At 38.4% G+C, this 72089-nt stretch overlaps 1 long non-coding RNA gene across 1 annotated transcript; it reads left to right on the forward strand.

Annotated features, from left to right (window-relative positions):
* Positions 1–6441: 6441 nt before the first annotated feature.
* Positions 6442–49928, forward strand: LOC106149774. Its single transcript, XR_001236144.1, has 3 exons — positions 6442–6555; positions 6713–7157; positions 49854–49928. It is a non-coding gene; the product is annotated as an uncharacterized LOC106149774 (long non-coding RNA).
* The last annotated feature ends 22161 nt before the right edge of the window (positions 49929–72089 follow it).

Here is a 72089-nt window from a genome sequence, read left to right on the forward strand (position 1 = left end):
ATTTTAAGATATGCAAAATTAATTTTACCAAATGGGTTAATATATACAGCCTTTCTATAGCTTCAAGATATTTTAAATGACTACTTTCTGATACTAAGAAGGTATAAGAAAAGTCAGAATGAAATAATGCACAAAGATCACCGCTGAATGATTCTGAATGGCAGAGTTGACTACCTGGCTTTATCATGTCAGAGATTTAAACTCAGAAACTAGGATACTGATCAAATAAATTCCAGAAACAAAGGGAAATTTCGTGACTTCATTATTGTTGAACATGTACTCTTAGCCTGAGTTTCTTTTTTCCATAAGAAAATGAAGAATTTGATTCCAGAAAGCGGTGGGGGTGTTGCACAAAATGTTGAACTACAGTGCTATCGCTTCTATTCTGATCTTGCTCAAGTTCATCAGGGAAAATTAACCTTGGCAGCTTATTCAGTGACTAAATCTTGATATTTTTCTGGCTTAATTCATAACATAACTGTAAGCTATTGCTCTGTGTTTATATTTCCCATCCATTTCTCACATTTCCAAAGCATGCTGATATGTGATCCGGGCAGTTTAGCTACCATAATTGGCATTTTTCTTGGGCCAAAAGGAAACAAATTCCTTATCCACCATACTTTTTTAATTTCTGAAAAACAACAAGTAACATGGTTAATCCCCTTTTTGATCTTTTTTCCTTTTGAATTTTCCTTATATTCTTTCACTCTTTTAATCTTTTACTCTCTTTTTAATCTTCTCATTTTGCCCCACCCCTTTTATTTGACTTCTCATTATGTATTGCTTTAAAAGAACTGGTCCAGTCTATGGAAATGGGTCTTTTGGATCTATTCAAAGACCCATTATCCACATTTAGAGGCCTTCTTATTTCTTTAAAGAATTTCACTGCAGCATTTGCCAAGATGTTCCAACAGACTATCTTTCACAGTATTAATAGAACACAAATTTTGTCCACAAAAATGACAACTAAATTGTTTTTTCCAATGAGAAGTAAACAGACAAGATTTTTCATCTTCTGCATAGATGAGTGAGATACGAGGTTATGGTAACAACTCAGAAAATCTGGCAATGGCTGTAAGAAGTCGCTTAGCTTTTTCAATCAGAAACATCCATACATACATATTTTTAGAAATTTCTATTAGCTTATTTCGGTGATGGCAGTGGCAGTGGTAGGACAGGTTAGTTTCAGAAGCGGGCACTGTTTTGAGAGTTCATCTTTACATTCTTCTTAGATGATTTTGAAACTCACATAGCAGTTATGTTCATGCATAAGGTAGACTTTTAACAGCAGCCAGTAGTTTGGAAAGAAAGAAAAGTTTGGGAAATTCTAAATAAAAAATATATCCACTTCATACATAACTTGAAAAGCTTGAAATGAGTTGTCCATTTCTCTTATAAGTCACATTTTCAAAACACACTCATAGGATGTTTGGCTGCTGGTCTAATATTACACCTTTCTCTTTCATCTTTCTTTTTACTACAAACCCTTAATGACAAATGCAGGCGGGTCAGTGATACTGATATACCTTGCTCTTAGCATGTGAATTAGTCATCAGACAATCAGTTCAGGGGTCAGGCTTAGAGAAATAGTGCAAAGTGAGTGAGATGCAGGTCGGCAGAGGTGCGCGCGCCACTTCAAAGGGGGCATGTATGGCCACGAGGAGCCGGATCACAGGGAAGAACAGCTGGGATTCTCTTCACTTGGGGATGGAGGGTTTGTGTGTGCTCGACAGTGTTTGGAGCTGCGATAGGGTTTCACTACTTTGTAAAACAACAATTTACTTTAGAAGAACTCTGCTGTTAAAACACATAGGAAGTTAGAGTCCACAGGAGACCAGGTGCCTAATATTAAGCAAAGGGACACCATTTAGGACAAACTACTAAAAAACAACAAACAAATACCCTGGGGACTTGTGTGGGGGCCAGTGACAGATTTTACCTTCTGAGGAATTTATGAAAAAGATTTTCTTTTCCTGGGAGTGAAGTTAGAACATAGTCAGGTTTGCTTAGAAATGAAAATGAAAATATTAAATTGTGAGTTGATTCGGAAGATGTCAGAAATATGTTTTTTTTTTTAACTTCCTGTTTTTCCAGGAGCAAATATAGGAAATGAAAGCTATGATGCAGATTTCTGTTTGCAAATAATACATACTAAACGAATCTGTCCTTTTAAACCTCATCTTGTTTTTCTTTGAAAAAACACATGAAGTCAAGCCTGCCTGCTATCCTCATATTAAAACTTGTTTTCATTAAGGTTGTGATGCACATTTAAATTTGTGTTCAGTCTGCAAGGCATTTAGTTTCATTTTTAGCACTGAGTTTTCTTCTTAGGGCACTTATGGCCCATAATCAAGTAGCTGGGATTCAGTGAGTAAGGAGGATACTGTTTTGCAAAAGATGATCTCAAGATGAGGTTATCCTTTTTTATTTTTTGAGAAAAGCTACAGTACAAGTCCAGAAAATGATTCTTACATTTCTTGTTGCTTTTAAACTACTGGAAAGAAAGCTGGGAAGCGAAGTCAAAAGTGCTGCGGAAGAGAAAAAAGTCCAAAATCCAAACCATATGACAATGCCTATTTATTCGTTTTCTTTCTCATGTTGTTTTACTCTTTCCTGGCATGAACTGTCTTTTTGGGTTATAGTTGCTCCAAGAAAGCCATTTCAAAGAAAGATCTTTACCAAGAGTTCAATGGGAGTAAGCACTCAAGCAAGAATGTGACCCGTCCATGGCGGAGAAGTATGACTTTGAAGATGAAAATATTCTTTGAACACTGAAACCAGAATACTGTACTAAATACTTGTAGAAGGCTCCTATCACAGGAGGATGTGGGTACCTTATTCAGCCAAATCCAACTTGATAATGCAAAATTATTGCCTAAATATAGATGATATTGAAGCAAAAGAAAGACCAATTTAAAAAAAGATGATTTATTTGCAAAAAGCTTTTAATGAAACAGCCTGGTTTGTAATGACTTTTTCTCTTTATTCATAAGTCTAAGGAGACTGAATGAGTATTAGCGTACTACTAACTTATCTGGACAGCAATAACATAAATATAAATAATATAAATATATGCATATAAATAAATATGAAGTACTTAAAAATTATCAGCTGAAAAGGAGAGAAAACAGCTTAAATCAAGAGAGTGAAGAGCTAGAAGGAATTTGTCACTTGTGATACAATCTGGCTGCTAAGGTCATGAGTTTTTGCTTTCAGTGGGAATTAATTCAGTGAATATCTGTGTTGCAACAAAACATGTTCTGACTTCCCTTGTGCACTAACATCACTGAAAAATGGAAATGGATCGATTCCCTTCTCCCCCACCTCCCTGCTCCCCCAGTTGAATTCATGTGCACTGAGAAAATTATTAGCACGACATCTGCAGAACATAATAACAGTGCTGCTTTATATCCTTTGACCAGAAAGCTAGGAGTTGAAGACTGACATTTTCCCTCTCTGTGATTTGGAAACATTCATAAATAGTATCGTATAAGAGTTTCTCTAATTTTCATTGGTGGACATTTAGTTAGCTAAGTTATTTCCAGGAATATAAAATATATATATTTCATACAGCTAAAGCTCATGCATGGTATATTTTGTGTGTGTTTATTCAAAATGTATCTGATTATTTACTCTTTTTTTTGGCCAATAATTATAGGGACTAAATATTGGTACCTTCAAAATTTCTGTGTTGAAATCCTAACCACCAAGATGATGGCATCAGAAGATGGGGTTTAGCACACGTGAAATTTCAGAATGGGGAGGCTGAGGCAGGAGGATCACTATGAGTTCAAGGCCAGTCTGATCCACATAGAGAGATCCTATCTCAAAAAAAAAACCAGAAAGAAAAGAAAAGAAAATGGGGGTTGTGGGAGGTGTTTTGACCCAAAAGGCAGAGGCTTCATGAATGGGATTAGTGCCCTTTACAAAGGTGACCCTCGAGAGATGCTTTCTCCTCTCTGCAGTGAGGACATAGCTGTCTATCAATCCAGAAACGCATCCTCACCAGACAAGGAATCTATTTCTGTCTTGGTCTTTGACTTTCCCACCCTCCCCAACTAGAAGAGATAAATGCTTCTTGTTTATGAGCTACCCAGTTTTTGGCATCTTGTTATAGAAACCAGAATGACATCTGCGAGTTCTATGCGTCTGAAAACATGAATAATTAAATTACAACATTCCAGAGATCCAACTCATTATAGTTTGTGGATCTCTATAGTTAGAGATCCTTTGTTGTTTCCAGGATCAGAATTTTCAGTGGTACGCTGGAAGGGGTTATACGAATGGCAACTTTCTTTGTACCAACAGATGTTAGATTGCAAATATTATGAATAATTATGGACCACTGCCTCTGTTTACAGAGACATCCAACTTATGATTTGGGGGGTCCACTTCTAGCACCGTCCTATGTATTCGTTAATTGGGTATTTCCCATGTGACAGACACATTTCTAGGAGCCAGAGATACAGACATGAGCAAAATAACTGCATCCATTCTCTCACCAAGCCTGTGTTCTAGCTGAGGAGACAGACAAGAGACAAACACCAGGTCAGGCTGCAACAGTAAGAAGAGAAGTAAAGCAAAGTAGGATTAGAGGTTGGTGGGCAGTCTTAGTTGAGGGAGTGTTCAGCCCTGGTGTGTGAACAGATTCCACTGCAAAGGAGTTAGCTGTACAATGAGCAGAGGGAAGGAGATCCTAGGCAAAGCAGGGAGAAGGCGTGAAGATAAGGCCAAGAGCAAGAGCGTGGCAGGGTAGCAGCAAATTCACCTTCCTCACTTCAGGAGAGAGGAAGAGGACATTGGTGGGACCTGAACTTGCAGAGCTAGAGAAGTCCAGTTCATTTGTGACTTTGCTGGCCAATCACTGGATCTTATTCTAAGAATGAAAGGAAGCCACTAGAACAGTTTGATCTTTTCATGGAACTGGGGAGTGAACTCAGGCTTCACACATCCTAGGCAAATGCTCATCCACTGAAATACATCCCCAGCCCTTGATTCTTGTATTTAAGAGATTACTCTGGCTATTGTATGAAGAATGGCATCTCAGGCGAGACAATGGTATCTGAGACCCAGGACCTCACGTAGTGCGGGTTGGGCACAAGCTTGGATTTCTCCAACCTGCCTCTGCTCAGACAGCCTCTGTGAGTCTGTTCTGCTCACTGTCCAACATTCAGCATTGTTTAATTGAATGTGGGTCGTCCACACTCATGCTAACTATTACTAGAGGTCCTGAAATTATTACTCGTTCTTTTAGTGCCACAAACTATACTGAGTTGGATCTTTGGAATGCTGTAATTTAATTATTCATGTTTTTAGCCGTATAGAACTCATTTAGAGAACAACGAAACCAGACGCACAGGTCAAGACTAAGGTAAAGAGTGATGAATAAACAACTAAAAAACAGTTAAGGAGAAAATTTCCCAGTAAACGTATTAAATCATTGTTACTGAAGGGGAAAAAAAAAAATCTCCCAAACTTCACTTGGCTGGATGTGGAAAGGTTGGTTGTACCTTAAAATTACAGCATGACGATTTTATCAGCAAAGGTCAAATTCTTGGGAAAAAAATAATAATGAAAGCTAACCAATATCAAATGTTTCTTGTAATCCTTTATTTATCATAAAGATTCTAGGGTGCAAGTATTAACTCCAATTTTACAGAGTCAAGGATAGTATAAAAAATTTGTCCAGTGCTACGCAGGTGCTAAGTAAAGATGAGCTAGGGTTTGGCTCCAGATCTACTTGACTCTGGAGCTGGTATTTCAAATCATCACTTCATGGTCTGCGTGTGGCTTGTTAGGTTTTAGTGGGGATGGGAAGCTTAGTGAGGGCTCAGAGAACTTCTGATGAATGACAAGACTGATTCAAGAGCTTCTTCTGGTCCTTAGATGCTCCCAGACTTCCCAGGACTGATATCTTCCAGGACTGAGGCAGAGATGTGACTGTCGGAGGAAACAGGAATGACAGACACATGGACTCGACTGACTCAGTTATGCCTGAAGAAAAACTGCATGGGCAGTCTTTGCAATTGATTAATAAGCAATTTGATTGTAAACAACGCCTTCTCTGTTTGATATTGCACCCTCTTGTTAGTTTAGTGGGAATAAGCCAACAAGAGAGGATTATGACCATATTTACTGAACTATACTTTCAGATTCTGTTACTTCTTAGACCCTTAATTTTTGTATGTCAGAAAACCACGAGGCTGTGTAGTTGAAACTTCTGGGAAGCAAAGGCCGTCGGGAGGCTGTTTACTTGTGTGCGGGTGATTCAGGTTGCATCACTGGTCGAATCCTGGCTTCCTCATTCTGATGAGAACTTTGATATTATTCAGGCATTCCATCAGCCCTGTGAGGCTCTCTCAGGGGAGGTTGGAGTCCCTCCCCCCCTCTCCAGGGAGGCTGTGATCTGGAAAGAAGCACATTCCCCTACATGGTGATTTGTTTAAAAATGAGCATGTGACTGGTAATGGCTTCAATATGATTTGTCCCCCTGGCACTCCGCTGAAATTTGGTTGTCATTATTAAGGTGGTACTGGGAGGTGTGACCTTTAGCAGGTGAGTAATATCCTTAAGAAGGATTAATATATTTCTCAAGACCTGGGTTGGCTCTCTGGGAGGCAAGTGAGCTCTCACTCACTTGGGATGGGGTTAGCTTCTCTGAGAGTGGCTTCTTACAGAGCAAGTCCACTTCCTGTATTTTGTCTCTTTCCAGCTCCTTTCTGCTTTCTCCCATGAGCTGAAGCAAGACCCTCACCAAAAGCTGAATGGATGCCGGTGTCATGCTTTGAACTTCCCGGGATGCTAGAACCATGAGCCAAAATAAACCTCTTTCCTTTATCAATTATCCAGCCTTGAATGAGTATTCTGTTACAGTTACAGAAAATGGACAAAGATGTGACACAAGGGAAAACTAATTTCTGGGCAAAATTTTTGCTCCCCAAGAAAGAGTCAAAAGAAGAGAGAGTCCTTTATCTTCTTCCTCCTGACATTGCCTCATGATGTGAAGTTTTGTGCTAGCTTGGCCATTTTGACTCAACTTTGTCAGAAATCCAATGTGGATAAAAGAGAGGAGCAGAAAGAATCTGGTTCTTCTTGACATCACTGGTCTGCTGACTTAACCAACGGGAAGCTGTACTCAGCTTTGAACTTTCTGTCATGTGAGTGTTTAAAGTTCCTTTTTGCTAAAGCCAGTTTGAGCTTGGTTCTATTGCTGACAGCCTCAACACATTTTCACTGAAGTAACATGCCATTATGTTCATGCTGTCAAAAAAGTTTTGACACAGCTTTACTCTATAAGGCACACGGCTGTTTGGTGACAGGAAATACCTATGTTTTTTTACTTTGATTACCACAAGTGAGTAGAATTTCTAAGTTGGAAATGCTGCCATTTTTTTCAACTTGCCTCTGTCAGGGATATAATTTTGGGAATTGGAAGAGGGCCTGTTCACTCATCTTTCATTGAAATTTCCCACTGGTGGTAGCCGACTAAAAAGGTCAGTGGGAGGCAAGATTTGGGAGGACATGTTTTCAACAGAAGATGTTACATTCTTGAGCAACCAGTTGATTTAAAAGACTGAATATTGTCTCAGCTTGGTCAGTTGTGTTCCTGTCCTGAGATTTTTTTTTACTTTTTAAAAACTTTAGCCTTAAAATATAGATGCAAAACTTGAATATTGCATTGTTTCTCTTATACAAAAAAAAAAAAAAAAACAAGTTATAAATAAAGAACAAAGTAAAAGGTAATAGGAAGTAGGGAGTCAGATCTTTCTCAAATGGGAAGGAGAGCAAGAGAAGGCTGGAAGGGAAAGGGAAAAGAGGAAGGGGATGAAAAGGAATTAAAATGTGTCATGTACATGGACCAGCTCCACCCAGAGTTTAATCACTGTGTGCTGCAAATGTGTAGTAATAAAAGTACAGACACAATATAGAACATAAGTCCATTCCTTCACAAATTATAAGGCTAACACCTGTAGACCATGTGCCCCTCTCTACCCCAGGTTAAGAAATAGAACTTTGCCCACCAACTCATAAGCCCCACCAGTGCCGCCTCTCAATAACTGTCAGGACTTTTATGCTCGTCCCTTCCTTGAGATTCTTTCCTATTTTGCCAGTGCACTGTATATTTTTAGATGCTATGGATTATCTTGCCTATTAGAGGAACTCTTGGGAGTTTTTCAGAAGTGGAAACCTCTTCTGATGTACAGACTGTTCAATAGGTATGCCCTCCAGTTCCCTGGTACACCACAGAGGGGTACGTGGAAGATGCTGGTGGGAGTCCTTGTTATCCCTATGTCTTGTGTATATGACCTTTTATAGTCTCCTTCCCTTGAGTCGAGGCTCAGGACCTGCCCCTGGCCAAGGAAACATGGCCAAAGTGTTGTCATGCCACCTCCGTGATTATGTCACACTGTAGAAGACCAGCAGACTGTCTTGCATCAGACTTATTCTTGAGATGATTCTCCTTGTTGGTTTAATGAAGTAAGTGGTTATTTTGGGGAAGCCCATGGGACATGGGACCCTGGGACACTACAGGCCATTTATTCTCATTTCTTGGGGACAGCTTGCATCTGCTGCCTTGTCAATGCCAAGCACAACTGGTGTGGCTATCTCATGACAGCGAGAGTAACTGTGCAGGGCTCCCAGCTCCAGGGCTCCCCTGTGGGACTGGTTATTCCTTTGTTATAATTAAATGGTACTGTAGTTTGCTTTCTGTCTAATTCTGCTTCTTCCTTTCTGAGAGATATTGGTCCATAGTTTATCTCTAGTGAACCTTAGGCACACAAATCTGTCTTGAGACTGTTTTGGGGGAGTTGCTCAAATCTTTTCCTTTTTATACAATTCATAATTTGAAGACCTTGGGCTGTGTATCTCTAGCACTTCCCTCACCTCGATTTTCTAATTGCAAACTCCTGGAAACGCAGTTCAGTATCTTCTATCCTCTGTCTTTCCTGCAAATTAGTAGCTGGGTGCAGGAAATGGATCAGACTGGTTGCATCATATTGAAAAGATTGTGTGGGGTGATTCATGTATAAGATGGTGTAGAACACTTACGTTGCATTTTTGACGTTAGGAGCTGTTATTAGTCAATGTCTAGTACATACATTTGTTGGAAGTTGAAAGTTGTGTTATGCTAATTTTATTTTGTTGTCACTTTTTAACTGGAGTCATTTTATAAGGAGATGCTTGTTCTCATCTCTCTAGTGCTTTGACCCAGTGTCTTGGTTACTTTTCTCTCATTGCTGAGACAAAATATCCAACGCCCAAAATGATGGAAGGAAAGGTTTATTTAGCTTACAGTTTGTGGAAGTTTCAGTCCATACTTGGCTGGCTCCGAGGCAGAAGGTAGCAAAGCAACAAGAGCAAAGGGGGGAAACGGCAGCCGAACAGCAATGCAGCCAGAGCAAAAAAGGAGGAATGGCGGCAAGCAGCTTCTTTCCCTGCCTTACTCTGTAAACAGGCTACCCCCACCTAAGGGGCATGTAGCTTTCACATAATCTCCATGCCCTCCTCTTCCACAGGCTCAGGATGTATACAAAGTAAGCACCCTGGCTTCCTGCTGAGTCACTTAGCCAAACCTCTAGACTCCCCAACTTGACACAATGTATCAACCATAACACCCAAGTAGAAAACTTCAGATAAATTTGTGGTTTTTGTCCTTTAATTTACTCAGGTTTTGTGACAATATATTAGATGCCTGTCTCATTCAGATGAATATGATTTTCGAAGTTGTAATTTCATGTATTTGGACATATTTGACAGCTGTGCATTCATGGAGCTTGTTCTCTTTGCGGAGGTTGGAGTATTTTGGTGTTGTTTGTTCTGATTCAATATTTTCATGCTCCTGAGAATTATACAATTTTCCTATTTCAGGAAAGTTTTCTAGAATTGTAATTTAAAAATATTTGTTCCATCTCCTTATTTTAGTTTTCTTCTTCTGGACTTTTCTGTATATGTGAGTGGATTTCCTTTGCTTATTGTTAAACATTTGTCAGGGTCTCTCTAATCTTTGTAATCCCTCACTTCACTTTTTTGACTTTAAAAACTTTCTGCTTTTTAACCTTCTGTTCTCTTATGAATTATTTTCTACATTTGCTGTCTTTTGAATTTATCTAATTTTTTCTTTATTTCTAAAAATAATTTTCCTCTACATATGTTTTTCTTAAATTTTATTATATTTTGTTTGTGATTTTCAAAAGATTGATTTATACTGGACTTTCAAGTCTTGGATTGTTTTGATGTGTATTTCAGTCCTTCTAGATATTATGGGGCTCCTTTTTTCTTGAAGAACTTCTATATGAAATCTGACCACTTGCTTTTTTTGTTACTCATTTAAGTGTGAATAAGGTTTTCTTAAAATCTGAGGAGAAAAATTGTGTTCAGGGAGCCCTTATGACCATAAAACACCCTTCTTTTTAATTTTTTAACATTGAATAAAATGGTAGCTCATTTGTAGATTTCCTGGCTCTTCCTTGCTGATCCATACCTTTATCTAACATTCTCTGCCTTTATCTCTCTTCAGTTTGTGTCCCTTCCCAGAAGCTACTGTCCAATATGGGGCTCTGCCCTTGAAGGCAGCCTGTGGCCCAGTTCTGGAGATGCATAGGGGTCCACAGTCTCAGCTTTTTTAGAATTCCTGGGGAGACCTTTTGCTGGTACTTATTTCTGGAGACTGCAGGTCTGTTGATTTTAAATGGAGTGTTCACAAGTTCCAGGGAGTGTTTTTCTACTATTGAGACTTTCCTCTTCTTGAGTTTGTCAGATGCTTTGCTGTTTCCATTGCTTTCATCCACTTAGAACCTAATAAGGTGTAGGTCTAGGGGCTACTGGTGATTTTTCTCATCTATTTACATTTTGGGGTTTGTAGAATTATCTACAAAACTTAGTTTCTTTTAAAAATTGAGCTGCAATTCATATAACATAGCACTACTCACTTTAAAGTGTACATTTCAGTATGATGACTACCACCTCTATGAAGTTCTAAGATATTTTATCACTCTGAGAGGAAACCTCACAAGCAGTTCTCCTTGTTCCCTTGTCACCCCAGTCTCTGCAATTAGCAGAACTGGCCTTTTGTACCTATGGATTTTTCTATTTTGTATATTTTATATAAATGAAATCATACATGACTTTTTCAGCCTGGTTTATTTCACTTAGCATAATATTTTTGATGTACATCTAATTTGTAGCATATATTTGCACTTCATTCCTTTTTATGGCTTAGAAATATTCTAGTTTATGTATATACTACAGCTAATTTATCCATCCATTCTCATTACTTAGTTTTATTGTAAATGTTGCCCATGAATTTTGAGTTTTGCTCTATAACTGCTCTGTAATTTACTGTGTAGGGATTCAGGAAGCCCCTAAACCTGCTGCCACCAACTCAGTCATCTTCCCAGGGTTCTGAGAACTTTACTTGAGACTTCAAACACTTAACTGACATACTGTTAAAAGGGAAAAGAGTAGCGCCTGGAAGAAAATGTCCACAACTTTCTGCTGAGGTCCTGGTGCTGTTCGATATTTCTGTGGAGGCTGGTTGTTAAGATTTTCCATGGAGTCCATAAAATCTGTGTTTTACTTACCACCCACTCCCTCTGCATTACCTCCAGCCAGTTTGGGTACGATGGTTTGATATTGAGTATGTGGTGATATCACTTCCTCTCATTTGATGCTTGCATTTCCCAACATGTCCACCTTCAGTCCGGTTCTCTCTTGGGGTAACAGCAGCAATCCATTTGGGTGTGTGATTCTCTTCAGTTGAAATGGTCTTTAGAGATCTCTCAATGGGGGTTGTAACTCAGTGGCTCAAGTGCTTGCCTGGCAAACACAAGGTCCTGATATTGATTTCTGGAAAAAAGAAAGAAAGGAAGACACAGTCTGTCAATACAAGAAATGACTTGGCATGTCAGATCTCTGATATCATTTCTCCTGTTTCCACATTTGGTCTTTTCCTTGGTTACTGTCTAGCTTGGATGGCCTCTCTCTACACTGAGCATGAAACAGGAATTCTTGAGTAAGTGCTTTATTGAGATGATGTTTTCAGTGGAAACTCTAAGGATGTAAGTCAGTAGCCAGGCAAATGTGACCTTAGCAGACGTCTAGGCTCTATCACAATCCACCTGGAGGTTTGGAGTATGCATGACACTAATAGTTGTCCTACCTTGAGAAAAGAGGCAGGATTTTAAAAAATATTTATTTTAAAGTGAAGAAAACAATAAAAATAATGATACAGAATTTCAAGACATAATAATAGGATGACAAGTTAATATATTGCATATTGTTATCTTCAATGCAGTTGCTCAGATTACAAGATATAGGCATAAAAAATTAATCAAACAATATAAGTACAAACAATTCTTTCTAATGAACTAATAGAAATTAGTAATACTATTTGCTTAGCTGTCTTGCATATATATATACTTATCTTATTTTCCCCTTCCTTCTTTTCTCTTTTCCCCCATCCCAGTTGTTCTTTCATTTTGAGCAGTTTTTTCCACTTTCACAATATCTGTTGTACTCTTTTGGGTCTTATTTACTCTTTCAGGTTTTTATACAAGGGAGATAATATGATGTTTACACATGCAAGTGTGGTTTATTTCACTTATGAGTATGGTTTTGACTTGCATCCCTTTATCTATAAAAGTCTCCAGTTTATCCTTCTTTATAGCTGAGTATACCTCCATTATATAAAAACACTACATCCTTTTTATCCATTCCTCAGTTGATAGGCATTTGGGTTGTTTCAAACATTTACAATTACAAATTGTGCTGCTCTAATACATGTATTCCTATGGTATGAGGTTTTTAATTCTTCGGGGAAAATATCCAGAAAGGGAATAGCTGGGTCCAATGGGACCTCTAATCCTAGTTTTTGAGGAATCTCCATACTGATTTCCACAGTGGTTGCACCAGTCTACACGCCCACCAACAGTGAAGAAAGGTTCGTTTTTCTGCGCAGTCCCTCCAGCATTTGTTGTTGGTTGATTTCTTGATGATAGCTATTCTTTCTGGAGTGAGACAGAATCTCAGTGTTGTTTTAATTTGCTTCTCTCGAATGACCAATGATGTTGAACATTTTTTTTCATATATTTATTGGAGGCAGAATTTTTTTATGAGATGTGAATGACCAGGAAGCTTTGGGCAGTATATTTCCTTTGGCCAATGATAACTTTCAGGAGAAATGTACAGCTCTGAGCCATTAGTATCCTTGCTGATGTAGGAGTAGGAAGGAACACCACTTCAGTGACAGAGACCTGAACAGGGCACCTACTATACCTCCAGCACCTCCCTTCTAGTTTTGTGTGTCATGTCTTTTCTTGCCTTATGTATACATGTGTCCGCACCTGCAAGTTCTATGTGTATGTCACTTATATATAGTTATGTAGGTATACATACATATATACATACGTATAGATATACCCATAATTGCAATATATATCATGTATTTGTATGTTAATATACTTATAAATAATGTCCTTTAATTGTAGTAATCATCACAATTTTGGTCTATTTACATACATAGGGGTATGGGTGCACAGTGAGGTATATGCCTGTGGAAGGTTTCACCACTGGGAATGAGATCAGTGGAGTCCAGAGATATCTGCTAGGAAGATGTACATTTATGGCTGGGAGTAGAATGTGGGGTGAGGTTTCCTTAAGGAACTGTAGTGAACTAGCCCTGATACGAGTGGGACTGGTATTAAAAGGAGGCGGCCCGTGGCCATTTATACTTGAAGGTTATTTGCAAGTCAAGTTTTCGCTAAGAGACAATTTCTTCTTTCAGGGGTTGTGATGTCTCATATTTTGAGGTTTAAAGTGAAGCAGTTTTTAGGTAGTGGGGTAGGGTCAGTGTGGAGTAGTCAAAGCAGCTGAGCAATGGACTCATGAAAGTCTTAAGGTCAATTTTTACCTTTACAATTTTCAGCTGTTTCTTTAGTAAACCTTATTGTGGAGGCAGGGACGTAGGATGAAGTGTAAGAGATGACATCACAAGAAAAGCATCAGCAAATGTTTTCGGATGGTTTACTCTGTTAGCTCAAATATGCAGTATAGATTTTTATGGTGAGAAATGTTGCAGTTACCTTTTTAAAGGGATACAGGATGGGTGTGTTTGACATCTTCAGCCCCTCAAGCTGTTTTACTACTTCATGGCATTAATAACTTATTTATGAGGTGCTTTGTATGGAGTCTGATGTTCCCCCATCACAAGGATGAAAAGAAAAACCAAAATAGGCAAAGACATTGCTTCTTACTTTTCCTACTTTTAAAGAATTGTCAAAACCTCTTTGTTTCCTTTGGAAACATGGACCCCGCAGGCAGATAGCGAAGGGTAATTTTAGAAGTGGGTCACACAAAAGGAGGCCATAACCCTGGAGGTCACAACCTATGGCTTCTGTAAGTGAAGAGCTTCTGTTTTGGGAAGTAGTGTGGCCATGTTCTCTAATCATCTGTGGCTCTGACAGCATGGGGCGTCGTAATTGGCATCCAGTCCCATTTTTTTACCGGGTTTCTTGAGACAAAACAGAAACAAAGCCTGTAAGGTACTACCTTTTTCCCCCTGAATTTCTGCATTCTTGTCCTCATACGACGTGTTTTAGGATATCTGGTTCATAGACAAACCTTTTCACTGGAAACTGCTGAAAATTTCTAGCTCATTTTAGTGATGATTTTGTCTTCCTCTGTTTCATTTCCAAATGACCCAAACCCTGACTTTTGAGTTTCTAAAGAGAAACTTTTTCGAATCTTAAGGTTCTTGGTAAAAAGTGTTTCTTTTCCTTTCAGGCTTCCTAGATCCAGAATTTTAACTTCCCTATGATTGGGCAAGAACTGTCTTCCTTAAAAGGGAATCAGTTCATGTTTTCCTTAATTGATTTTTAATGTTTGAATCTAGCTGAAATTAAAAGCTGTCATCATTTAAGAGATGTCAAGAGCCAGAAATGTCTTAACTTAAACATGAAACTGAGGCAGAATGTGTACTTTTAAGGGCCTTTGGGAAAAGGGCCGGCCAAACAAGCTAGTGAAATACATTAGGAAATGGTGGTCTCCAAAACCTTCACAGTGGTTCCTACAAGTTAACTTTAGTCATGTGATATGAGATAACTTCTTCCCAAAGAATGGGTCCATTTAAGCAACATGAGGATCGTGTTTCCCACGGCCAGAGAAGACTATGCGATGCTTGTGATCACATGCCTTTATAAATATATTTCACGGCTAAGTGTGTGGGTCTGGATTTGGGTGGATACAGTTTTCTTAGTTTGAAACTGCCAAAGCATAGAACTTGTTTTCTCCTGTGGTTTAAGAAGTGTTCTGAGATACAATATCCTCCCTGTTTGCAAAGCAAATGTGCTCATCAGTGGAGTTTGATAGTTCATAGTAACCAGCTGTTGGGAACGAAAAGTCGCAAGTGAGATACTCTAAGGCAGAGAATTCTTTTCTCGGTAAAGGGTCAGAGTAAATATTTTAGGTCTTTTAGGCCAAGAGGCAAAATTGAAATGATTATGTAGGTACCTACATACATAAGAAGAACAATAATCATTGCACACAGTGTTTGTAATGCAGGCTACTAATGAGAAGAATGGAATGTCTTTGGGGGGTGGATAATGTTTCATTTAATTGGGGTTCAAAGTCAGCATTCCTTCTCATCAAATCAGTTGTAAGTGTTCATCTGTAAAAGCTGCTTTCAGATGAACATAAAAAAATAGGCAGCAGGCTGGATTCGGCCAGTGGGCTGTGTGCTAGGAGAGCTCACCACAAGCACTGTGTGTAAGTTGATTTCAGCAGCCTTAGAGGATGTGATAAAAGTAGGGAAAAGTCTGTGTTCATAAATGTATATATACGAAATGAAAGAGTAGTTTATCTCCATTTTTGAAAGAAGTGCAGGGTCCTCTGCTTTCGCTCACTGCTGTAGAAACCAGCTTCCTTTCTGTTCTGGTCGATCCACCCTTCCCAGCACACCATTTTGGTTATGGCCTTTGGTTAGAGATAATGTTCAGTGCTTTATAAAAGTTCAAATTGCCTGTCACATGCCAAATGATGCGATCCAGTGGTGAGCAAGGTCTCAATTTGATGTGAGCTTGCCTTTGCCCGATGTGTACCTCACTTTTACTGGACATCCCTCTACCAGTGTCAGAACTAGACAAAGCCCTCTGCACTCATCATTCTTAGACTACACCCCCCCCAAAAATACTCCTTGACATTGTATTTCTATCCTTAGTTTACAGATAAAACATAGAGCTGTAGAGTAATAGCTAATGATAATCGGGTATTTATGTGTAAGACTTGGCCCAAGCACTTTACATGAAGTGCCTTATTTAATCCTTATCTGGATATGGTTGGTGCAGTTGCGCTCACTTTATAGATGTAAAAACTGAGGCACAGAGAGATAAAGAGCTGCCAGAGTTGTTTAGCAGCTAAGAGGCAGAGCTGGGGCAAAACACAGGCAGTCTGTGCTCCGCCCAGATGCTGAGCATTGTTCTTTTGTTAATCTTAGACAAGTACTTGCCGAAGGACACACAAGTAATAAGTGTTAAAACCTGGGTTTGTACTTCAGGAGTCTAATTCCACCCCTCTTCTGTTCAGGGCTTGTACAGGCTTCCTCATCTTCCTGCTTGTCTGGGGCTGATCTGTCTCTCATGCAGTCCTGAATGAGCTGACTTCAAGGCAGAAGGAAAGGAAGTGGGCTAGTTTACCAGAAGATAAACACAGGAGGTGGGGATGATGGAGCCCTCTTTCTGCATGGTTTTCCCCAGCGGACAGAAGAGAAGGAGATTCACACAGGGCCTTTGCTTTAGATTTGTAGAGAGCTGGCTGGCCTTATTTCCTGGGTGATCTTGAACAAGCACTTAACTTCTCTAATCCTTAGTCTCCTTTTCTGTAAAGTGGAGCTAGTAAAACTTCGTTGGAGAGGATTTAATGAGAAAATGTTTAAAACTTCTTGTCCTCTCCGATGTTTCTGTGTCATCTTGGCGAACCCATCCTACCAGGCAGCTTAATCATGCACTGATTGAGTCATCGTACTCCGGCCTTCCCTCTTCCCTACAGGGAAGGGTCTGAGAACTCCCATGTCTCCTGTCACAGGCTCTCCGAATGGTCACTTAGTACTTTTTGCCATCGATGTCCTACAGCCAGTAGAAACATCTTGGAATCTTGTTGATACAAATGATCGAAGCATCTACATCTTACTTTCATCTGGTTCACACATTTCAGGCCTGCAAAATAAAATCTCCTACCTTTGAATTTCATTTCCATTGCAAAATGTATTGGCAACATAATTTTCTTTGAGCAGCATTGCTGTGGTAAAACTGCAGATATGGTTCCAACATCATCCTTAAAGCCTGGCTGATGTGCTGATTAAAGGAAAATGGCATGGTGAATTGAAAGATATTTTAACTACTATATCTAATTACAAAGAAGAACATGTTACTTACCAAAATTTGAATGCGTTCTATAATACAAAACAAGGGCAATTAACAATCAAACAAGCAACTGCTTTCTTGACAGGCAGATGACACAACACAGGACTAAGAAAATGCAGAAAGCTTTTGCTTGACGAGGAAAGCTGAGAGGGTCCTTCCAATTGGAAGGTAAGATCCAAAGAGCATATGACTTTGTGGTTATAAGGCCAGGGAGGGACTCCGGAAGCAGCGGGACTGCTATGCTTGGGTTTTGTATTATTGAAGGAAAGTCTGATTTGTCTTTAAAATGGATAAAAACAACATTTAGAAATTCTCAGAAATTTTGATACAAAAGACACTTTTTCCTTCGTACTTTTACTTGGAGACAGAGTAGTACTTGTTTTTAAAGTGCAGTAAATGTGCACATTTCTTTGTTGTATTATTTTTATATTCAGAATTTCATAGTCTTGCCTCCTGAGTATCCCACAGGGATTTGTGTAGGCTAAAGAAGTTAATATCCACACATTACCGTGAGCTCTAGGCATACAAAGTCCTAGAAAATTAAAAAATTTCCTAATAATCCCACTTCCTTCTTGGTGCAGGCAGAGAAGTGTAGTGGGTCCTTCTTTCTTCTTTATCCAGTAAGGATTCTTCTAAGTCTGAGACTGATCCGACAGATTTATCCTTGTCACTCCAGGGAGTGAGTCATTTGCAGTCGGTGGTCTCTGGCCACAGGGATTATGTAGAGCTCAGATTCAGGAGTGATTTTCTTGACTAGAGGCTCTGGTGTGCAAATCACAGGTAGCATGCCTGAGCCACCTAAAGAGTGTGCTAGAAGTGCAAAATCCTGGACCACATCTTAAGGATTCTTAATCAGTAATTCCTGAATTTCATTCAGGGATTTTCATTTTTTTAAGAAGTGCTCTAAGTGGCCCAAAGGCAGGTAGTTCAGGGACCACATTTGAAAAAATACTCATTAGAAGCAGTGTCATCTACCTAGACTCACATGAGTAAGCGTTCATGTACCCACCTTCAACATTTATTTATTTATGAGTTATATACCTGATCCGGCCTTGTACATTGTAAAATATGCATCAAAATAGAAGCTAAACATTTGAGTCTGCTCCTTAGAAGAAACACATAATGCTTCATAAATATCAGAAATTTGGGGCTGGGCATGCAGCTCAGTTGTAGGGTACATACTTAGCAAGCATGAGGCCCCGGTTCAATCTCCAGCACCACAAATAAATTAAAAAACTGACAAAAATATTAAAACTGTGTTTTATTCATTATTGTATATACTTTTTTTGCTCTTATTAAAATAGTAATATAGCTTACTCTGGTTAATTATTACAAGTTATGTTTGCTTAAGAGCAGTATGGTCACACATCGTTATTTTTAAAATAAATATGTCATAAAATAGTTATGTAAAGATTTATCTCAACACTCAGCTAATTTTTGTAGTCATTAGAATGCCCTCCATAGCTAAATATCTTTAAGATAAGTATAAATTCAAATGAAAGACATGTATCCGGGAGTGTAGACTTTTTTCTTTAGTGGGAATCTAAGGTATTTGTACAGAGCTATATGCTTAACATTTTATTTATTTTACTTGAAGACGTGGTCTCACAAAGTTGCCTAAAAAATTTGACTCAGACTTGCAACTGTCCTTCTTTGGCCTCCGTCAGTACTGCGATTTCAGGCAGGCACCACCCTGCCTGGCTTCCATGCCTGTGCGCTCTGGACTACGGCACTCACCCTACAATTCCATCTCAAATGTGCAGCACTTTCCCTGGCATTTGGCTTTGGCTGGTGAGTTTGCATTTTCTCTGAGATCACTTAGTTTTCTTTCAAGTTAACCAGAATGTGTTGCATTTTTGTACTTTTAAGAAGCAGCATAAAAATATTGAAACTCTTTGGAGGATTTCAAAAACAGATTAGAAAATTCTTTTACAGGTTTGAGTGCACAGATCTGAACTTTTTTAGTGACGTAGTTTTTCTTTCAACAAATCATTTGTAATGAACATATTTCCTAACTTGTTTTCAGATACTTCAAATTTATAGTTTGAGTTTAACTCCAAGAGCAATACCATATTGGTAATTATTACTTTTCCTTTGAAGCACTAGAGGGAATTTGAATAAATGGATAGGAGATAGATTGATAGGTGACAGATAGATGGAGATAGATAGGTAGAAATTGACTGCTGGGAGCTATTAGTCATCACAGACAATGTTGGCCAATTTGGAACACTTGTTTTATTATAAAAGTAAAGTATTTCATTTCTCTTTTTAAGTTGAGAAACTTTTAAAATTACTAGGTTAAAAGATGACTAGGGTACCTACGTGGTACCTAAGCTTTTTGCTGTTACTCTTACTTCATGACAAAGCTTGATATAGATTCTTTCACACAAAATATAGATTCTCTATATTTTGGAAAAGTTAGCACTTTGATGACCTCCTGGGAAAATTATGCACTTTGTCTTTCAGGTCCTCCTTGCAATAGCTCTGAGGAGGGCAGCGAATGAGTTTCAAGAGCAATGATATCTTTGCAATCTTAGCTCAGAATTGCTTGTCTGTGCCAGACAAAAATTTTTTGTGTCTCATTGTTATGCAAGAAACCACCAAAGTGACTTCAGAATATTTTCCATTAAGTTTCAGAGAAATTTTGGAAAGCCTTCTTATAATGACCTTAAAGATTGCTGAAAAAAAATCACAATTTGCATTTCATGTTCATAAAGCTTAGGTTTTAAATGTTATGCTCACCACGACCAAAATCTATCATTAGATGATGTCTGAGATATTAAATAGTATCTTAGGATATATCACACACTTTGGGTGAGGTCATTGTTTGGGATAGTGGATAAAAACAAATTCTTTGAAGAGTTTTGAGACTGCCTAATCAGATCTCTTTTCCATCTCTGATTATTTCGCTTTTTTTTTTGCTGCTGTGACTCCAAAGAGTTGCGGGGGTGGGGGGGACGGACAGGAGAGGCATCAGCTCTGCCTTTTGTTCGAGTTCTTTCTTTGCTAGACTGTCCTCCATTCACTCGACTATTCCGTTGTTTGGTTCAGTTAAAACCGTATAATATGATGCCTAAAATGGTTCAGTCGAGTCTATGTGATTGGCTGAGTTTCGCACATGCTGCATGTGAATGGTGAATGCTGACCGTGAAGGAAGGCAGGGGCTGCTCTTAAGCCCGGTGTGCCAGGAGTTCTGCTCTTCTCTCAGGTAATCTTGAGCTCCAAGTCACATTTCATGTGGCACACAGGCCGAGTGAGTGCACTGCCACTAAAGCCACTACTTTGTACATTGAATATTAGTAAAGCATCCCAAATATTAGTAAAGCATCTTTTCTAGTATTGCAAAGTAGAAATAGAAGCTCCCAAATCATTTTCTTCCAATCAGCAACCACTTTCAACATCTGATGGAGAAAATAGCTGGAAAGGATAACTGCGCACTGTACACACAGTAGCAGGACAGATGGGTGCCAGGTGTCCAAAGGTGGCCCTCTGGAGTTCATCCTTGGGGCTGGGAGGCCTTGCTGAGAAACTCATTACGAGACCCTCTAATGTCTATGAGCTGTTGAGAGTGTGCCTGCGTGGTGCTCATTGTGGGAGAGGAAGTACTGCATTCTACACTTCTTTTTTTCTTCTTTCTTTTTTTTTTTTGAGACAGAGTCTCTCTGTGCAGTTTAGACTGGCCTTGAACTCAGAATGTAGCCCAGGCTGACCTTGAACTCACAGGGATCCTTCTGCTTCAGCCTTCCCAGTATTGGGATTACAGGGGATTACATGTGCTTCCATGCCTGGCGTACACTTCTGATAATATGGTAGATTTATCACAAATTACCAAGTAATAAAATGCATCCTAAGAATTTATACTGATATATCTATGATTGAAACAACATATCAAAACGTGAAGAAAGTGCTTTAATACTGATAGATTTTGCGTCCCTCATCTTTACCAAACTTACAGGACTGTATGTTCCACAAGGGTATCTTGTTCATGGATGAGTTCAAGGTTTGAGACAAGCACAGAAGAGGAATTTAGTAAATATCTCTCAGATGAGTGCAAGAAAGGCAAAGCATTACACACTTTGTGTATCTACTTCTTTACGGGCCTCACATTATTTTCCCCACCCTTGTGTTTCCTCTTATGTGTGTATTTATTCAATCATATTGTGTTTCACATATATACATAGGTTATCTGGAATAAAATAGTAATAAGATCATATATGTTATTATAGTTCAAGAAATTCTTTACTGAGCACCAGGAATTCTGCTAAGTACTTCATGGACACTTTTTAAATTCTCACATGACCTCATTTAGTAGATATTACTAGTTCCATTTTACAACAAAAAGGGAAGCTGGGAGAAGTTAAGTAACTTACACAAATTTTAATTCTGATTTATTGCTGATTTACTTCTCTTTTGGAGAATCTACAACTGAATTACAACAAGATTACTTAAAAGTTTGGAAAGGGGAAGGTTAAAATAGTTGTCTTCTTTCTTGTTTTGTAAACCCATGTTTTTCTAACAGCATGAAATAATCCTTTAAAAGTTTCTTTTTCTGAATTTTGGGCATGTTCGATGTCACCTCCTATATTAACTTCTTAGAGTGTATTTGATCTTGTTTTTAAACTTGCATTTTTATGTGTCTGTGAAAACAGATGATTTACTTTCCCTCAGGAGCTATTTCAAAGTTATATTGTTAGTATCTTTATTTGTGTGGGAAAACAAAAACCCATCCTTAATTAAATATGAGAATCAAATGGTGGCTCCATTGATATGAAGGGAAGCGGTCATAAAGCTGGACGAAGGCTGGTAAGTAGCACTTTATGGGGAATTGTGGGATTAGAACACATTTAGTTACCTTATTTAGTTAGTAAAGACTTATTTTGTCTCTTTCTGTGAACTTTTACTAATAGGATCATTTTTCATGGTGTAAGACTCTCTTGACAACATTTACCTTTTTCTCTTTCAAAAGTCTGCCACTAGTCCTGATTTTCCTCAATATCAATAGTTTAGTTCTTATTTTGAAAAAAAATCCTGTTTTTTTCTCTACCCTTCTCCATCTCCTCAAAATGTGAAATCATCTGTAAACTTTGAGAGTGCCGTGGTGGAAATTACTCATCCACAGAGAATTTCATGGTAATAACCACAGCCACATTCCAGATCAATTAAGTGTGCATACATTACTGCAGCTGAAGCTCCACTCCTTCCACACCTTCCATTGTTGCTGTGTGTCATTAGCATCTCAGATGTCACAGTCTTGCTAAATCCAGTGTGGGACACTCCTCCACCAGGCCCAGGAGATTCTGAGGCAAACCCTACCTTTTGTTTTCTGAGGGAACACTAAGCCATTAAAAAAAAAAATCTCAGAATCATAATGTCTCTAGTAGGTTTTGCAGTAGGATTTAAAAATAGCAATGAACTTTTTTGTTTTGTTTTTCATATTTGTGTTAGAAAACATGGAGAAAACACCGGATTGGTATCATTAATATGTCTTGGAAGCTTGAGTTGTGAGACTTAGCCTCTGCTCATACTGGATCTCTGATGATACATGTGATCAAAATACATATAAATCAAGGCAAAGTGCCAGGGTTTAAGTAAATAAATGATGTTATCTAAATATAGTTTGGAAACTCATGTAAGTGAAAAAATGCACCTTATTGGAACAAGTGTTTCAAGAACTTATCTTCTGTGAAATTTGCTTGAGGCCAAAACCACTCCTTTATTTTAAGCATTAAATACTTGAAAGAGCACTGTTTCTCTATGTTAAGATTCATGTGACTTACCACGTGGAGAACAAAAAAGATAGTAAGAGTTTTGATGGGGAACCTAATTAGTCCTTAAAGAACATGTGTTCAAATGACCAGCAGGACCAAATCAACATTCACAGAAGTGGTCAAGCTCTGACCTGGAATTCCAAGGTTCTGGCCGAAAATGACATGATTGGACCATGCTTCCTTTGGGGCTGCTATTCATGGTGAGTTTCTTGGTTTTTCTTTCTTCAATGTGTACATATGCCCAGAGGCTGTTTGTAATGGGAGAATTTTAAGAAAGTCATAAATTTAAAACATCCCACACTAGAAAAATTCTTTCTCAATGTGTCACCTTAAAATTCTGTTCCCCAAATCACATAAAATAAACCAGTGTAATAGCCATCTCTTTTTAATATTCTTTCTTATACTTAATTTTCTCCATCTTTACCTAATACTAGGTAACACCATGAATAGAGCAAACTGAGTTGGCCCTCTGAGTTTAAATGGCCAGCAGTCATCTTTTGATGTAATTTCTTTGAAATGAAATGCACCTTGCGTTTAATTTTGGAGCAAACACACATAATTTAAAGAAGTAATGCAAACGTATATGCCTGGCAAGAAAGTTTTTTATTTATGTTTAAAAAGGTGTTTATATAATATGAATTAACTTGCTGTGTATATAAAAGAACTGTAACTCTTCAAAGAGCAAGCAACTGATCTGTAAGAACTGAGTTCATCGAGGTTAAATTGTGCTTAGGGAGTTTAGGTAAAAAGGAAAGTAAAGGGAGATTATACCTCTTCTTACGGCAGGAAGAAGCTCATTTCCAGGTTAGAGACGCCTGAAACCCATAAAATACATTCCAGATCCAAGGCTTGATGAGTTCATGCATCATATTTGGACATTTGTGCCATAGAAAGAGTTGGGACTAGTTCTCTTTCATACAGGGAATAGGAATAAAAATGTCCAAAGGATATGTGGGAGAAAAATTTTAGGAGTTAAATTAATTAATAATTAATTTAAGAATTAATTCTGTTTTATTTAACACTACTGATCTCCTTTTATGTAGCCAATCTTTTACACCTGGGAAATCCAAACCTCAAATGAGGGACAAACCAAGACACTCAGAGCTCTGGTGGGTATCTGCTAAACCAAAAGCAAAACACCCACTACACTCCAAAAAGACAAAGATATGAGAGGGATTCTGAATCTTGTTTATGCTGTGGGCCCTCTGACAGCCTGGTAAATGGGTCTATTGGCAGTCTTGTCAGTATTGGTAAGGATAGTTAACATGGCTGTTCTACTGTCTTCTATTTCTTTGCTGAAAGAAACTGTCATTGAGCCCTTGGTTGATCAGTATTGCATGTCTATATCTGTTTTCATGAGAAGCCACTTTGAAGATATCAATATGTAATACAACAAGCATTGTTAATTTCCTACCACTTTGTTTGTAACTCCGTATTGTCTGTACTGTTCTTTTGCTATTTTGTAAAATGCTGTCTGTCTGTTAATGTTTTCCTCCTTTTATTTTTAAAATTAAAGAAAAAGATAAAATACGTAGGGTAACAAAAAAAGTTAGCTGTATTGCCATACAGTCTTGATTAACTTATGTAAAAAATACTAAATTTGTTGAATAATAATTGTGCCTTTATTTGTGCACTAAAAAACAGGAACTGTCAGGAGGTTGTCATTTTGAAGTAGAGTGGACAGAGATGACACACTGAAATATCTGCCAAGTTACAGTGTGATGTGAAAGATCTATTGTTTCTGTTGGTGACAATGTCATGGAAACTCCTAATAATTCCATGGTTTGTTGAAGAAAATACCTTATTTTAGATAAGATTAGGGAAACTGGGGACGTGACTTTTTTTTGCACAGCCTCATGCACTTCCTTACCATCTGTTGAAGGCCCTTCTTGGGATTTCTGGACCCCTGGTTAGAGAACCTTGAACTAAATAAAATGTAACATCATTGTCACATGTGTTCTGTTCCACATGTTTTACTTTGGTCAAGATTGTGCTTCATATTTTGGTCATTTTAGCAAGTGGGCAGTATTTACCATGCAGTTTTTATTCCAAAGAGATTTTGACAAACAACAAAAACAAATGTAACAACTCCCACATTGTTTGTTTATCTTGAGGATATTTCTTAAAAAGTGCAAGAGAAAGGACACATTCTTTCCAGAAACACAGCCCTACTGAAGTTTGCTCTGTTTTTTTTCCCCATAATTTTATTCTATTGAATAGCACCACTTGAGTTCTCGTATGTTTTGCTCAACATTGTAGGTGCATCTGACCAAGTAAGTTGTAAAATCTTTGAGAGAATAGTATACTGCTTTTGGCCTGTATTTAGAAAATGCTAGCAAAATCGTATCCACAAAGCAGAAACTTAGTATTTAGAGACTGAAAGAATAAAGAAATTATAAAATACCAGTATTCACATTGCATCATTTGAAAATCTTTCTCTAGAGAAGTGGCAAGTTACTTGGGTTTCTTTATTTATTCTACAGATGATAAACCGAATGGATTAGCCACAGAAAATGTATGAGTTTTATGAAATCATACCATGTTAAGAATGGATTATTTTGCCCAGCTACCCATTAGGTCAATCACCCATCTGCACTGTCTAGCCACCTGGCATCTACTTTAAGGTCCCTATGTCAGAGAACTGGCCAGTCTTAAAACAGTTCATTTATATTTTTCTGCAGTCATCTTATTGTTAGGAAGTGCTTTCTCAGAGTGAGAAGTACTTGTGCTCCCTTAGCTTTTAAGAAATCTTGATGTCAGAATTAGACGCTGAGTATCAGGAGATGTGAATTTTGCCCTGAAGGCCTCTGTCTGAGGCCTGCAGAAAAGAGAAAAAGCCATTGATCTTCATTATAGCCACAGCTAAAATGGTGGCAACAAAGTAGCTTTAATGATCCCATGTGACTGAATCATCATTATCTTTTGAACAAGATTGTGCTGCAGAGGTTAGCATGTGACTTGACTTGACTCCTAGGTTTGAATTTACTCTTAGTACATGTAATTTCATGAACTTATGGAAGTGATGGACTTGTTTTTAAGTCATTTGCTGAAAAATGGAAACAATATCTGTCTCACAGAACTTCTAATCAAAGTTGAACTAGAAAGTACAAGAAATTCACCAGTTTAGCATGTTCTTGGATGCAGATAACAGAAACAACCAAGTCAAAATTACTCAAACAGTAAGAATTTATTATCCCACATAAGAAGAATTGCAGAGACAGAGGCTATTTTAAGGTTTGGCTATAGGGTTTGACAATATCATTCAGAAGTCCAGGATTTTTTCTCTTTCATTCATCTACATTTCCTTCCTCTTCATGTTTCTTTTATCCTCAGGCTTACTGAGCCGTCTGAGCAGCTTCAAACATTATGACTTTACATAATATTCTCTACAAGTTTTCCCTTGCATGTCATTGATCAAGTTGGATCACATACCTATTTCATAACTAGTCATTGGAAAGGGGATGCGTTACTATGATTGGCTTAAGTTAATTAGGTGCTACCCCAGAGAGTTGGGGATGGTCACCTCCAGTTCTTTCTCAGAAGATGACTAATTGATTACTAAAATTTAGGTTCTATTCACAAGGGAAAAGTGGAAGAATGGATGCTTGGAAAAAACCAACAGTATCTGCCATGTTATTTCACATACTACATCAAAGTTGAGAATAGTAGAAGATTGTGGTACAATGGCTATAACATGATTCTATTCCTTATTGTGTATGATCTTGGAGAAATGGTTTATCCTTTCAAGGCTCAGTTTCCCTACTTCCAAAATGAAAGTGAGTGATTATCTTGATTTTTTAGTGATAAGACAAATGTGAAAGTTGCTTATCAATTTTTATTTAAACTCACACATAGTCTTGATATATTACATATTATGGAGTACTTTTCTTTAAAAATGGGGTCTCTATCTTGACCAGGTTGACCTTAAACTATTAATCCTATACCTCATCTTCCTGAGTAATTGGATTACAGGCTTGCACTATCACACACAGCTGTGCTGTATTCTTATGAACAATATAATTATTCAACTTTTGAGTTTCAAAATTTACAATTGAACTCAGCTGTCTAGTGTTTTTTCATGTAATTTTAAAAAAGACATTTATAATTGTGTATTAAAATAAGCATACAGTGGGGCTGGGGATTTAGCTCAGTGGCACAGCGACTGCCTGGCAAGTGTAAGGTCATGACTTCAATTCCCAGTACCGGAGAAATAAACAAAATAAAATAAGCATACAGAAAAGTGCATAAAGCATAAAAGTATGGGTTAACAATTTGATGTACAATGAATATTTGTAGAATCTGCATCAATGTCAAGCAACTACTTTGCAGATGTCCCAGAACCTCCATATGTTCTTATAGTCTTTAAATCAATATAAGCACATGTTTTTTGGATTATGACTTGATATATATTATGCCAGTGGTGATTGAAGAGTACAGTGACTATTCAAATTAAAAAATTTATCACAATAAAAGCCACCTTGTGGGGACTGGGGATTTAGCTCAGCGGCAAAACGACTGCCTGGCAAGTGCAGGGTCGTGAGTTTGATTTCTGGTACAGGAAGAAGAACAAAAACAAAAACAACAACAACAAAAAAAGACACCTTGCCCTTAATTCTCCTGAAAATACTCCCCTTTACTTTGAATACACTTATCCCATCAATCTTATCACTTTCTGAAGCAGTTCTGAAAATGCCTTTTGTGAGTGTCTTTCTGAGGTGTGATAAAAAATAGTGAATGTTGCTGTCAAGTACCATTTAACAGAAAGGCGGGGTTGCAGAACCATTCCAGTGTGCCCTCATCCACCTTATTCGCTGGATCTGGCACTATGGATCTGGCAGCTCTTTCTCACTGTCACAGGGACCATAAAAAGTAAATATTTTGAATTGATGCAGGACATAAAGGCAGCCAGGAGTGTGCAACTGACATGAAAGAGGCTTCCAGAACTTCTTTGGAAAGTGGTAAGAAGGATGGGATAAGTGTGTTTGAAGTAAGGGGGAATATTTTGAGGGGACTTAACAGCAATATGTCTGTAATAAGTTTTTATTTAAACACATACCATATTTTAAAATCACACCTCACATTACAAATATTAAGTAAAGTTCCTAATGATTGGACTTGAAAAATTCTACTTCTGGTCAAGATGACATAATAGGGATTGGATTTTCCTTCCTACTTGAAACAACTAACAAAACTGGACAAAGAAATTGAAAAACTCTAAATACTATTTGGAGCATTATGTCACCAAGACCAGTGATTTCTGACAGGTCCAAAGCAGAGGAGGCAATCCTCAGGGTCACCCTGCCCACTTTACCTCCTTCGGAAACTCTCTAGACTGTACCACAGTGAGGTGAACACAGAAAGCTGTGTCTGCTGTCTGTATTGAGACAGTCTAGGTGAGGCAAGGCAGCTAGAGTTGGCAGGGCAGAATCCAAAAAAGTAGAGCTGTACAGAGATCTGCGAAAGTTTCCCCTCATGTTCAGCTCTAAAGAGAAGAAAGTGCTCTAAGGTGGAGAAGAAACACTTGGGTGGATTAGTTAGAACAGTACTTGAAGGTCACACAGTACAGGGAGTAAGTCCTGTTCCTCAAAGTCAGAGTGGAAAAATTTCATAATATAGGGGGCAACAGTTAGAGTTCTTAAAAGGGTCTTGCCTGAGTACCAGGGAATGTAAAACTTAGACTAAACACTCTTATTCTGCCCAGCTAAGCCAAAAAGCAGTATTTGAAAGACTCAAACCATTTTCACTAATGCAACTGTGCCACAGAATAAAACTCCAGAGCATATATAGGAATACAAAATGTACAGCACTCAGCAAGGTCCAGTTCAAAATAGTTGGCATCCAATAAAAAATTGCGAGGCATGGAAAGAAGCAGTTAAATTCTATTAACAGTGAGGAGAAAAAAAATCAAACATAAAAATGGACTCAAAATGACAAAGATGTGGCATTAATAGACAAAGGCATTTAAAAATTATCATTATACCATATATTCAAGGAACTAGAAGATTGGACATGTTTTATGTTGGAACATGAAAAATGACTGAAATCAAATGTCTAGAGATAAAAAACACAGTATCTGAGATAGAAAATACAGTGGATGAGATTAGCCACAGTGCAGAGTAGGCATTGCAGAGGAGAAGAATAACAACTTTGAAGACATTGTAATAGAAACTATTTAAAATGGCACACAAAGAAAAAGACTGAGAAAAAGAAGGGGAGCCCAGCAGGAGACCATGGAACACGTCTGATGGACAAACATACATGCAATTTTCGTGTCTTTGGGAAAAGATATGGGAGAAGGGAGGCAAGAAAATATATATTTGAAAAAATAACAACTAGAATTTTTCAAATGTGAAAAAACTATACATTCACAGATATAAAAACAGCAACAAATTCCAAGCACAAGAAACATGAAGAAAATTATATCAAAGTACATCACAATCAAATTGCTTAAAACCAGAGACACGTTTTCCGTCCCTCAATGTCTCCTTCTCTCTTCTTTCTTCCCTTTCTTTGTTGTTCATATGCACAAACACACACAAACTTACATGTTTAGAGTGAGGCTCTTTCTGTCCCTAGCAGTTGGTTTGATTAAAACTATGCATTTGCTTTGTGTAACTACAGAGGGTAATTTTTTTTATTTTAAAAATTAATTCATCTGATCTGGTTTGTAATAGCATATTCCCCCAATCATAAGAACTTAAACTCAAAAGAGACAGCGGTTTCACTGTTGTAGCTTGGGAAGCAGGCCCCCTGCAAATGTTATAGTTGTACATACAAGAACGGCAGTAAGCCCTTGATGACTATCTACAGTAACTCAGATACTATAACAGCTGCTACCTCCTTGATTAGACCTCTCATGAAAATTTCAAGTGTTAGGAAGACCTGAAAGAGTGAATAAAAACTAGGAGGTATGATAGACATGGTGAAATGAAAGGAAAATGCTCAAAAGTAAAGGGCAACTTGGGCGTGGGAAAAGAGAAGGGAAAGAAGGGGAAGTTATGTACGTATGTATATACAGGATAGCTAACATGATTGTACTACTGTCATCTATTGCTCTACAGAAAGGAACAGTTAATGATTACTTGTTTGATCAATCTTCTATGTCTCTATGTGTTTTCCTGAGAAAACCACTTTGAAGATATCAATAAGTAATACAACAACCATTGCTAATTTCCTACAACTTTGTCTGTAACTCTGTTTTGTTTGTATTGCTCTCATGCTTTTTTGTAAATGGATGTCTGTTAATATGTTTTCCTTCTTTTATTTTTTAAAATAAAAATAGAAATAAAATGGTAAGAACTGTCAACCTCTTTCGTGAAACAAAGAATTCTTCTTTGGGTCAGGCAACCAGTGAATAGTAGTATGGTAATTTTCCACTGCAGATGATATGGGTCTGCACAGTTGGATTATGCACTGGCTTCTGGAGATCAGCTTGTTTCTTTCTTTATAATATGAAAGAGGAACAGAAGTCCCAGGGGTGTTTGATTAATTTCCTGATTCTTGGTTAGGTTCTATATCCAGGTTAGATTTTAATTTCCAGATTAGAAATCACTGATATCTGGAATTCTGTTTTAATAAAATATTATTTTGACAAAGTATTTTGATCATCTCCTTCACATTGGTTAAAATGCAGCTTGCTGCAAGTCTTCTAGACAGGATCAGTACTTCACCATTATAACTTTACCATCTGAAGTATTTTTTAAAATTCCAAAAGCCAATTTTCTCATAATTCATAATTTGCCTACCTGTTTCCTTTATATCTGTACTTTTACAATATATTTTCATACAATGCACATAACAGAATAGGTTTGTTATAGTGTGAAAATACCATCTTACCATTGAATGACACACATGCCTTCCTTCATTTTGTTGCTTTGTAATTTTCAACAATGCTGAATATCTGCTATGTAGTTGAATTGTAAACTTATTGAAAGTGGTCTGATTACTCACCAGCCAAGAATGCTGCAGAGACCGTGCCCATGTCTAATGGTATAAAAGTACAAAAGGACTGAGTTGAGATACAATTGATATATACAATACATGTAATCACAGCTATATATTCTGTTAGTTGGAATCCTTAACGGCATAAACATCATTTATGAGCATTTCACGCAATGAAATAAAAATTTTCATCATACTAGAATTGTTAATGCTAAATTACCTTCTATACCTTTTGACTCTTACTAGAATTTTTCAAATTAACACATAATCATTGAAGCATGTTTGAATTACTGTTTTCAAAAGTTCAAAAATCTCTCGGTCTATGTTTATATGAAAGGAGACAAATTAAGGAAATAAACATCTATGTAAAGTTGCAGGTGGTATTTTTCAGAGATGGAAATTCTATACATTTGCTTATAAGAAGTTTCCTCTACTAACATTGTACTTTGTACTAGGGTAATTTCATCTGTTCTCTTCTGGTTCATTTGCATGTACCTGGTCAGCCCACCCAAGTGGCTGAGAACCCCAGTAGCAGCTACGATGGGTGTGCCCTACAATGGGTATTCCTCCAACCTCTTCTTCCCTCTGCCTTACTACTTCTCACTAAGGGTGAGAAGAGAATCCATGACGGAGACTATGAGGTTAGTTTGAGACACTATCCTATGGTAGCTTTGGACTTTGGCTCTGGTTTTTGCTTAGCGGACTTGGATTTGAATTCAGCCTCAGTTTACATGTACGTGTATGTGTGTTTATGGGCGCCTATGTGGGATGTTTTTGTAAAAAACATTCACTTCTTTACCCAGTATTCGCCAGACTTCCCCTTTCCTCAATTCTTTGACAGATGAAGTTGGTAGCTCTGGTCTTTTTTTTTTAAATTAGATTTTTTTGGTACGGTTTAGATATACATGACGATCACATTCATCATAGAGAATTTGTATCTGTATATGAAAGTGGGGCAGTTGTTCCAGTCTCAAAGTGAAATACTACAAAACACTTGTAAATAAAAGAGCATTTACTTGTCATATTTCTCAATTATCTAGAAGTATTTAAAAATATGGTTACTATAGAATATATTAAATGCAAATGCCCAAACCAAATAATTTTTCAATTTTTATTTTTTATTAGTACATAATTGCAGTACGTAATGATTACATCCCTCATGAGGATTGATAATTTGTCCTGTAGGCTTTGCTAAATCAACAATTATTAACTCATACCCTAATTCACCTACTCATTCTTTCAAGCACGCAGAAACCCCACTTGAGTGCATTCAAGGTGCTATACTCATTGCCTCTTTTCTAGTATTTTCTCATGGACAAGTGTTCTTCAGGCAGTCATCCCTTGTGCTAATCTCTGCGGTCTTCAACTGGTGGACTTTAACAAAGATGAATTACCGTAATTTCTTGAGTCAGTAGCTTGATTCTTAGTGTTCTTCTCAAGGTCCCACTATTGATACAGGTAACGAATTATCATGATCCTTAAAACTTCAGCTGTATCAAAGAAGAATTTTTATACAAGCACATTTTCTTGAAAGAATATACAACGTACCCTGTAGTGTTTCTGCAAAAGCATTCAATCTGGATTACATTTGCAACATAATATAGTCATACAGCTGGGATTCTTCAGCCAATTCTACCAAAGTCTGTTGATGTTCTCTTCACCCTTATGGAGATAAGAGGTAAGAGATAAGGATGGAGACAGATAAACTCCTACCAAAAATCAGCTCTAGCTCCAACTTCCCTCCTTTTGATACCCATCAGCTTCCTAGTTACTCTGAAGCAAAGCCTCAAAGTCGCATCTCCTTGTTCTTTTCAACTGCTTCTTATCCACCCAGTCTGGACCTGTTTATTTCCTTCCACTTTATTTCTTATATTTATACTCTTCCCTTCCACAGCCAGCTCCTTAGCTCAGTTATTCACTCAATAGTTCACTCATATTTACTTGTTAATCCTGAAAACTTTTATGGAGGGCTTACTGTGTGACTTGCATAATAAACTTTCTGCTGATATTTAATGATGATCAAGATATGTTTTTTATTCTTGAGGAGTTTACAGAAGGAGTTTATATGTTGGCACAAGCCAACATATGAAGAGTTACATGCAGAATTCAGTGTGAGAGATTGGCAGGACTATTCCACTGCTAAGAGTACTGCAGAAATTCAAACTGATTTCATTTTATCAATCTTCTACAACGGTTGCACTATTGAGTTCAAACTCCTCACCCAGGCATTCAAATGCTTCTGTAATATGGAATCACTCTCAGTTTCCACGTTAATCTACTGCTTTTCTTGGAAATATGGAACCCACACTCCAGCCACATTTTTCCTCTGTGATCCCTGAAATTGCCTACAAGTACTCTATACTCTTCACTCTTCGGATCTTTCACTGAGCCTCCTGTTGAAATCCCACTCATACAAATGCCGACTTGGAATGCTACCTCCTTTTTTCCTGCCTACTGATATGATCTCTCCCTCTTTCCAGTTCACAGAGCGTATTTTTGCACTGTTCTAGTGTTCAATGCCACTCCCATGTAATTACATACATATTGGGTTGTATATATTTGAGGCAGACTGAATTCCTTACCTTGGTTGACTAGATGTTCAAAAATACTTGTTAAGAACAATTATGGATAAGACAAGAAAAAGTTATTATATGAAAAAGAAGGCCACTGAAAGAGTCAAGATGTAGAGCCAATTTTGCTACCAATTTGGAATGAAGTTTCTTAAACTAATCTCATAATCTCCAGATGCTTACCAATCAAACGGGAATATTAATACATGCCTACTTATCTTCTAGGATGGAGATAAATAAAGACTTAAAATGTGGATTTGAAACTACTTGAAAAATGTTGAGAACCATAAACTCCTGTTGTTGATGGTAGTGCTAAAGAGATCAATAAGGATTTCTGTGCAATGTTTTAAAATATTTCTAATCAAAAATACATACTTACTAATTTTTAAAATCAAGGTCTATGATGCAAAACCTTTGAATATCTGTGGCTATAAGATAGAATATTTAAAATTTTAACAAATGAATTTTGATCTGAGGACATCAGTAACCAACTTTTGATTTCTGCTTTGAGCAGGTATCAGTTCTTTTTCAAATTCCAGATCATGTCTTATTTTATTAAAATGACATAAATTGATTGTGTTCTTGAGTGACATCTTTTTTCAATTGGGACTATTTCATCAGTCATCAGTATTGTAACCAGGCTTCCAGATTCTTCTAGAATTTCTTTCTTTTACAACAGTCTTTCAGAGTGAAGAGTTTATTTGTCTTGAGTTTGTTCTTTTCTTAAAAATCAACATTTTCATAACACTGCCAGGAAGCCCTTCCTTTCATCTCGCCTAGCCATGATTGCTTAGCTATAGTGAAAAAGGAAACACCACTACTGAAGCAACTGGCATTTAATGAGTAATTGCTGCAGTGTGGCTGTCATGCTAGACAATCTGCCTGGGTGATAACACACAATCTGTGCAATCACCTCACTGAATGTGTGTTACCTTCTCCATTCTATGTTTGAGAAATCTAAGGCTTGGAAGATTATGAGGATCTCCTCAGACAGGTCCTGATTCAAATCTTGATTTGCCCTTTGATAAATCCATAGTTAGTGTAGTGGACTGACAACTGGTGGTCAGTTTATAACCCCCAGCTGAGCTCAGTAAGTATGGTGCTGGTTATGGGAGGCCCACCTGAGGATTGATGCCAGCAACATAATAGGCAAAAATGGAGAAGAAGAAGAAATGCTGTTGGGAGCTGAGAGAGGTTGTGGGGAACTGAGAAAGGCTGTTGGGAGCTGGTAGAAGATATAAGGAGCTGTTGGTTCTTTTGGAGGAGCTTGTCATGCTGGCTTTCCTGATGAACCTGGCTGTTTTCCTTCTGAGAGGAGCTCGGAACCTTGTGGGCACTGAGAATAGCTGTGGTTCACTTTGGGGGAGCTCTTGTCTTCACTTTGAGCATGGCTTCCTGGCTCCGGAGGGAAAGATGATGCACTGCTGGTCTCCTGAAGAAGCTTGTTGCGTTGACTTTCCTGATGGGAACTCAGCTGTTTTCACCAGTAGAGGAGCTCAGGACTTCACTGTTGCTGAGGATGGCTGTGGTACTTTTCAGAGGAGCTCTAGTTCTTCCTTTGAGCATTTCTTCCTGGCTCCAGTGTAGATCCCTCAGCCTGCTAGCACAGATCCTTCATTCCACTGGCACAGACTTTCTAGATTCCACCACTGACCTTTGGGCCTTCCCAGCACAGATCCGTGGAACAGGCCTGCATGAGATACGGTTATAGGCTCTAGGCCTCCAATTAGACTTATGGGAGGCATTGTTATGAACTCTAGGTCGTCAGCTGGACTCAGGCAGGATATTTCCATGGGATTCAGGCCCTCAGCTGGATTCTTTGGTCTCTAGTATGTGGACAGATTTCCTGCACTCTCTTGTATATGATTATTTTGGTGGCTATTATAAATAATCTTATAAAATATGTGTCCTCTATTGTATTGTTTTCCCTTGCAAAATAAGCCCCAAATCATGACAGTAAGTTATTTTCAATGCTGCAATCCCTTCTAGATTTTAATTACAGTTACTTTATCAAAGGTCATCTATAGTAAGTTTGCTGGTAGCAACAAAAGAATTTCCTCCATATATATCCTCTCAAACTCCTAGAACAGCTGTTTCAAGGTTCTCTATAGGAACAGAATCGATAGGAAATAGATGTGTAATTATACAAAGGGATTTATTAGGTTGACTAACAGGATCAGAGGTAAGGGTTTTCACAATGGTCATCTGTGCTAGAGAGCTGAAGGATCCAGTAGCTGCTCAGCCCAAGAAGAGAGAAGCCACAGTACAAGAAGAACCAAGGAGGCAACCCCAGTCCAAGATTGAAGGTCTTGAAGCTCACTGGAGAGTTGCTAATGTGAGTGTGCAATGGAAGGTTGAAAAAACTAGAGACCAATGTCCAAAGGTGAAAGGGAAGACCAGAGTTCTTTGGAAGTGGGAACTTCCTCTTTCCCTTCCATCCAGGTTTCAAGCCTATTGGTTGACACAATCCCTATCCTGAGTGCATCTTCCCTCTTCCATTTGCTGGGCTTCATGTCAATCATCCACAGACATGTGCAGAACAATGCTTTACTAATCTACTAGGTGCTTCTTTGTCCATTCAAACTAGCACATACTAATTACCAGTTACAACAGTCTTTTAGGGTACCGTGGACTCGATGGGTTGATCAACATTGAATAAAGTGCGTTAGAGAAAGTGTTTCATCCTTGTAAGTGTTGTCTCGGTTAAATGGAGCACTCTCCCTGCATTACTTCTTTTCTTCATCAACTGTTACAGATTAATTAATTTTTAAAAAATTTATTTTAAAAATAAAAGAAAGAAAACATATTAACAAACAGACCTCCATTTACAAAATAGCATAAGAACAATACAAGCAAAACAAAGTTACAGGCAAAGTTGTAGGCAATTAACAATGGCTGTTGTATTACCTATTGATATCCTCAAAGTGGTTTCTCAGGAGAAGAAATAGAGACATACAAGATTGATTAAGCAAGTAATCATTAACTGTTCCTTTCTTACAGATTAATTTAAACATTTATTTTTAAGCTTATCTCTAAGGAGTTATCTTATTCATTGCAAAAGAATGTTTATGTTTCCTGAGACTTCTCATCCCGTATTCATAGACGCCATAGGTTGGCAAAGATAAGCCCAACATTTTTCCACTTTCTGTTATGCATAGCACAAAGCACTTAAGCAAAAATTCCAGTAGTATCTTATAGGCACCTATTCTTTTAGTAAAATTTCATCAGCAGTGGCACTAGTGACCTTCAGGGAGAGTTAAATCTTTGTTGTGGTAGCTGTTCTAGGCCCTGTAGGATTTGTTGTTGTTGTTTTTCTTTGTGTAGAAGACTGAACTGGGATCTTTGCACTGAGCTACATTTCCAGTCTTTAAATTTTTTTTTTTCTTATTTTTGAGACAAGGCCTCACTACATTGCCCAGGCTGAGCTCCAACTTGTGATCCCCTACCTCAGCCTTCCAGAGTGCTGGGATTATGGGTGTATCTCTACCACCATGCCTGGCTCCTGTAGAAGTTTTACTTTTCTATGCTCTCTCTGCTAGACACCAGTAACACCTTCCCTTCATGTGACAATCAAAAATGTCTCCACATATTGCCAAAAGTCCCCTAGGGAGCCAAACCAGTGTGCTATAAGCATGTAGTGACAAGAGAGAGAAAAGAACAAAGATTTCTGTCTCCATCAAAAAGCTCAGACTCTTGGGGGAGGGGTACTGTGAATTGAATTCAAAATCCTCATACATGTTAGGCAAGAACTGTGTTACTGAGTTGCACCCCCAATCCTTTTTCAATTTTATTTTGGGACAGGGTTTCACTAAGTTGCCCGGGCTGGCCTTGAATTTGCAGTCCTGTTGCCTGAACATTCTGAGCAGATAGGATTATAACATGAAACCCTGCACCTAGCAGAAGACAAATTTTAAAGAAGTTTGAACTTGTTGGTATTTAAGAACGAGTTTCATTTGATTAAATTTGGAACACGAAATAAGACTGAAAACTGTCTTTCCCTTAGCTCTATATGATATTCACCAGGTTGCAAATTAAGTAAATTATTATTCATTTTAAGCACTTATGTTTGAATAACTTAGTCTGTGGAAAAAGGAGAAAACCCAGGATTTTTTGGTTCTGTTTTCACCCCAAATTGAGCATTTTAACTGTTACCAGTGAGAGTTGAGAATATGGTTACTGTTGGCAGTATTGGTCAAAATGACTCTGATTTTCTTAAATTGATTTGCATTTACCTGAGTTAATTTGACTTTTTTCTTTCATTATCCTACTTTTTCCTATCAGAATGCATTTTAGAGTTGACATGAAAATAGACGTTAGTAAATTGAATGATTACTTACCCAGAGGGGAAACAGTCTAGCAATGTCTAAATCTAGACTACAAAATAATTAGGAATCTCCATTTTCAGCACACTGTCAAAGAAATCTGTTTTCCCATTGCAATTGTGTTTTGCTAAGATTTGCTTTCTGAATATACGATATTTTAATGAATGTGATTTTAGAGTATTCATTCCATCCGTTCTCACAATAGTTGTTCTTGATGTTTACATATTCTGGTAATAGGACTGTCTTAATAATTACAGTACTATCCAATTACTCTGTATTTCTTATTCTTCAATCATTTATAAACTAAGTGCCTTATCTTAGAGTAATAGATAATTTTGCTTTGGGCTGTACTATCTCATTTAGTCTTCACTGTAAGTCCCATGAGTAGATATTTTTATTCTGATGTTAAAGAATATAGAGAGGGGCTGGGGATTTAGCTCAGCGGCAAAAAGCGCCTGCCTGGCAAGCGCAAGGTCGTGAGTTCGGTTCCCGGTACCGGAGGGGGGGGGGAAAAATATATATATATATATATAGAGAGAGAGAGAGAGAAAGAGACTCAACAAATTTAAATGTTGAGGCCAAGGAGCATAGAATTTATGTCTATGTAAGGACACAGTTAGTGTGACAAACAAGTTATTTAATAATTATTGGGCATTAGCAGTATGCTAGGAAAAAATCTTGGTCAACACTGCCCAACAAAAAAAGAGGGCAAGTCACATAGGTAATTTAAAATTTTCTAGTAGCCAGATTAAAACCATAAAGAAAAATTAGTAAAATCAGTCTAAATAATACTTGATTCAACCTGATCTGTTAAAGAGATTGTGATTTCCACAAATAATCAATTAAAGGTTGACTACAAGATATCTTCTTTTTCTTCTTGGAAAAAAAATCTAATTTCAACAATTTTACATCACTAAAGATTACAGCAGACCCCAAGGAAAAGATTCTGCTCCCAGGTACTCAGGACAGCTGTGTGCTGGTTACAGTTGAGGGCAGCCCATCTCTAGGTGTCAAGGATGTGAAAGTGTCCAGATCAAACTCTGCTGAAGCCATATTTACCTTCTGGGGCAAAAGTTAGGTAACAAACAATCTGTAGATGGTAGAACTGAACTCCTGGATTTGACATGAGATCACGTGTATTAACTTTGTTCAGCATGCATGATGTGTGAGTTTTCAGGTTGAACTTTTAGAGTGGTAGGTGTGCATGGGCAGCTTGCTTGGGGGAATTGGTAACACAAAGCCAGAGCAAGCAGGTATGGGCTCCAGGCTTTGTGTAGGAGCAGGCTTTGGGTTCACTGTTATGGTTTGGATCTTAAATGTCACCTCAGAGCTCATCTGTTGAAGACTTGGTCTGCAATATAGCAATATTCAGAAGTGAAACCTGTAAGAGATGGTTGAATGATGAGGACTCTGACCTCCTAAATGGATGAATCCAACCAGCCAGCCAAACATGGCCTAAAACTGTGAGCCTAAATAAATCAGTCCTCTTTTTAAGTTGTTTTTCTCAGGCATTTTGTAACAGTGATGGCAGGCCGATTAACACAGGGATCATGTCTGATTTTCTGGGAGTAAAAAGTAACAGGAAATGCGTGGCTCTCCATGGGGAACAGGTGCTTCTGGCACCACAACGAATGAGCACAACATGATACTGAACCTTGGAGCTCAGGGTGCCAGTGGCAGGGAGGATAGCATCACTGTGGATGGATGCTTCTATGGTGACCCCGCAGTACAAGGTGGGACCTAGCTGCTGAACCACCTCTCTGTGTGGATGGGCAACCTGTTGGTCACGATCTCAACTCTTTGTAAAGAACAAGCAAAGGCTACTAGGAACAGGCATTTCTCCTGTGTTCAAAGCTCCCAAAAGGCCCTTTTACTGTGTCTAGAGTTTAAGATGCCGAAAAGGCACTGCTAGTGGACAACAGGTAAGAAACCATGGGCTTTTAAGATGCATATGCTCCTTTATCACTATTTGTCCTTTCTTCCTTTCACTTGGAAGAACTCCACTGAATGGCTTTTTCTACCTGCCCTTGCCACACAGGCTCATGTGGATGTTGGTGTGTTCAGATACTCTAACTGCCATGCGCTCACCTCTCCAAAAGGCACCTCTTTTGGTTTCATCATTCCCCTGCTGTCAGAGCTCAAAAGCAGAGGCACAAGGCTCCTCACCCTGAGTCAGGAGAGTGGGTCACAGTGGTACTGTCAGGAGGTTTTGCTTCAAATTCTCCTTGTTTATGTCTTTTCCTCCTTTCTCATATTCTTCATATCCCATATTAGACAGAGTCTGCTTCTCCAGTCCAGTACCTTCACACTGGCAGAGACTCACATCTGTCCAATTCCTGGAAGACTTAGGCTGAAAGAGCACAAAATATGTACCTGGTTGTGCCATTCCAAAGAAACAAAAGGTGGTCAAAATACACAGTGAATGTTTATATTAAAATTATGACAGTTAAAGACACATTGCCATTTTTCCCCTCAAAATACTCCCCCTTTTTTTCAAACATGCTCTTCCCATCATTCTTGCCACTTCCTGGAATAGTTCTGGAAATATTCTTTTGTGAATGTCTTTATGAGATGTGACAAAAAAATTCAGTGAATGCTGTTGCTGAGCACCATCTAATGGAAAGACAGGCTCATAAAAATCTTACAATATGTCCTCATCCACCTTATTCACCAGGTCTGGCATTATGAAACTTCTGGCTACTCTCGAAGGTCAAACTGACCATGTGTAATGATTGATACGTAGTGTTAACTTCAGAAATTTAGAAGTTTAACTCAGCAGTGGTCTAGGGTCCTCACTTTGTAAACATCCTGAGCCTGTGCAAGAGGACAGCATGGAGATTGTGTGGGCAGATAACCAGCGTACAATGTAAGGGAGGTAAAGAGGCTTGCTTCCCCCATTTTGCTCTTGTTGCTTCTACTGTCTTCTGGTACCATGAAGTCTTGCCCTTGTGCCATGACATCCTGCCTTTGAGCCAGCTGATTATGGACTGAACCCTTTATATACTGTAAGATAAATAAACCTTTCCTTCCTTAATTTTGGGCATAGGGCATTTTGTCTCAGCAATGAGAGAAAAGTAACCAAGACACTATGAAAGGTAAACATCTTGAATCTAGGAAGGACATTGAGGCAGCCATGGGAGATCAAATAAGACACAAATGAGGAGTTCCAAGAGTGCTTCAGAAAGTGTCAGGAATGATGTGATGAGTGTAATTGAAGTGAAGAGGAGTGTTTTGAGGGAGTGAATGGCAATATGTCTTTGGCTGTAATAAATTTCTGAAACATTCACTGTATGTTTTGATCACATCTTGTACTTGGAATGAAAGACTAACCTGAGTATAAGACGGGAGAGAAGAGGAATCACCCAAGAAATGTTTTTTACAAGGTCAGTGAAGGCCAGGTATCCCCTTTTAGGGGGAGCCTGTCAATATTTAGTAGAACTTTCTGGATACTCCTGGCATGCATCCCACCATAGCTTCTGGGCTTGTTTGTTCACAGTAAGGGCTGGGCTCTTCCACTAGAGAGGAGCTGAGCAGACAGCAAGCTGCTCCCCGCAAGGCTGATGCAGCAGGCCTCGTCCGCATTTCCTGTCAGGGGAATGGTGGCAGTGGTGGGTTCCTTGCAGGCTAGATTTTCACAGCAGCTTCCCTCTGAGGCATGCCTGTTTCCAATTAGGTGTAGGACCATTTCCAAGTCTCAGGAAGGTGCCAGGGTTCTGAAGGGTCTTCATGTTGGTCCTCTGAGCTGTTTACACTGCCTAGCTACCAGCTTGCAGTATTTTCAAGATTGCAGAAAAAAGTCATCACACGGTGCAGATTTCTGGCAATGAGAAACAGAACTCTCTTTATAAATACTTCAGGAACTGATGATCACTGCCAGGTAGAGAGGATGTGTGTGATCTGTGTGCACATTAGACAGGCATGTCCACCCCAAGGTTACCTCTGTGGATCTCTTTTCTTTCTGATTCCAAGTGGAATCCATGTTTGGGAAAGTTTGGCAAACAACTTTGCCAGTAAGACATTGTAAAAATTGTAAAAACAGTGACTAATCATTGCTCAAATTTAAACCACATAAAAGTATAGAGTAAAAAGTAAAAGTACCTCTCTTCTTCCTATTTCTCCTTTTGGCTATTCTCATTTCAGAACATCTCTCTGTGAAATATATATTGTCCCGGGATCTGATCATGTTTTCTATATCTTGAAGTGTGTCTATCCTGTCCTATTATAGCTGTGTAATATTCTTCTGCAGTAATACAGTGCATTGAATTTAGTCATTCCTTTGTCCATAAACTCCTAGTTTCTTTTCTTCCTCTTTTTTGCATCACAATAGCAGTACTGGAATAAGCATAAATACCTTGTTAATATGCCTTTAGGGCATTAAGTAATCGTTATGGCTTTAAAAAACATTTCTACTAAGCAAATACACATGAAACTGCTAGTCTTTTTTTTTTATCAGAATAATCGTTACTATTGCATCAAAGTGAAGTCATTCTGGTCAAAAACGTAGATATGTGATTATTTAGTTAGCCAGGTCTACCTTATCTGGAAGATATATTCGATGTGTTAGAGTCTTTGGAATGCTGAAAACAGTTGTTGGACCTTCTCCCCTCCCCTACCTCCTCCATTACAACACTACCTTGGAGAATATAGAAGATCTGACACGTTGTGAATCCATTCCATACCCGGGTCCAGATGGAGATGAAATGAAAAATTAAATTGTGCTTTTGATTTGCAAAATTTTAAACAAAGACATAGACAATTTGACTGTTTTAATGGAATTGTCTAAGTTGCCTGAAATAATTGACATTTTTGATAAGCTGAGTCAGATTTTTAAAATTTTTTATACCTTATAAATATTGACTATATGGGCTTAGCTAGCTGCACATAGCAAATGCACTACTGACTTTATTAATTTTAATCATTAGGTTTATATAGCTACAACCCAGTAATTTTATCTTTCAAAACTTTTATGAAAGTGATTTATAAATTATAGTTTTCTTGGAAGCATTTAATAACACTTATAAATAACTCTGTAGTTTGAATGCTATAGCTCCAGGCTTGAATTCAGTCTACAAAATGATGAATTGTATGATCTTGGGAAAGTCACCTGATATCTTTGAATCTCAGGTTCCTTAGTAGCTAAAGGGTGTGTAATGTTGCATACTGTCATGATAATTGTATTTTAAAGCAACTAATTTACTGTTTAACATATTTAAACCTTAATATTATTAAGGTGTTTTACAAGCACCTAGTTCACTGTTTAACATTTTAGAAGCTTAATAATATTATTGTTATTATTAGCTAATAAATGGATGATGTATTTACCATTTTAAAAATATGACTGAAATCCAAAGATGCCTCAACTGGTATAAGAAGACACCTTGCTAACAAAGTTTATGATTATGTTTACAATGGTTTTTGTAAGGTTGTTAAGGTTGTTGTTTTGTTAATTTATCCATTGGAAACTGAGACACTGAGAGAACTAACAAAGTCCATGGTGGCACAGAATTTCAGGGTTGGAACTGGAACTGTCCCTCCAGGGTGTTAACCTGAATATTTGGCCATTGGAAACACTGCTTCTAAAAAGGTACTACACCCCCAGGAGCCACTTTTAAAATATTGCAGTTGGGAGACAGAATTGCTGCCCCTGTGTTGTCTGGAGAGAATCAGGGGAAGTGTCCTTACATGGACGTAGCTTAGGTGATTAATAATACACCTGCCTCTTTGGAGTCCCTAGATGTGCTTTAATTAGGGGCGACTGCATTTCAAAATCGTTTAGGAAGCTATCATTTTTATTCTTGAAGTGTGATCTTTTTATTCTACATTTTTGATCTTTTACACTGAATTTACTAACATCCCCCAAATGATTCAAATCAGATAACATATCTTTTACTTCTCAAAACAGGTTGGTGGGGCAGCAGTGTTCAGGAACTATGTACATATATACAGGTGTATACACGGGTACCTGTTCCTTAAGCTTCAGGTCTAGCTCAGTGCTTTGCAAGTAAGTGGTATTAGAGGAATATCTGTTCAAGGACTAGGCTTGTTACACAGACAACATTCGGGCCAAGGCTTTCTAGCTATAGATCTTCTGGTGCTCAGTTCCTTAAAGGTGGTGGTGGGATGTGCCTCCCTGTGTTTTGAGGTTTAGCACAGGAGGGGCAACTATATAGGTGAAAGAAAGGTCCAAAATCCATGGACACAATAGAAGACAATTGTAGATCCATCATATTTTTTTGGGGGGTGAAACCTTTTTGTTTTCATTTTGGATTCAGAATCACATCTCATTAGCTAAACCTCAGTGCTGCACATTGGAAACACAAAAGTATAAGACCAAACATTCAGGGAAGACTTTTGTAAACTGTTTTTCAAGATTTTATTAAGAGGTATCTAAGAGGACCATTCCAGTGGAAAAAGGGTTGGTTTCTAGGAGGACTGATTTGTGGGCTTCAAGGAAACTGAGGACAGTGGTCCAATAAGAATGAGGTGTCACATTAACGGGGCCTCTGCCCTTTGACTTGACTGCATGTAGGGATATTTTTAGGACCAGAACAAATCTGTTGCCTTCCCCCACAAAGGGGAGGGTTGTGTATTAAGAAGTGTCCATGATTACTGTTTTACAGTGAAGGCAGGAAATAATTCCAGGACGAGTCAGTAAGCAGAACACCTGCCATCCAACTGTTCGTTGTGTTTGTATGATTTTAAAGAAATGTTGCCCATATATTGTTTAAAATTTTGGGGATTTGGGTACCACCCAATGCAGAACAGATTAATTTCATGGTTTCTATGTGCATTTGCACAAATTAAAATATAAGTCCTCGCTTGATTTGTTTGAACTGTTTTCGTCAATTAGTTCTGTATGCAGAGCGAGGCAGACAGCAGTCTTCAGAAATAACCCAGTTGCTTCTGTATGTTGTTACCTTCAGTTCTACCCCTTTATTTTACGTGCATCAGTGTAACAGAGCAAATACCTGGCTTTAACTGTCCTTTATCAGTTTTCCCCCAGTGACAAATTCTGTAAATCCTACAGAGTCAAGATAAGTCTTTCTATGGGATTTTTTATTTCTAAATATTGAAGAGCAGTGAGCCCAAACTTTCTGTGGACAAAAATCTACCTTTCATCTAGACATTGAAGAGATAATTTTGATTTTTAATCTTTGTTAAAAAGTAAGACTTGATGAAAATATGCGGATCTCATATTTTAACAACTCTTAAAAGAAGTTATTAATGTCACAATAAAACCTTTCCAACAGCTAAATAATAGACACAAGAGACCAATCAATTGAGGCTTAAAAGGTGGGTGAAAGTTAACTTAGTTATCAGTTAAGAGCTAGGTCTCTTAACTTTAGACCCAATATCTTATATCCTCCCTATTTCCTTTAAATATAGCAATTAAAGCAAAAAATGGTGGTATAGGCCTGTAATCCCAGGACTCTTGAGCAGCTAAGGCAGAAGGATTGTAAATTGGAGCCCAATATGGGCAACTTAACAATTTGGAGACCCTGTCTTGATAAAAACGGCTGGGGATGTGGCTTCGTATGAAGGTCCCAGTACCACCCACCTCCATACCATTTAAGAGCTGAAGATATGAGTTTTGTAGAGCCTTTAAGGGAAAATAATTAAGCAGCTATATATTTAGATATTTTCTTTAATTCATTGCCTTATATAGTTTCCTTTTTTGTTTGTAGATGTATTAAATACTCTTTACAAATGCAGTTACTTCAAAAAATTAATTTTTATTCATTTACTAAAGATTAATTGGGTGCCCAGTAGGTGTTTATGTCCATGATAGGCATTAAGAGAGAAGGAAAATGAATCTGTCACCCATTGGAACTCCAAATAATCAGCTAAAGGTAATTGACATTTTTGTATAAAATACTTTTCCAAACATGATCTCATCTGAATTGGCCAATGCCATTGGAAATCCACTATGATTATTAGAGTTTGTAATGATATCATTTAATGACCTTTTTCATTATTTTGATAGTTGTTGAGAAAGAAGGTAGAAACTGACAGCCAATTCACAAATAGTGTCATCCATTTCTTCATCCAGGAATCAACAAATCCAAGAGTGCTATGTCTCAGACAAGTGCAGGGACATGGGAAAACTACTGTGTCATGTAAGCATTACACTGCACTCAGGAACTGCAGACAGATAGGAAACTAAATGCACAAACTATTACATGCAATGAAGGAATGAGACCAAAGGTATTGAGAGAATATTACAAGGAGTCCTGATTTAGTTTGGGCAGTGGAGGGAGGCTTCTCCAAGAAGTCAACCTTCAACAAAGGCTTCTACTATGTACAGTCATAGGCAGGCAGAGTTGGGGAGACCATGTGTGAAATGGAGGCAGGCAAGAGAATCCTTCACCCAAGGTACCGAGGGGTACCACTTAATCAGAGCCTGCAGATGTGGGAGAGTAAGGCAGAGTTATGCTGGGGAAATGGCACACAGCTTCCTGGATATTTTGACCACATCCTACAGCCACACAACATTCCTCAAGCACATGTCAAACCATAGGCCACAGGCAAAGAGAGGATCTGAAGTGTTAAGGTGTACAAGTGCTGCCTTTGGTTGTTGCTAGTTTCTCATCTTAGCCTTTTGGTATCATTGAGCACATTTTTCTTTGGACTTCCTCAAGGTGTACGGCCGATCTCTAGTCATATCACTCCTATCTGTTCCCTGTTTCTGTAACTAATGGGACCATCTCTAGTAATAACTGTTAGGGAACAGCTTGCATGAGTCAGACAGCTGTGAACAGTAGTGGGCTTCTGGATAAGATAGGATAAGAGAAGATAGGATAAGAGAGTTTTCTTAGTTTTGACAAAGATGCCTAGAGAAGGACAGAACACTCTTCAGTAAGAGCAGTAAGAATACATAGGTAGGTATCAATTGCACCTTGATATCTTTCCTTCTTGCCTTCCTCTTTCTTTTCCTTCTTCCTGTCTTCTTAGCCATTTCTTCCTTTGTTTCCTCCTTTCATCTCCCTTTCTTTTCTATTCTTTTTAAAATTTTTGTATTTAATAATACATGTGTGCAGTGTGCGATGATTATATTCATCATGGACCATTGGTACCTGTACACAACACATCTTAACCCCTTTTGCATTCTCTTATCTCCACTTCCACCCTCTATCTTTTGGTAGCCTTTCCATTTGGGAAAGATCTACGTCATTGTTTCCTATAATCTTTTATTTTTTCTTTGATTTATTTATACTTTGGGTTTTTCATATAAGAGAAATCATGCAAAAGTTCAGATTAATACTTGTAAAACAAATACCCGTGTGATCTTTATCCAGGGTGCAAAATAGAATGCTGCTAGCACTCTCCACACTCCAGCAGCCCTCCCTTGTGTAATCTCCTTCCTCCTACAACAGACAACCACCATCTTACTATAATATCCTATTATGAGATTATGCAGCCCACATACCTATTATGGCATTTCTGTTCCTTGCTTTTCTTTGTAGGTTTACCACCTAGTTATGTGTGCTGTAAGAATAGCTTCACTTGGTTTTGAATTTTATATAAGTGGAATAATAATGTATTGTGTTCAGTGTATTGTTTATTGTGTCTGGTGTATTTTGATTCACCTTATGTCATTAAAATTATGAATTTGAAAATAGCACCCAGATGTACCAATTTTTATTATTTTGTTCCCTCTGTTTTATCATTTGTTTGTTCTCTTTTCCTGTGTATAAATAATTATTTTGAACCATTTTAGAACAAGTTACATACACCATGGCACTTCACTGATAAATATTATAGTGTGTATTTCCTAACAAATAGTGATATTCCTTTATAAAATCATAGTACAGCTATGCATTTCATAAATGTACCTTGATATGATGCAATCTATTATTCATAATCGAATTTTTTACTATGTAACCTAATAACTCTTTATAGTCTATTTTCCATGCCAAGGGAAGGTTTCCCTTTCATGGGAGACCCCGTCTAGGGTGAGTTTGTGAATTTGGTGGTCATGTCTTTTATTTTCCTTTACTCTGGACTATATATTTAAAAATAAGTTATTGACTTTTGTAATGAATACATTTTCTCCTTGTTAAATGGAATATACTTCATTCTGTGTTTGACTGAACATTATTTCATAAGAAATATCCATACTGTATTTTTTTGTTTGTTTGTTTTTATTCCGGTATCAGGAATTGAACTCACAACCTTGTGCTTGCCAGGCGCTGTGCCGCTGAGCTAAATCCCCAGCCCCCATATTGTATCTTTTGTATTTTCTCATTTTTGTTATTAAATAGTGTATGTAATACTTTATGCATAGTGGCGAAAATGCAGCTGTTATTAATTATTTTACACATGGGTTTGTAACTTTCATTAAGGAGGGAGATAAACTGGGCTATTTTGAGAGTGAATTATCAGTGCTGGAGGAAAATCTAGCCAGCGGATGGACAGGGTCATACTCAAATTTACTTGATAGAGAAGTTACCTGAGTTACCTGATGATGAAATTATGAGCTAGGAGAAATAAACGGTCCCTGTAGGACTGCAAACTCAAACCCATGGCATGATAGTAATCACAGTCCTAAAGCTTCAGTGTTAAATAGCTGTTCTGAAAAGAAGCAAAATTATCAGTCACCGAAGCCATTGAATTCAGATAGGGGGTATTAGGATGTACAGTTAATTGGAAAATGACTAGTGATGGATAAACCTCAGAAGGTCTAATATTCAGGGATGCTTATGTGAGTCTTTAAAAAATACTTTTAATCAAATGGACCCAAATCCTTTTGGTTAAACCCTTTTTCTCAATTACTAGTTCTCTTTCTACTTAAACCAACCAGAATTCATGTTATTTGCTCAGCTCCCATCAGGATCTCCTTTCTTGTGTCTGAGAATGGTCTTCTTTGTTGATCCTTCACTTTGATGTCTGTACAGGGTTGCAGCACATGACGACTTTTACGATAATAACCCTACATTTGAGCCAAAAGAATTCCAAAGACTAAGTTTATACCAGGAAGTGGTTTTAACCTTCAATCTTCCATGTTCAGATTCTGTATTTGTAACTTGCTGTTTTGAAAAGGTAGATCCTTGTAAATTTAATATGGATTTATTTCCAATTGTCTGGTGTCCTACTAGCCTTCTTCGTGATGCTTTTCCATTGATTTTGATGGTAGGATCATAGACATATTTGCTATTTTCTAGACTACATGTGTCCTAATAAGAAATAGATTGCTGATTGTTGAAAATAAAGGTTGGCCCTGTGCTAGGTGGTTCTGACCTGATGATTCTCAGAAAGATATTAATTGAGGGATTAACTGGAAGATGAGGATTACCACAGCATTTTGATTATAAATAAAAAATTATGCTTAATGATATGCTAAAGCTTTGATTACCCTTAGAATTTCAATTGGTGGACAGGGATAATTATATGTATATATATATGTATATATATATGTAAAACTTTTTGTGCTGGGGTGAAAGGAAGCTGAAAAAAAATTATTACTTGACGATAGCAGACAGGCAAGCAAAAGGGTTTTCGTGTCCAGATGACTCTCACTGAGAATAATAAAATGTACGTTCAAACAATGCAGCTATACAAAGGTATCAGATTTCAAGAAAGTAAATTTTGGGGAATTAAGGAATTTCTGGTGAATAAGGTACAATAAGAGGAAGTATAAAATTCATGAGCATGAAAGCAACTGAAGAATGTAAGACACCATAATTAAAGCTCAAAGAACCGCAGTCCTTCTGAAAAAGAAGAATGTAGGATTTAACAAGAATAGTATGTCGATAATGCTGGAGAATGTGGGGAAAGCTACTCAAAGATCTGAGGGACAACACAATCATTCTTGAATCATTGTCTTGTTTTCTATTTCAGACTGATAGAGGCACAGGAAAGTGCGGTGCAGAAGAGAAAGAAATAGAACTCCCTGAAACCCTTGTAAAGAAATGGACAGAAATGATCAAAATTGGTAATTGTTAGTCAATGACAGTGGTTGTGGGGAGAGGGGGTAAAACAGTTTCTACCTAGAGCAAAATAAAAATTTACAACAGAAACTAAAAAGACATGCTTAAGAAAAGAAAAGCCTAAAACAGCTGCAATGATTGATTTTAAACCATCAGGTTAGTTTCTTAAAGGAGAAAATCCACTGGGAAGAATGAAATTGTTTTTTAATAATGAACTTTCTAGACTTTGGTTAGACAGATGGTTCAAATGCATAAAGGAGTGACTCACCAAAAGTCAAAAATCGCTAAATGTCCCTCACTTAGCGTCTCCCCTTATGTTAACACTACTCCCCCTCCCTCGTGGGTAACTTTTCTGGGAGGAGTTTGCCTGTATTGCTATGCCACTAATGGGAAAGAGATAACCTAAGCTTGGTCAGTTAGTCCCTTTCTCTGAGGACTTGGTCTCTGAAGAGGTAAAGACGGGCAACTTAGGATTCATTATCACACCAACATGGTAAAGATCAGCCATTTCTTTCTGTAAGACTTTGTGTTGGTTCCAGTTACTGAGTCTTTAGATTTCTGTGGTTTTTGTTCATTTCTATGTTACATCTTCTGGCCTTCTGATGATCTTGTATCCTTAGTGCCCTCTCAATGATATTATTTTTTGCTTAAGATAAACAGGGTCTGTTGCAACCAAGCTCTCTACTTGCTACTTCAAGTCTGAATAAACTGGATAAATAAGTTCGGTCAGAGCAAACTGTCTCTCAGTTCACTGTTCTTTCCATGGCATGGTATTCTTCAGCAAACATCAGCATCTGTCCCTGCATGACTCATCTCCATTAGTGAAAGCAGAGCTGCAATGTTCATGAGCAAGCTATGTGCATAGGAAAGGACCCCCTGATGGTGAAATTAATAACTTATTCTTGGTTGTTGGTTCATCACCAACAAAAGAGGTATTTGCTTTTTTTCTGCATCTAGAAGATAGCCAGGGGTTTGTCAGATGGGAGAGTTTGGAAATTACATTTGGAGTGTTGAAAGGAGGTTGAGATCTGAAAGGCTACAGAGAGAGGTCATGGGACCCCTAAAAGTAGAAAAATGTGTTCTGGTGTATCTTGGTGCTGTGAGAAGCAGCTGCCTCTGATAAGGTCTCATGGATACTGAGAGACAGAAAACCAAGTGTTTTCTTTTGGGAGCCCTAGCAAATATCATTGCAGGTAAATTTGGGCCAGGGAAACAGCAAACAGATATGGACCCTGGAACCTTTATCCTCACAAGTACCATGAAACACTGTGGTAGTCTTATACTCATTGGTAACGTGTTACCTATCGCCTAATGCTGAGCATATATATAAAACCAAAAAATTCAGATAGTCTAGTACTTTGTCTTAAGGTACTAAACATCTGAATTTTGGGAATGCCCAGTGAGCAGAATTTAGCCTGGAGGTTTGTATGTGTTTTTTTTAAAAATTTAATTTGTGGAAGTCTTTTTTATTTTATGGAAAATTTCATAACAAAATAGTAGGAGAATAATAATAGTGAATACATTGTATATTGTTATCTTGAAAGTAGTTATCCAGCGTATGAGACAGGGGTATTAAAACTGCTCCAGTTGATATCACAAACCTTCCTTTTCAATGAACTAAGAGGCACTAATAGTATAACTGACTTGCATTTTTTTCTGTTTTGTCTTCTGACCTTTCCCCTTTTCTCCATCCTAGTTCCTTTTTCCTTTTGAACAATTTTTTCCCATTTCACAATATATATTGTGCATTTTAGACCTTATTTATTCTTTAAGTTTCTCACACCAGGGAGACAGTATGATGTTTACACATGAGTCTGATTTATTTAATTTCTGAGTATGGTCTCAAGGTGCATCCATTGCTAAAAGCGTTATACCACATCAGTATGTATGTATGCATGTTTATAGCAGCACCATTTGTAATAGCTTAATCTTGGAAACAACCCAAACTCCCATTAACTGAAGAATGGGTAAAAAAGATGTACAATGGAGTACTACTCAGACATAAAGAAGGATAAACTTGGATGCTTTATATGGTGTGTTAGAGTGGATATCTGGCCTTGGCCCTTGTGGATGTAGAAAATGTAGTACTTGTGATGCTGTGGATATGGCTGAAGTGTCATAAAGACTAGAATTCACTAGGGTAGACAAACTCAGTTTGGTGATCATACATTCTCTCTCATGTCATGCAGGACAAATGCAAACAGCCCTTGAATCTAGATGGGGGCGACATCTTCCCTGTAACCCAGGGCCCTCTCAAGACTGCAAAGTTTACGCTGCCTTCCAGGTCACTCTCACTTCCCATGCATGTGTTCATGCTGAGGCCTCTAGTTACTTGTTCCCTTCTAGAAATGTTCTCTAGGGTACCAATCATAATTCTCTTCCCCTTAAGTGTAGATCTTAAAGGATTTGTCTTTATACTTGCCAAGCATGGTGGCACATGTTTGTAATCCCAGCAGTCTAAGAGACTGAAGCAATTCTGTCTCAAAAAAAAAGAATGCAAAGCCAGACATGGTGGCACACACCTTTAATCCCAGCACTCAGGAGGGTGAGGCAGGAGGATCAGGTGAAGTTTGAAGCCAGCCTAGATTACATACGGCCTTCATGGCCAGCCTGAAAGACACTGGGAAAACATATCCCAAAAAACCGAAGAAATAAATATTTTTTAATACTAAAGAAATAAAATACAAAAATAAAAATTAAACAAACTGGGGTCAGGCGATCCCAGAACTTTTGGGAAGCTGAGGCAGGAAGACCTCAAACTTGAACTCAGCCTAAGCAATCTAGGAAATTAATGAGAGCATGTCTCCAAGTAAAAATCACAAAAATGGATAAAGATATAGTTAGTGTAAAGGCCTGTTTTTAATCCCAAAAAACCGAAAGCTGTGTCTTAATATCATTTTGGCATTATTACATCTCATTCCCTTACTCATGTCATTCACTTCGTTCGATCCTCATACATATGCAGTTATTTTATGTTTATTTCAGGTTGAGCACTATGAGTTAGTAAGATTAACATGAGCTCCCATTTTCATCAGCTAGCAAGTGGAAGAACTGGCCACACTGGGTCAGATGCTGGTTCTATCCTTGCCAGCGTTCTCCTCCTGCCTACCTGCCAGTTTGTTCTCTGACTCTGTAACTATGAAATGTTTGGTCATACTTAATCGAAACAGCTCCATTTGCTCTGGTGCCAGTGGTTTGTGTTTTAGTTTAGCTTCACCCAGAAAGAGTTCCTAAGACAAAGGTATAGTGTAAGTGGTTGATTTGGAAGATAAACAAATTATTGGGAGAAGTATGGGGAAGAGAAATAAGAAGGGAACAAAGACACCCAAGGACAAGTTTTTAAGCTAGCTTTGCCATAGTCTGTTAACATTTTGTGTGGAGTTTGACAGAGGTTCATTGTCTGTATCTGCTAAATGAAATAGCGTTTATAAAGAACAGGGCCCAGGAATAATATCCAGTTAAAGAGAGAGAGAGAGAAGTGAGGGAGAGATAGAGACAGAGATAGAGACAGACAGAGATAGAGACAGAGACAGGCACAGACAGACCAATAGACAAACAGACAGAGACAGAGAGAGTTGCTAAGGGACACTGTCTTAGTCCTTGGGACTGCCATAACAAAATACTGTATACCAGATAGTTTATAAACAAGAAAGGTTCATTCCTCACAGTTCTGGAGGCTGAATGACCTAAACCCAGGGTCTGGCAGATTCACTGTTTGATGATAGCTCATTTCCTGATTCAGCAATGGCATCTTCTTCTGCATCATCACTGGTGGAAGAGATTAATTAGCTCCCCAGAGTTTCTTATAAGGGCTCTGCCCTCATGACCTAATCATGATGTGCTGAGTAGCCTACTCGTGGGACATAGTTACATAATCACCTGAAACAGAACACATTTTGGATTAGAGGACAAGGCAATGCCTGAGAACCTCAGAGAAGTGAAAGCATAGGTGAGTCTGAAGACAGTTCTAATATTTCTTTAGAGTATGGAAAATGCAAATGAAAACAACACTGAGATTCCACCTCACCCCAGAAAGAATAGTTATCCTCAAAAATCAACCAGGAACAAATGCTGCAAAGTTGTGGGGAAAAAGGAACACTTCTCCACTATTGGTGGAAGTGTAGACTGGTACAACCACTGTGGAAATCAGTGTGGAGATTCCTCCAAAACAAGGATTAGAGGTCCCATTTGACCCAGCTATTCCCCTTCTTGCTATCTTCCCAGAAGAATTAAAAATATCATACCACAGCAATATATGTGCACCTATGTTTATAGCAGCACAATTTGTAATAGCTAAATCTTGGAAGTAACCCAAATGCCCATCCACTGAGGAATGGATAAAAAAGATGTGGTATTTTTATACAATGGAGTACTACTCAGCTATAAAGAAAGATAAACTTGAGGCTTTTATAGGTAAATGGATGCAACTAGAGACCATACTCATAAGTGAAATAAATCAGACTCACATGTGTAAACATCATATTGTCCCCATAGTGTAAAAAATTGAAAGAGTGAATAAGTTCCAAAAGGTACAATAGATATTGTGAAAGGGAAAGACGCTGTTCAAAATAAAAGAACAACTTGGATGGGGAAAGGAGAAAAGAAGGAAGGAATATAAACATTGAACATCATGATTCAGAAAAATACACTTTTCTGGAAAGTTTCTATTTTTGCTCTGTATGTCAGTTCAGTTCACTTCCTCATTGTCCTACAGCTATCTTCAGTTCAGGAGGGGAATATCTGCAATTTTTTAACATGTCACATATTTACAGGGGTAGGAGCAGGCACTTTGGAGCCAAGTAGAACTAGGTTAGGACCTTTACTCTTTCAGTCCCTGTGTTGCTATGATATGATACCTTTTAACTCTTTTGGAAAGATGCCTTGGAGGGGAATAGCTGGGTGCAATTACTAGTTCTAGGTTTTTGAAGTATCTCCATACTGATTTCCACAGTGGTTGTACCAATTTGCATTCCCACCAACAACGTAGAAGGTTCCTTTTCTCCCACAGCCTCTCCAGGATTGGTTATTATTTGATTTCTTGACGACAGCTATTCTTTCTAGAGTAAGAAAATCTATGTTGTTTTAACTTGCATTTCTCTAAAGGCCAGAGAGGTTGAAATTCTTTCTCATGTATTCATTGGCCATTTGTACTTCTGAGAACAATAATAGAAATAGAAATAGAAATAGAAATAGAAATAGAAATAGAAATAGAAATAGAAATAGAAATGAATTTCTATTCATTTCAGTAGACGGTCTACTCATTGTGTCTCTTATTTCGGGAGAATCTCAAATTTTTGAGTTTGTCTACTCATCTGCAGATGGGGCTCCAAGGTTTGGTTGTCATGAATTGTGCTGCCATGAATGTGAGTCAGCGTTGTGTTACTGTAATGCAATCTTGTTACATCACAAGAGAAGATGGGAAAGTGAGAGGCTGTCCCAGATCTGTCAGTCAAGCTGGAGTTGACTTTAGCTTAATATGTCAACGATAAGTATATTACTTGATCTTTTCCTTGTTTTCCCCCTTCCTTCTTCTCTGGCCTCTTTATACACCACATAACCTATTGCTAATGTAATAGAGAAAATATTTTGTGAAATATTTCCTTTCCATTTCCTGCTCTTGCTCTATTCTTTCAGACACACTCATTTATTTGCCTTGGGGGTGGTTTAGGAATGCTACAGAGGAATGCAAAGACAAGGATACAAATTGGATTTTTTAAAGCAGGTCAGTAGTCTTGAAATCCAAGCTTTGTCTAGAGAGAAAGGATTTTCTAAATTCTTTTAAGTCTAGTTACCATACCAGGATCAAACTTCGGGGACTTTAATGGGTCATAAATCCACTGCTAGGGATCTTCCATAGTTCTGGGTAGAAACACTTTTTTCTGCCCTCTGCCTGTAACATCTATGCTTGACATGTGCTTCCATGGGGTAGAAAGACAGGAAGACAGAGCAGAAGCAGAAATACAGTACCCCATACCTCTGGCCATTGAAAATTATAGTGAGAAGGAAAACAGCAAGTAGATCAGAGTATCAAGGTCTTAGGCAATTACTCTCTGATCCTCCATGATCCTCACACAGGGTGAATAATCAAGGAGAATGAGCTATTGAAATACCAACCTGCACATGGAAAGAACCTAAGACCCATCTGTCTAGATGCACTCTTCCACAGATACATGTGTCAAGGGACAGAGATGGAGCGGACAGGCAATGCAAATGTGCTGAGTGACCAGTGCTTTGGATCAGCCAAAGCAGTGCTGTACTTGGACCACAACATCTTTGGGAGAGGTCAGGACAGTGAATTCCATGGTGTGCCAATATGTTCATTAAAAATCCCCAAGTATCAGGTGCACTTCAGCAGCCACGGTTCTGGGAAAGCTCAGAGCAGTCACTCTGCAGCACTCTTCTTGGCCATGCTCAGGGAAGGGAGAAAACACTCCAGGATGGGTGCTATACCTGAAAGAGGTTGGAGAGTTACCTGAAGAGAAAGTTTAAATCATCAGATCAGGATAATCTGACTGGATTTAACCAGAATAGAATTCCTTTACCAACTAGATTTACTGGAGTTCATGATGAGAACTAGAGAAAGAGAGGTACGGTATGCTATTGCCACACATTTAAACTGGAGAACAATTCTGTGTACTGGGAGTTGTTTGAATGAGTTAGGTATATCATTTCCATGCATGAAACTACCTTTTCCTTGAAGTTGATTTTTAGCCAAAGTGAATTTAATTGCCCAGGGAAGGAACAGGTGCTTTATAAAACCACAAAAACTATAATTTAATCAGCACATCTTTGCCCACTTTTACAAAACTGGAAACAGGGAAGGCACTTTTAAGATCCTCAAGCTCATTTCTTTTACTGTCCAGATGAGCCATGGAGTGGTTAACTGGGTCATCCTTGGTTTTGCAGGATGTTCAGGGCAGAGCTGAAATTAGCTCTTGGATTCCAGACCCCTGAAATCATGTGTGTTAGCCTACCACACTGCATCTGCTCCCTCACTTGAGTCCTTCGAGTCCTGGGTACTAAGACTTCAGGGTGTGGTCTTGGTTATGATTTCTCTTGGCATTATTTCCTAGTATGTGAAGTATGCTAACTGTGCATTTGAAATAAACTAGCCACTGGGATCTGTTGACAATGTGCACCCAAAATAGCCTTGTGCCATGAAATTAATGCTGTGCAAAATCTTCAGTCCTTTCAGGAATGTTTCTCTGTAAAGTCTTTGGAAAACAGTCCTCTTAGAAAAAGTCCAATTCAGTCATCACCATCCCGGTTTGGAGAATTCTTTATCTATTGCTGTTTTTATAAAGCATAAATTAAAATGCACATAATGACTGTGATTATTTTCCCACAACATCGAATGGGAAATTAACAAAATTGAGAGCTGAAAATAATGAGGCAATGTGCTATAAACCAAGTTTTTCAATAAAATGCATGGCAAAAAAGTGCACAGCACTGTTTATGGAAATTCATTAAATTTATCCATACACTAGTCTTCATCTACTTATGTAGACGAAGAAAGAACACTTTTTAAGAAATACTACACATTCATAGAAGGATTTTTGAAAGGGTCCTAACAGTTTCTCTGGCCTATTTACTGTTACTTGTTACTGTCAGAAGCTGGGATCTCAAAATGACTTATTCTGGAGAATGATTGCATCTTGAGATAGGTCCTCTGTATGTTCCTTGCCTCTTTTTTTTTTTTTTTTTTTCCGGTACCGGGAATCAAACTCATGACCCCGTGCTTGCCAGGCAAGCGCTGTGCCGCTGAGCTAAATTCCCAGCACCCTCCCTTGACTCTTTATTGAACAGACATGATCATGTCCTGAAGGCCACCACCCCTTCACTGTCCATCTGCAGATCACTGAGGAGCTTCTCCCCTAAATCATCACTACAACAGTAGTGGCAGAAACATCTGAGGCTTAGTGTGTGACACTGATACGGAATTCAGGGCCCACAGAAAGTTGGTCACAGTAAGAATGAACCTCATCAAGGGATCATCAGAGGGACAGCTTGTGTAAAGTACAATGCTTCTTTCTATGCGATGAAAAGGAAAGTCAAAACTGTGGGAGAATTTCTAGTCAATGTCTCACCATCTCCAGACTTCTGGAATGACAACTAGAAAAACTAGGGGGAACTTTCTTTTCACCAAATCTTGCCAAATGAAAAGGGAAAATGCAGTGGCTTAAATGGAAAGACTCCTGTAGCACTTAACTGTTTCTTGCCTGTTCTTCCAAAAGAGGATTATGCAAATGCACCTAAATACATACATCTATACCACTATGTATATATGTATGTAATCGCATCTATGTATGTTATGGTTTGTTTGTATGTTTTGTATGTAATCGCATCTATGTATGTTATGGTTTGCTACACCCACCCTGGGGCGGATAGTTTGCATACGTAAAGGAGAGAAAGAGGTTGCTTGCTGCCACTTCTCCCCTTTTGCTCTTGCTATTTTTGCTGTCTTCCACCGCCATGAACTGTTGCCCTCTGCTATATGCCATGCTGCCTTGGAGCCAGCTGAGTATGGACTGAAACCCCCACAAACTGTGAGCTAGATAAACCTTTCCTTCCTTAATTTTGGGCATCGGGTATCTTGTCTCAGCAATAAGAGAAAAGTAACCAAGACAATACTGTACCTATATTATTTTTTTGCCTACTATGCTCTCTGCCTCCTTTTTTGTGATAGTTTAAACTGGGGCCTCACACATGTTAAACACCTGCTCTGCCACTGAGCTAAAACTTGGTGAGAATATTGTCATTTCTGTGCCTTGATTTTCTCCCCCTTGATCTGGTATTATTCTAGATCATCTATTCTGCTATATATAAATCTGAATCATCATCTATTCTGCTATATGGAGGGATCATTTCTTCATGCAAACTAATGTTATTGCTTGTTTTTAATTGTGTGTACATCTGTTTATTTAGAATACAAATCCATTGAGTGTGTTGGGTCAAATGATTGTATATTTAAAGATTTGATAGATTTGTTCATTTGTTCCAAAAATGGTTTAGAATTTGATATGTTCATCAATCATCAACTAAAAAATCTGTCTCTGTAACACCATCAGACACAACAGATTTTAATCAAACTTTTTAAATATTGAGAATCCATTTTATAATTAAAAAGAAAGACTAGCATTGTTCTGATTTATGGAAACTTGTGTATAAAGTTAAGCATTTTTTAATGTATTTATTAGCTATGTGTATTTTATTTTCTGTAAGCTACCTTTGACAGTAACTGCTAATTTTCCTATTGGCATGTTCACTCTTTTTCTTTACTATTTCCTCTGTACATGATGTCAAATTTTGCCTTTTCCTGTTTATTTTCTGTTTATCTTCTGTGCTATCTCCCCATATATTTACGTGCACATATGTACACATATTCATTTTTCTTATTAACAGTTTAATCTTTTTTAATGTCTGCTGAGTTATATTGGAATCCTAGAAAGATTTTAGGATATGGGATTTTAAAACTGGATTTAAGTGCAGCTCAGTTTTATCTTGTCTCTTTCAGGCCCCGTGGAGTTTCCCAACCCATGCCAATTTTACTTTATTTTCACATGATGGACTTCTAGAGGTAAATCACCATGGAGATGAAGAAGGAAAACATTCATCTCTTTTTGGGAATGCTGATTAAACTGAGAGGAAGGGATGCTTCCTTTCTCCCACAAGAGAGTGCTCCTCTGTTCTGTGGAGAAGGGATTTGGGGTTAAAGGTTAACACCTTTAATCCCTGCTAAGGAAGGGTCAGCAAAGATGTCATCTAAACTTGAGCAAATTTTCACAGTGTTCCCTTGAGGAAGGACGGCTTGTTCAGAGAGAAGGGAAAAGAGAGACAGCATCATTATTCAGGATGGTGGGGGCCTCTCAGACTTCAAATTTATCTTGTAGGAAAATATAGTATAGAGTGAGTAGACTTAGTTGGATTTATTTGCATAAGAATTTATATGAAAAGTTTAAATGTGTTCTAACTACTAAGAGGCAACTCTTCTTACAAAACAGTGTTGTATGATGTTATAGGACATTAGAATCTATGCAAATAACAAAGAAATATAGAGATTTTTATCATTGCTCTGACCTTAACAGAATGGCTTCTGGGGTTGGGAAAAGAATTAGTGGGACATGCTAAGGTGCTGAACCAAAGACAAGGGCTATAAATGCTGTTACAGAGACCAAGGGTCACGAAAAGTCCATCCATCCTCAAGTCCCATCAATTCCACATCTACATCCGGATATTGATAGTTGAGGAGAGCTTGCAGCTGGTTGTGGTCCAAGAGCCCTTGCTTTGTCTCTTCTTTAGCCCTCTTTGAGTGCTTAAGCAGGGTCTCCACAATAAATCTTACTGTTGAAAACCACATGCTTTTGCTTTTTCAGAGCCAGAACAGTGGCCCTGCTTACCAATGCAGCAGACAATCACTTCTTGCTCCAGTTTCCTATGTGGTTGAAAAATGTAAATATAAAACAACTGGCAGAAGGTTGTTTCTAAGTGGTAGGTCAAGAAGTCCCTCTTATGTCTAGTTTGGGTGGGAGGCACTACTACAGTCATTTTACTAAAAGAATTATGTTCATAGTCTGTGGCACAGATATCTCCCAAAGCAGCTGAGATAGAGGAGTGTCCTTTGTCAGGCTTGCCAAGATGAACCTTGGCTTGCAGGGAGTCCTGGAGCTGGGAGAAGTCAAGGGGACACATGAGATCCTGTAAAGGCCAAGTAGATTAGGGGATTATAACTAACTGGAAGGAGAAGGTAAAATCGTCCCAAAGAGTAGAAACTAGCTTTAGGTGTGTGAATGAGAATTACTGGCTTGCAAAGTGGTGGTGGTGCTGGTGGGATAACCAGGAGAGTGGCTCCAGTAGATCCTCCCCCAGACACTCTTGCTTTGTCCATTCGGTGGGAAGGTAGAAAGATGAGCATCAAGGTAGAAATCGAGGGACAAACTGTGAAGCTGTGATAACTGTTTCAGGGAACGGGTGTTGCATGCGCAAGGCCTGCTGGCCCTCTTTTCTCCTGCTCTTTCTTTTTCCCTGTCACTATCTCTCTTCCTGACTTTTCTGTATCTTTCCTTCTTTGTAATCCTTTGGCTTGTTCATGTTCTCTACTTCACTTTTTATCAACATCGATTAAATAGCACCCTTAGGGCATACAATTATAGTCACTTTTGCTATCTATTTACTCAATTTTAACTTTTCTCAAAATAGTAGAAATCACTAACGTTAATTCTCAGTTGCTTTTTGGAATACTTCATTTGGTGACTGGCTGCCCCTCTATTGACCTGTTTTCATAGCAGAGATCTCTTAACCAAAACTCCCAGCTGAGTCCTGGGATCTGGTGTTCATCTTCCACAGAGAGGGAATTAGTGGTTCTACATCTCCTTCATGTGAAGCAGCACGTCCCATCCTCTGCCTCCTCTCTGCCTTAGTTTGGAGTGCTACCAGGTAGTTTGGAGCCATGCTCTTTTTGTGTTTCCGTATTCCCAAATCCTGTCTGTGATCCTCGGCCAGTTTTGTAGGAGTCAGAGGACAGGAGCCTAACTCCTTCCTGCAGAACTGAAGGAATTGTGGCTTCTGACCGCAGCTGCATGTGGCAGCAGAATGAGAGCCATTATCATCCACTGTAGGCACCAGATGGTGCCCCGGGTACACGCCTGCTCCCTCCTCATTGTCTCGTTCTAGCTCTCAGGGCCCCTCTCGCTCTTTCTCAACTCCCTGCTGCCAGTCCATTTGTTCCAGGTCATATCACAGAACATGAACATGCTGACTTGTATGTGATCCTAAGGTCATTTTCTTCCTTTTGAATTAGTGCACTAAAAAAAAAAAAAAAGGTTCCTCTTACCATATATAAGGCCTTTAAAAAAGAAGGAATCAAAACATTTTACTTTTAATCCAACAGAATTCACTGATTTGTCACAGGCTGCTTTACGCATGTGACTTTAAGTCCATAGGAAGCACATTTGGATGAGCTGGTTCCCTTTGTGAATGGACAGGACAGACTTGAGGTGGAGGCCACAGGTTAATAAATGAGGGCCTTAGAGGGGGTGGTCTGCTGAAGGTTGAATCCAAATGCCAAAATTTTCCTTCCAGGTCATGTACTGAGGTAGTAGCTACTGAGTACATATATTCCTTTGATTTGAATCTCCCTTTATGGTTGGCTTTGAAATTGTAAGATTCATCTTCATCTAATGGAGAACACACAATTCCACTTTTCCCAGTTAGGCACCTTTGCATCCCACTGGTTAATGATAACGAAAAGATGAAATTTCTTCTTCCATCAGTGATTTGGAAGGAACCTCCAGGATTAGCCATTGGTTCAATTCTTCAGTAAATTAATCAGGTTGAATTCAAGTTAGCTGCAATAAGAAATGAATACTCCCTTGTTCTCTTGTAAATATTGTTGTAGAAAACACTTCCAATTAATACACCAAAGAAATTTTTTTATATTAAATTAATAGAATCTCAGAATGAGGATCAATCCTTTTTATTTATGTAATACAGAGCTTTCATTTTTCAAAAGGAAGTAAATTCCAAAGAGATTAAGTGAATTGTTCAAAGTTTCTCAACTTTTAATAAAATTAGGTCCAGAAGTTGGGTTCGTCTGCTTATGCTCTAGTGTTTTGTTTAACAATATATTTTTACTTTAATTTTTTTATATTTGGACCAATATAAGAGTTTATGTTCTTTATATATTTTTGTTTTAATTTAATCTTTATGTTATGGTTTTGGCTGTTGTATAAGAACTATAAGATCTAGTGTTCTTTTTGTTACATATTCTTTGATGACCTGTTAGTTAGCAGAGGACAGTATTCTAAGAGACATTAGTCATTCTCAAATCTAGAGATACATTGGAAGTTTTAGAGAAGCTGTTTAAAAAATACAGGTACGTAGACCCTACCAATAAATTTATTTACTTAGTTTCTCTTTGAGACAGGGTCTCATTATGTATTCTAGGCTGGCCTTGAACTTCCTCTGGAGCCCAGGCTGGCTTCAAACTCACAGTGATCTTCTGCCTCAGCCTTCCAAGTGCTGAGACTATAAGTGTGCGCCACCACTCCCAGCTTGATTTTCATTTTTAGTTGGCCAGAGGTGAACTGTACAAAAGGCCAATACTTTTATAAAACCTTCACACAGTCATTTGTAGCTGGAGTCGAAACATTTTGGTGTTACAGCAAGTAATTCTGGCCTTTGTTCTCTATACTTTGTGAAGGTTGCAAACAAGCCTGTTGTTAAGTTTGCAGCATAGGATCTCCAGTTAATCTTTTATGCCTTTTATCCTAGTTTTTCTTTAGAATATTTTAAGTATTTAGAAAAGCAAAATATAGGAATGACAATTTACAAAACATCTGTGTCTCTACCACCCAGCACTGACCCTTTGAACATTTAATCAGATTTGCTGAGTACTCTTCACATACAAAGTGCTAAAATGAAACTCTACAGGCAAAGGTGAAATACTTCCTTTGGGGTTCTCATTTCTTTACTTTCAGGGCTTTTTTTTTCTGTTTTGCTTAAAATCAAAGAACAGATGAATGTCTCACTCCCTTCCATACTACTTTCCCCTTCCTAAAAGCCCTCAGGAAGTGCTTTTTTACAAAAATCAAAATGCCCACCGAACACTTCCAGATCTGGAGGGTGAATGATGACACTGTCTGTGATTGAACACACCAGCTGGGGCCAGATAGTAAATACCTCATCCCCATTTCAGTAGGAGAAAAGTGGCTTAGTGAGAAGTTGAAGGAGGTCAGTTTTCATGCTCACAAAATGACTTGGGAATCACAGACCACAGACATGCATTTAGGAATGCAAAAATCCAATAGCTGAAGATATGTGGAGCTATTATTTTTCTTGGCTCAGACTGATAATTTTCTTCTTTCCCCCCTAAATTAGGGTTTTAAAATGTTGTTGCTACCACTTATTTCTCTTGGCATGTTCGATGACTGAGTTTCTTTGTTCCCACTGCCTTTTCTGTGGACCCTCTTCAGCTGCTTCTCTTGAGTAAATAATCCAGCTTTTCTGTGGCTTGTGTAGCAGCTTAGCACTCCTTTGGTAATTTTTCCCCTCTGGCTAAGGGGTTCTGTCCACCATGTTCTTAGTGTACGTGCGTTCCTTCTTCAGTTTCTGAAGTTGAGAGTGTCTTGTTTTATTGTCATCCAGTGGACAACTGTCTTTGCCCTGTCTACTCATCTGTAAGCATCTCAAGCTAGGCTTCTGCTCTGATTTCACACTCTGTCCTGAAACAACCAGCCAACGGCAGAGCCAAGCGAGGCGATTCCCGTGCGCTCTGTGTGGGGCATGTCTCTGCTGGGATGCACCGTGCTCTGTGCTCATGTTTTTGCTGTTAAAAACAAATAAATAAACAAACAGAAATGAAGACAGCTGAAGAGCTCAGTCCTTAATGCATTTCAGTTGCTTTCCTAGTTTTCATTTCAAGTCTACTTGCTCTCTCCTTAAATATCTTGTTTTAAAAATTATTTCACTGCATCCCACCCCAAACAGACTCGAGCTGAAGGTAGTTATTTTCCTCTTCTAAGTTTCTCTGCTCAGCCCTTGCGGCCCACTTTGCAGTGGTCAAATCAAATTTTCACCCAGGAAGAGCGGGGAATCCAGAACTCCCACAGCAGGTACCCGTTTTGATAAGTTAGCATCAAGTTCACCACAACATGGGAAGAAGAGATGGGAGGTCAGGGAAGGGCGGCAGCTTGAGTCACCACCCTCACTCATTTAAGAAATTGTGAGATGGAAATCACAGGAACTGCTCGCTGTTGTTTTCTGAGCAGTGGTTTGCTTTCCCTTAAAGCCTTCTGAGTTCTAAAGCTAGAGCTTGTTTCTCCGTTCTACAGTTTGAAGATTGAGGCTGGGTAACATGAGAAAGGAAGCATGATTTGCAGCAGAAGAGCAAACTCCTCTCAATGGTTGGGAAATGCTGGCCACCTGGAGAATGTGGGGAGACCCTGAGCACCCCCTACCCAGGCGCCATCTTTCTCCCTCCACCTGGAAGCTCACTGACGATGTCAGGTTACAAGCCGGGAGATCTTCCCACATGTCTTTGTTGAGCCTTAAATATCAGAAACCTAACCCAGGATGCTAAATCGGGTTTATACTTTCTTAGATTAAACTGGGCTGTCTGCATCATCTGCTCTCATAGAGAGACTTGATGGATGGGGTAGGAGATCATGCCCATATTTGCTTTATGCTCTTCAATCTTATTTTGAATTCCAGCTTTTAAAATAGCTTACAAATGGCTTATAGTCATTAATGTTGTTTTCCTTTTAAAAAGTTCCATTGAATACTAATGAGCAGTTTAATGCTCACAGAAGCTACATTTCCATGCAAGCTAAAGTTTGCCATATGCTGAACTCCTGTTTCACACAAGCACTAAGTCTGCAGAATGCAGAGTTGCCACAAATATCCAAGTGCAGAGTTAGGTCCCGTGTACAAGTATGTGAGTGAAGAATTTGGCTCACGCTCCTACTCTTGGAAAAAATTTTCCCATAGTTTTCTTTTCTCTAAGGTATTGAATGGGCCAATACTTGTCCTCATGTTTCAAACATCTCAGCCCCCTTGAAACATTTTGATTGCCTCTTACGTGGACTAGAATTGCACAATACCATGTTTCAAATGATATCTCTTTCACTGGCTTCATATAATTCCAGAACAAATCCTCCACTTCATCCACTATGCCCTTATGGAGATGGCTTCTATTTTTACTTTGCTTCTTCCTCTGTTTTCCTTCTGCTGTTTCATCCAACATGTTTTGAATTTGTGTAGTTGTTTATATTTGAGACAATCATACTTGAAACCAACAATACTTACTTTATTTAAAAAATATTTATCTTGATGTGATTCCCAATTTTGGGACCTGGCACATCAAACTCAATAGAAAGAATGCAAGGCTTGGGAAGATGGAAGAAACCCATGATGTAATCCACAGAGTGGGTGTGTTGATTCCACCCTTGTGGAGTTAGTAACTTTTATTTACTGTCTTCTAAACTCAATAGCAGAAGCATAAGAGTAGTCCTTTCACAGTAAAAGCTAAATATTTCTCATGTGAGTTTGGAGATTTGAACATGAGCACTGCTGTCTGGTGCTTTTCATGTAATTTCATCTTATTTTGTTTTATTTCATTTCATCTCATTTCATTCAAGCATCGGGTATGTGCCTAGGTAACTAAGACATGACAGGTACACATGTTTTAGTTTTTTACCAGGTGTTTATCGGTAAGTTATTAAAATGTGCTTACTCAGGAAATCAGAATACCTAGATTCCTGGTCTACCCTCAAACCTAGAAGGAACCATGCCCTCCTGGAGAAGGAGATGCTCATGAACTGTGGCTTCATTTTATTGACAAAGCAGAATCAGACACTAAGTTTCTCTGATGCAGCTTGACTTTCAAGGGGAAACCCAGTTTCATGATTCTCTTTCAGCTGTGATTCTGCTATAATTCCCTGGAAGAGGCATTAGTTATAACATACACCCTTGAAGCCTATTAATTCCTCTGCCTCAATTAACTGTTGCCTCCAGCTTTTTCCTGCCCTCCCATCTGCTCGGAAGTGGTCCTCTTTACCTTTGAGTGACCAGTCTTCTGTTGGGGCTACTTCCAACCTCTCAGTCTTGATCTTTGATCACCACCTGATTAAAGGAATCTCATCTTTGTTATCACATCTGTGTGTTCTTGACCAGCTTACTGTGCCTGATATTTACTGTCAATTGTTGTATTTGTCCTAATGCAGTAGCCTCTTCCCTTTCATCTCTTTGGATTGAACTGTAAGTTTAAGGCAATAGTTGTGTCATTACTCTTTTCTTAAATCACCCAAAGCAAATCTAAGACAGAGATGAGTACATAAATTCCTCAGGTAAATGATCTCAGGAAGAGAGGGAAGGAGTGGAGAAGGCTAACATGGAAGAGAGGATGCTAATGCCGGGGTTAATGATTGTGGTATGCCTTGTGGCCTCTCTGAGAGACTGGAGAAAATACGTCAGGATTATTCCCTAAAGAAGTGTGGAGTTTCAGGTATTTATCCACTGACCATCCTTGATGGTTTGATGCGTCCTCTTAACTAGATGTTAACTTTAGACATATCCAACCTGTTTTGAGCACTCTTTTAGTCACAAAAGAACTCCCTGATAGGAGGACACAGAGCTGCCCTTATGTTCAGGAAGTGTGTACCCATTGTAGATGACCTCCAAAGGTGGCCCTGCCAAGTATAGCTAGTGTGGTGGCAGCATTCATTAATTTTTAATATTTAGACTACACATAAGCTAAAGAAGAAGTAGCTGAAACACATGGTTTCTAGGAGTTATAAAGTTCTGATGATGGAGAATTGATTTTCTGGGGGAATTACCTTTCTGGATCCCCCTTTCCCATCCTACACAACATGCGAGATTTTTGAGAGGGTGTTAAATAGCCTCTCCTGTTGTAGATGAGAACTGAGAAACACAAAACATGTTGAAAAGAAAGCTAGAGCCAGGGAAGGCTGCTGTAAAATGCTACCCTAAAATATTTTGTAACTTGGGTCCGGGAGAATTACCTGTGCTTTCCCAAAACAAGTGTTCTTTATGTCTCAAATTACAAACAATTTTACAAATGATAGGTCATGTCCACTTGACTGCTGTGCTCCTCTTGACTCACACCGTTGTTAATTGGCTTGAGGGAAGCATTTTGCTTGTGCTTGAACACGAAGTTCACAGAAACTGAACCTGACATTCAGTGGAGCTCAACTCCTGCGAGCACAGCAGGGGTGAACAAAGACCTGTATCGACTCTGTTTCTAATTCTGAGCTGGGGAAGTATGGGTAATCTAAATGAAACTCACATACGCATAGTTTATTTGTAGATATGGTTGTATAAGGGATTTGTAATGAGTTGTATATGCTTAATTTGAATGCTTGGTAAATTTTGGTTATACGCTTATGCGTATGGCATGTGCATTAAACCATTTGAAGGGTTGCCTTTGGTTATAAAGTCTCAGTTTAAGGACTCTGGCAGGGCAGCCCCTGCTACACATGTGGTTGTTTCTTTGTTCCCAGGGAGTGACTAATTTTGATCAGATATACTTGCACCTCCTACCTTCCAAGTAGAGAGAAGATAGATTCCAGAATGAAAACACTGACATTGATGTGTATATAGAGAAATTTAAAATTCTTGTAGCGGCCACAGAACCTTAACATTCTGTGTCAGATTGAACTTTAAGGAAAATAGGTAATAGAGGTTTATGGGGGAGCAGTGATTTACTCCAGGTCCTGGCTTATCTTTAAGTTGGATATCATTTCAGGGATGCACTTGCTTTGTTGATAACAGGCTATCACTATTTTGATTAATGGCAGTGTCTGGCGTCATGTAAAGTTAAGACCCTTTTATGGATTCCTTTCAACACAGTAGAAGCTATTGCAACCATAAATTTCCTCAAACGCAGCAGCTGCTGTGCAAGACAGTAGTAAAAATTCTATCATTAATCTCTTCTTTTTTTTTCTGAAGATTTCAGTACTTTATGAACTTTTAAACTATCCTCTATAAGTTGAAGTGGGGCCATATGCTAGTAGCTTTCGCCAAAAAGCAGCCTGGACAAGAGGAGCCTTGATGAATGCACATTAAGGAAGAATGCTGGAAGAAGGCAAAGAGTAAAGCTGTTTAGTTAGGACGAGGGAATTTATACAGAGCTTTCTGTCCTAGCCAGGCAATGCAGCAAAGAATGGCTGGTTGGCAACTGGCGAAAGGAAATATAAGGCTGAAAGTCACAGTAAACACTCTTTCTTTGTTTCTCCCCAAAGAGTGCCAACACATTTTTAATTCTCAACAGATACATTATACCTAGAGCTAAACAAGGTACAGATTGATCTTTCCGGGAATAAGTATGTATTAACTCTGCAACACTGTGGAAAAGGTTTGAATCATTTGTTCCACGCTCAGTAATAAACAAAAACACACAAAGAGGAAATTGTTCCCTTTGCACACCATAGACCGCTCACTGTCTGCTTTTGTTTAATAACTATCAATGTTTATAACTATCGATGTTTTCTGACTGCTTGACAGGAAAGATCAATGCACTGTAGTTAGAACTTATCCAAACAAATGTAGCACATTTCTTTGATGCCATGGCGATGGGTTTTAGAAATGGATTCTTTAACGGATTATAGGCATTGCTTTTCTTTTGTAACATCCTAAAGGCTGAGCAAAGTATGTAAAATACAAGATGCTAATAGCAAACACCACATTTCCTAAAGTAAACAGAGAAACAAAAGGCCTCGTATCATGGTACAAAAAGATGTCGATGACTCTACTTCAACAAGGAAAGACAAAATAAATTTAGAGCTGTAACTGATGGTTTAATCTAATTCATCATTAAAATCCATGGAATAGTCAAGAGTGGGAGACACCTGCCACCAGGACACTGAAAACTGAGAAAATGTTTCTTGTCCTTGATCACAACTGGAGGTAATTGAATTGCAATTACTGAACAAAATTTGTTGAGTGACATTCTAATAAACTCTGCTGAGGTAGATATCGCATTATTACAAATATAATTTATAATTTTCCCTGCTTGATGAAGATGAATGACAAAATTGAATGTCATTTCGTAAACATCTAAACAACAGCTATTTTCATAACTACTTATAACATCCTTAGTTTGTTTTCTGATCCCTGGCTTGTAAGTCAGAAAGCCATGAACCTGTCTGAATTTATGGGTCTGGAAAGTTAATTTCAGTTCTTTAGAGGAGAGGGGGATAAAACATTTTTCTTAGCTCTTTGACTGTGGAAGACAAGTGAGGCAAGAAGTTAAATACCAGTTTGGGAATGATGTACATGTATGTCTTGAATAAGATTAAATATTTCAATGCAATATTGCTTCTAGATGTTAGCTTGCAGGTATTACACTGAAAAACCAAACTAAGAGTTGGAATGAAGCTTTAGCACTGAGCTCCTTTTACTGGGAGAACATTTAATGGCTGGTGGCATATTCTGAGTTTATTTAAATTTACTTGAGGCTTCAATCATGAGTAAACAAAATTTGAGGGGGAAAATAGAGTTTAAATGTTAAGAATTGACACCAGGCAAAACTTTGAAGCTGAACACAGGAGAAGTTGATAGATGGGCGGAATGTAAAAAATTAACTACATGGAAAAAAATTAACACAGTAACAGCAGAAAATGCCTGAGTCCTATTTGTCCGAACACAGAAACTCGGTTCTAGTGAGTTTTCATTGTGGAATAATACATAGTTTCTAACTCTACCGTCCATAAAACAGCTGTGCCATTATATCATAGCTTGCTAAAAGCAAATGGATGCTTACTGGGGCTGCCATAATACATTACCATGGGGGGAGGGCTTAGATGACAGAAAGTTATTTTCTCATAGTTTTAGAGGCCAGAAATCAGACAGCAACTTGTTGGCAGGGTTGATGTCCTCTGAGTTCTGTCTTCTTGGCTCGTAAATATCTGTTTCTTCCCTGTGTCTTCTCCCTCCATATTGAATCATGGCCCTTGCTAAGGACCTCATTTTACCATAATTACCTCTCTAAAGTTCCTCTCCCCTAAGACAGCCACATTCTGAGGTCTTGGGATTAAGACTTGAACAAGTGAATATTTCAGGGCTACAGTGCAGCTCCTTATAAATGGGTTGTATAGAGCTGGTAGCACTATAACATGTCTTGGTTGCTTAAATAATGGTATGTTATGGTTATCCTGAGAAAGGCAAGTAGAGAGAGTAGCTACTTAACTAATTCAAAATCTCTGTTTAATGAAATGGTCATTCTAACCTTTGTGCCTGGTGGTTTTCCTTAACACACAGCCATGTCCTTGGGTGGCTCCAGAAGGAACAACGAGCAAAGTGGAGATGTCATAAACTCCTGAGCCACCTGTGGACTGATAGTGGTCGTCACTACCCTGAAAGTCAGATCGCGATTTGAAAGCACGTTTCCAATTCCTGGTTATCAGTTTTAAAGAGGAGAAAGCAGTCAGCACATCCCTTTCACAGACTGCTCTTTCTTGTATAGCCAGCGGATAAACACCAGCCCTTGGATAATTCTGCTTAGACATTCCTTTAAGAAGTACAGCAAGCATATGTAGATGAAAGCTTCATATGGGCCTCATAGTCCAATTGACTAACTCCCCAAAACAGATCTATAGAATTGTTTGTACAAATAGTTTGTGTGAATTGGGCTATAACAAGAGTCTTCCAATCAAATTTGTAGTTTTTGGATGAAACTGGTTTAGATTGCCTATTGGTGGGTACTTTTAGCATGAAATAAGTTTCCTAATAGTTCTTCCCCCTTAAAATCAAACGGATCATCTACACTCTCATTTTCATTGCACAACTATTCACAGTAGCCAAGAAAAGGAAACAACTTAAGTGTTCACCAGTTGATGAATGATGAAGGAAATATGGTCCTTACACACCATGGAGTACTACTCAGCCTTTGGTGAGAAAGAATAAAACCTGTCATTGGTGACAACATGGACCACACTGGCGAACATTATGTTGCATAAACTAAGCCAGGCACAGAAAGACAATACTGCCTGACCTCACTCGGAGGTAGGATATAAAAGTAGTTGATCTTATGGAAGTTGGGAATGGGATGTTGGTTACCAGAAGCTGAGGTAAGGGAGAAGAAGGGATGGAGGACTGTTGATCAGTGGACACTAAATTATATTTGAACAAGAGCAAGAAGCTCCAGGGGCTGGGGATTTAGCTTAGCAGCACAGCACCTGCCTGGCAAGCGCAAGGTCATGAGTTTGATTCCTGGTACCCGAAAAAAACCAAAAACAAACAAACAAACAAAAGAGTAAGAAGCTCCTTTGTGCTATTGCACAATGAGGTGACTACAGAATATAATAATGCATCATGCATTTCCAAAGGCCAGAAGAAAAAGTTTGAATGTTTTTGCCATACTTTATGGTAAGCGTTTGAGACAATAAGGTATATTTAATCTTTCTTAAACATTACACTGTGTATACATGTATTGATTAAACTATCACATGGTATCCCATAGGGATGTACTTTTGTTTCTATGTATCAGCTACAAATAAACAATCTAAATATAAAAATCTGACAGGGTCTCCCTTCCTGAACTAAGCACTTCTCATGTCACCAAGACTCTGTGAAGCAAGGCTTCTGGTTCTTTATTTTAGCAGTTACATGCAGGGTGACTTTTAGGTATGTAAAC

This window comes from Chinchilla lanigera, unplaced genomic scaffold (genome assembly GCF_000276665.1).
Source record: "Chinchilla lanigera isolate Chin_1 unplaced genomic scaffold, ChiLan1.0 scaffold00052, whole genome shotgun sequence".
Taxonomy (NCBI): Eukaryota; Metazoa; Chordata; class Mammalia; order Rodentia; family Chinchillidae; genus Chinchilla; species Chinchilla lanigera.